General features: G+C 48.0%; 5 protein-coding genes and 1 non-coding gene across 7 annotated transcripts in view; 3 read left to right on the top strand and 3 right to left on the bottom strand.

The window, feature by feature from the left end:
• LOC120690337 (APETALA2-like protein 2) overlaps positions 1–2,736 on the top strand; it is a 4,350-nt gene extending 1,614 nt beyond the window's left edge. The window contains exons 6-10 of the mRNA XM_039972961.1: positions 285–329; positions 436–542; positions 630–769; positions 1,058–1,168; positions 2,160–2,736. Coding sequence (XP_039828895.1) covers positions 285–329; positions 436–542; positions 630–769; positions 1,058–1,168; positions 2,160–2,378 — 622 coding nt within the window. The 3' untranslated portion in view covers positions 2,379–2,736. The remainder of the gene's footprint in view (positions 1–284; positions 330–435; positions 543–629; positions 770–1,057; positions 1,169–2,159) is intronic.
• A 10,286-nt stretch (positions 2,737–13,022) lies between these two features.
• Positions 13,023–15,944, bottom strand: LOC120693556 (putative protease Do-like 14). The gene is made up of 5 exons (XM_039977012.1): positions 15,811–15,944; positions 15,428–15,721; positions 15,116–15,246; positions 14,176–14,258; positions 13,023–13,156 (listed from the first exon to the last, which is right to left on the bottom strand). The coding sequence occupies exons 1-5, from the start codon at positions 15,823–15,825 to the stop codon at positions 13,023–13,025; spliced, it is 657 nt and encodes a 218-aa protein (XP_039832946.1). The 5' UTR covers positions 15,826–15,944.
• A 13,962-nt stretch (positions 15,945–29,906) lies between these two features.
• LOC120690463 (leucine aminopeptidase-like) lies at positions 29,907–33,853 on the top strand. The gene is made up of 4 exons (XM_039973115.1): positions 29,907–30,974; positions 31,563–31,796; positions 31,922–32,248; positions 33,323–33,853. The coding sequence occupies exons 1-4, from the start codon at positions 29,991–29,993 to the stop codon at positions 33,611–33,613; spliced, it is 1,836 nt and encodes a 611-aa protein (XP_039829049.1). The 5' UTR covers positions 29,907–29,990; the 3' UTR covers positions 33,614–33,853.
• A 191-nt stretch (positions 33,854–34,044) lies between these two features.
• Positions 34,045–34,117, bottom strand: TRNAE-CUC. The gene has a single exon. It is a non-coding gene; the product is annotated as a tRNA-Glu (tRNA).
• Positions 34,118–34,500: 383 nt separating this feature from the next.
• Positions 34,501–35,579, top strand: LOC120691070 (glycine-rich protein A3-like). The gene is made up of 2 exons (XM_039974033.1): positions 34,501–34,941; positions 35,086–35,579. Exons 1-2 carry the CDS (start codon positions 34,641–34,643, stop codon positions 35,337–35,339), a joined length of 555 nt encoding a protein of 184 aa, XP_039829967.1. The 5' UTR covers positions 34,501–34,640; the 3' UTR covers positions 35,340–35,579.
• A 99-nt stretch (positions 35,580–35,678) lies between these two features.
• LOC120691071 lies at positions 35,679–42,864 on the bottom strand. Of its 2 annotated transcripts, none has more exons than XM_039974035.1 (2): positions 42,016–42,864; positions 35,679–36,116 (listed from the first exon to the last, which is right to left on the bottom strand). In XM_039974035.1, the coding sequence occupies exons 1-2, from the start codon at positions 42,431–42,433 to the stop codon at positions 36,058–36,060; spliced, it is 477 nt and encodes a 158-aa protein (XP_039829969.1). In that variant the 5' UTR covers positions 42,434–42,864; the 3' UTR covers positions 35,679–36,057. The 2 variants fall into 2 exon arrangements, with proteins under 2 accessions (XP_039829969.1, XP_039829968.1); XM_039974034.1 differs by having other exon boundaries at positions 35,679–36,067.
• Positions 42,865–70,290: the final 27,426 nt, after the last annotated feature.

The following is a 70,290-nucleotide window of genomic DNA, read 5'->3' as shown; positions in this document are numbered from 1 at the left end:
AACTACGTGATTTTTGTTGGGGTCAGTGTGTTTTATAATCCATGCTACTAGTAGTTAGTGTGTCTCTGTTACATTGGTGAAAGATGCCCTCCCCCCACTCAATTGTTCTTCCATGGCACCTAACAATGTGATACAGACTATTTGCAGCAACCACTAGATTTCACATATGTGCATTTGCAGACAATGCAATTCTTGCGCTTTTTAGCCAAGGACCATTTTTGTCAAGGCCTACAAGTCTAGGCATCCTTCTTGAGACATATCTCTGAACTGGAATTCACATGCAGGTACATCTATCTTGGGCTCTTTGACAGCGAAGTTGAAGCTGCAAGGTAATAAAATAATTTTCACTGCTCATTTTCTTCAAGGGCATGGGCATGGCAATGATTTTATCAGCTCCATTAATTTGCTGACATTCATGCTTGTTGGATTTGGTAGGGCATATGACAGGGCAGCCCTTCGCTTCAATGGGAGGGAAGCTGTTACTAACTTCGAGCCTAGCTCCTACAATGCAGGAGATGCCCTGCCCGACACCGAAAATGAGGGTATTACAAACAGCCGCGCTGTAGTTTTTTTTTTCATACCAGCCAAAGTATCCGGGCTGTATCTCATAATTATCACTATGTTCTTAGCAATTGTTGATGCTGATGCCGTTGATTTGGATCTGCGGATTTCACAACCTAATGTGCAAGACCCTAGAATGGATAATACTTTAGCTGGCCTCCAGCCAACATGCGACTCCCCTGAATCATCGAATATGATGACTACTCAGGTAAACTTGCTTCAAGATTACTCTGCCATTGATTTTTTTTTTGTATTTTCTACTTGCAGTAGCTAAAAAGGTATCCAGAAAAAATAGAATCTTAAGATGGAAGCAACTAGGCTGACTTGTCTTGGATCTTCATGTGGAATCTTAGCCTCTGATAGTTCCTACACTATACGGATTCATAGGATTGTTTGATTGCCCTGTGGTTGGTTGGGATATAAATTCGTGGTCCAGGTCCTATGAGGCTATGACTATTATTGATCTTACGATATTTGCACCTATATCTTGCTGTAGCCAATGAGCTCATCGTCCCCGTGGCCTATGTATCACCAAAGCCAAGCAGTACCATCTCACGGTCAGCGCTTGTACTCATCAGCTTGTGCTGGCTTCTTTCCGAACCATCAGGTATCACCAAGCCTTTTCTGTTATTCTCACAAATTGCTAATCGTGCGTATCAATTAGTCCAAACTATTATTGTATCATTCCAAGAAGAAAAGAAAAGAAAAAGCTAAAATATGTCAACATGTCTTCTTCTATACTGATCTAGCTACTTAATTGTATACTGATACTTGCTAGTTAGACAGTTTCTCAGTTCCATTTCCTGTGTTACTTGTTTGAATGGGGTCACCGAGAAAAATTGTAACAGTTAACATGTTTTGAAATTTCCAATGAAATGTCTTGTTTCTTGGAAACTAAAGCGCTTTATTTTTGGTATCTCAGGCAGCGTTTAGTTCCCAAACATTTTTGTACAGTACCCATCACATCAAGTTTTTGAACACATGCATGGAGTATTAGATGCAGTTGGAAAAAAATAACTAATTACACAGTCTAACTAATTCCTACGAGATGAATCTAATGATGTGTTAATTAATCTATGATTGGACATTAATTGTCAAATAACAACGAAACGTGCTACACTACCCAAACCTAAACTTTTTCACCAACTAAACACCCCTCAGCATTGTACTACGCAGTACTCACTAGTGTTACTGTTTGGCGTGTGAACTGATTGATGCGATCAGGCACTTCTGCCCATTTTGCGTCTTTTGAAAAAAAAACACCCTACAGCTTCATCATGACATAACATGGGATGCATCTTGGTACGCTGATCAGTGATCACGTGTTGCAGCTTTGGTCCTGAGGATGCTCTGAGTTTACCAGGAAGCAGAGCTAGTGTCAAGTCTTTGATTTTACCTATATATATACAAAAAAAACAGAATTTTGAAGAAGTCTTTCATACTCACTAATAATCATCCTTAGCTGAGTCTATTTTGATTTTGGTGAATAACCAAATGCATTTTCAGGCTCACGCTGTGATGAATGATTTTCAGGTAAGCCGTTACTGTGGTCAAAAGTTAACAAAGAGGCTCATGCTTGTGGTGTGTTGCAACTGCAGGAAAGGACCATGATGGAGCGAAGGCCTGAGCTGGGCGCCCAGCAGCCGTTCCCCCCCTGGGCATGGCAAATGCAGGGCTCCCCTCACATGCCGTTGCACCACTCTGCAGCATCATCAGGATTCTCTACCGCCCCCGGCGGCGCGAGCGGCGGCGTGCCGTTGCCGTCTCGCCCTCCGGCGACGCAGTTCCCGAACCACCACCAATTCTTCTTCCCCTAGGCCGCTTGACACTTGACAGCCTGCTGCTCCGGCTCAATTCCTTGGGCCAATGGGACGGCAGGAGCTGATCTTGTGCAGCTTGCTTCCCGGTAACGGTTGTTTATTATTGGGAGGAAAGCGAGAGCCAGAAGACGCAGTATGGCTCGTCTCCCTCCCTGGTACGGTATGTTATGGTATGGTGCCCTTGCTAAAATATGGGCTATTGCTACAATGCCTTGGATTTGTCATGGTTGAGATTTTTCTACCCATGCATCAGTGTATTTCTTCTTATACCGGATCATGGATGTACACAAGCTGCTTCAGGAGTTTGACTCCTTTTGTTTTAAATTTGCATGAGAAGTTTCAAGTTTGCCTTTCAGGATGAGAGGAAATGGCAAATCTGCCAGTACTGTTGCGTTTTACCCGCAGCAGCCGCGGCGCTAGCGCAGCCCCCCTGGCCCGGCACTGTAGCCGGCCCCCGGGTCCGGGTGGTGGCGCCGGCTGACATGCGGGCCGCCTCTGGGGAAAGGGGACTGGGCCTCGTACGTTCCCTCGGCTGTCAGCGGCTGTCCGTTGGCGTTGCGATTGGCACCCACCACTTTGGGAGGGGTGGGGGAGCAGCTCGCCAGCTCCTGATGGGCGCGTGGGCACCCACCCCGGCCGCACTGTTGCAGTTAAGTCCGCACAGTGAAGTGAAAGCTAGTGGTATACCTAGCCTTGTGGAGCTAGCCAATGTGGTGTTTAGTTGGTGAAAAAAATTTGAGTTTGGGAACTGTAGTATATTTTGTTGTTATTTGATAATTAATATTTAATTATGAATTAATTAGCATCATTAGATTTATCTTGTAAGAATTAATTAAATTATATAATTAGTTATTTTTTCAACAGTATTTAATACTCTATGTATGTATCTAAAAAATTGATGTGATAAGTACTGTGCAAATTATTTTGGAAACTAAACGCCCCCGAGTACAGGCTGGGTGATATGCTACGCTCCTCCTACTACTATACACGCCACTGAACTGCCGGAGCAAGCAAAAGTAAGCAGAGGGCTGGCTCTAGCCTCTAGAGCCTAGAGGGAGAGGTCGAGTAGTAGCCTAGCTGTACTAGGAACAGGAGTGCCCCAGTACTGGCTGACTGCTACTGACTGACAATGACAGTGACCGAGTGACTGGGCGAGCTGCCTGTGAGTGCGAGGGCTCCCTCCCTTCCCCCGCCCGCCCTATGGGTGGTGGGCAGGCGTTCCGCCTCCGTGTGTGCCCGCGTGTGTCCCGTCGGGAGCACTGGAGCGGCACAGTTCGCCGTCCCACGTCGCGCTCACCCCCTTCTCGTTATTTCCCCGTTTGCGCCCGCTCCGCCCGATAGCCATAGGGGAGGAGGGACGCCAACCCACCCCACTGCTTGGTGCTCCCAACTCCCGAGGTCGGCAGCTGCGAGGCCATGGCGAATTGGCGACGTGCCGCCCCATTTCGGTGATGGCGGTTTCGGCGCTTTCTCCTGGCTCTCGCCATGGCTGTGTTTAAAAAAAAAACTTGACCTGCGGGGTAAGACCGCCCCCACGGCATTGTTTGAGAGGTAGAATGACCTTCTCACAGCAGGCCAAGAAAACCCCCGAACCCCTGCCCCACCCGTACACGGGGGCCCGTCGCCTTGTGAGTTAGGCCGGGCTCCACAGTGCTTTGGACATGAGGCAGGCGAGGGGGTTTTTTAACCTCAACCTGAAATTCGCTCCCACGAGGAGTCGAACCCAGGACCTGAGGAGTGCCGCTGGGTTCCTCTAACCAACTAAGCTAGAGGCCCTTTGGCTGTGTTTAGACGGAGGAAAAAGATGTGAAAAGTCATATCGGACATTGTAGTATATTGTAGCATTTTTCGTTTGTTTATGGTAAATATTGTCTTAACATGACCTAACTAGGCTCAAAAGATTCGTCTCGCAACGTACATCAAAACTATGCAATTAGTTTTTTTATTTACCTACATTTAATACTCCATGCATGGATTATTTGCTATATTTAATGTTTCGATGTGATTTTGATGTGATGAAAAATTTGGATGTGGGGGGTTTTTGTGGGATATAAACACACCCCATGTTCCGTTTCGGGAGCCGTGACTGCATGCTGGTGATGGAGAGAGATGGGGGGAGCACCGGAGCAGCCAATTGCCATTGCCAATGGCCTCCAGTGAGCCCCAGCTGTCTGCTGCTCGATCGGCCGGAGGTTAAAGCGAGGGCCCGGCCGGCACCGGCTCGTGACGCTGTTCCAACTGCAGTAGCCAGGGGCCCTCGGCCATCCCCAGTGGCCGCGGCTCGCTGCATGCCTGCTTCAGTGATTTGACCATCATAATTTCACTGCTCCGCCATTGCATTGGCCACGACCCACCAGTCAGAGCTCGCCGGGCCGGCCAGCAGCGTCCCTGTTCCGGCGCACGGGAGTGCCGGATCAAGGCCGGCGTTCTTGCCAGGTCTCGTGCTGGCCGCACACGGTGGGCGGCGGTGGTCCTCGGGTCCAGGCTAACTCTGTTGCGTTGCGTTGCTACGGTCTGCATGAACAAGGAACAGTGCCCGGCCATCCTGTCCTCTCCCTGTCGTCTCGCCAAGGAAATTTACCAATTTCCACCATTCCATACGTTGTCCTGCGCGTGCGCGGCTGTGGTGTCCAGGTCTGCAGTCTCGCCCTTGCCTCGTCTCTTTCCCGAAGCCAACAAACAAGTGTTGCATTTTTCAGGTACTTTTCTTTTCTTCTTCATTCTCTCCCCCTCGCAAGCACCTGAAAAGAGCAATGCTTTATCTTACGGGAGAAAAATGATTCCCCCCCCCCCCCCCCCCCCCCCCCGCCCGACTCGTCGCCGTCGTCGGCGTAGAAAAGAAGATTTTTCCAAGTCACATTTTTTGAAGAGCGGAGATTCACATTTTTGGACAAGTCTGATGGAGGTAAAACGAGATCTTTTAAGATACGAAACTTTCGTGATAAAGGATGGTTCTCAAGTAAAATTCTGGGAAGACTCTTAGTTAGGAAATAGTCTTTTATGCGGTCAATACCCACAACTTTATAATATAGTCAGGAAGAAATAGAATACGATGACTGATGTACTAAGTACACAGACCCCGAACCTCTCCTGGCGTAGAGATCTAATTGGCAATAAGTTGGTGATGTGGAGTAATCTTGTCTCACGTCTATCAACTATAGTTCTTAGCCAAGAAAAGGATGAATTTAAATGGAACCTAGACCAGACGGGTGTTTTTTTCGGTAAAGTCACATTATCTGGGATTAATGAATCAGAACACTCCTAACCTAAATAAGAGAATATGGAAATTAAAAACCCCACTCAAGATAAAAATATTCCATGGTATCTTAGACGAGGCGTCATTCTTACAAAGGATAATCTGGCAAAACGGAATTGGCAGGGGAACCAACAGTGCTGTTCTATCATGAAAATGAAACGATACGACATCTGTTTTTTGACTGCCGATTCGCGAGAATGGTATGGACTTCGGTCTATGCGGCCTGAGGCATACCAAAACCTCAATATGCCTAGTATGTGTGGGAGTTGGCTCAATAGAATTCCTAAAGAATATAAGCCACTAGTGCTTCTGGGCGCGGCAGCCTTGTGTTGGTCTGTTTGGCGATGCAGAAATGCTGTGGTGTTCGATAACAAAAAATCTTCCTTTTTGCAGGTTATCTACTCAACTACGCGACTGGCTCCGTGCATGGGCTATCCTTCAGAAGCATACTATGCAGGACAAGTTTGTAGCGACCTCTCATTTCATGGCACAGGTGGCTAAGGATTTTTTTGCCCGGGCACATGGGTGGCGGTCTAGTCTTAGGATTGACAGTCATTAGTGTGGAAGGATCTTTATCAAACTCTTTTTAGACTGTGTGTCGTTAGGCAGAGGTCGGGAAAATTTTAAAACAATGTATCACCTTGATGTATTGTGTTTGAAATCAATAAAATTTCTCTTAAAAAAACATTCTGTTATTTTCAGAGAACAATACTTTCGAGTTGTTGCACAGTACCTTTTTAGAGTTTCACTAGAGGACAGCACCCCTCTTGCAGAGCATTGCAAAAGACAGTGCGTTATAGCATCTGAACGGTCAAGCCATTCATCAGTAGCTCTCCAACTCACCCTCTTTTACAGAACCAAAAAACGCCCAGAACACATGTTTTTCCAGCTAAAAAAACAAAGTTGTCACTCATCACACAACACATGGAAAACTGCAACCATCACACTACTTCACGCCACGAGCTCCTCCCTAATTGGCTGCCCCGGCATGTCATGGCTATTTTCCCCAGCTCGAAGGATTTTTTTTTTCAGTTCTTCATGTCCAGCCATTTGTCGTCTGCCTCTGGCTCCCAGCCTCCCCCGAGTTTTTTTTAGAGGAACAGGAAACACGCCCTGCTCTATCTTTGATAAGGCGAAGCAACACAGTTTACAACGTTTAAACGGTTCACAACAGAATTCAGGCCCAACAGCCAAAAGACACCCACAGCGTCAGACACTCAGTTAAAATGCTCGATGCGTATGCAGCCCAATGCCGTCCAGGTCATTACGTGCACCGCCTGCCGCCGTCGCTCGGCGGCCTGACGTCCAATTAACTCCATCGGCCGGCCGGCACTACATATGCGTGACCGTGCGTGCGTGCATGGTCCTGTGTGTACTCCGATCCGATCCGCATCAAGTGCGCGCCGGCAAGGCATGGCCCGCGGCGCGTCAGCCGTCTGGAGATGGAGACGCTGGGGGCCTGAGCATCGTCCGTGCTTTGGCATCTCTCACGTCTAGCCGGCTGGCTACTTGGCTACCTAGGCGTCGTCGTCTCCTAGCCCTAGTCCTAGCTAGCATCGATGTGTCGCCTCATGTCCTCCGTCCGATCAGGCCTGGCCGGCCTTTGCATGATGCCACCGTCGTACCATGTGTGCATATATCATGGCAGCACAGCCGCCACCGGCCGGCATCAGACAGGCGGCGTACGTGTGATCTGAGGGAAATTAGAAGGAGGCATTCAGCTGGGGAGGGGCGCAAGTGCGCGGCCATGTTTTATTTGCCCGGCCGGCGGCCGGCGACGAGAGGAGGAGCACGTCGACGATCTACATCTACTACATACCCTGCTAGTGGACGGAGAGTGGAGGCAATTACGCTAGCGTTTGGTGAGGCGTTGGCACCGATCGGCGCCGCGCGCGGTCGGTGTCGGTCGAGCTAGCCGAGCGACAAGGGGCCTTAAAGGGAAAGGGAAGAGGCCAAGGTGGTGTGGAATCCAATCATCCATGTCCATTCCGGGAGATGGATATGATGTGGGTAGCGGCCGGCCGGCCACTCAAGTCCTTGTCCTCCGATCCGTGCGTGGAGCAGCACTGCAGCCGCATCTTTAATTTTTCTGTTGCGGGGACAGGAGAGGTGGCCGCCGTTACGTTATGACATCCCCGTAGCAGCTAGGAACCTCGTAGTCGTAGGGAGTCGTCCTCTGCCTGCCGTGTGTGGGCAAGCCGAGATTTGTTCTCGGAGACTTTAGGCCATATTTAGTTCCTAAATTTTTTTTATAGTATTCATCACATCGAATCTTCAATCATATATATGAAACATTAAATGCTGTTGGAAAAATAACTAATTGGTAAACTTAATTAATTTATAATTAGATATTAATTATCAAATAACAACGAAATTGTTACAGTACCAAAATCCAAAAATTTACATGACCTTAAAATGGAGACATGCCGGGTACCGTACCTGTTTTACTGTTTGTTATCCTTACGACATTATTGATCTTTTTGTTTCTTTTTTCTTCCTCAAGGACTCATCCTGGCGACAGGAATTTTCTAACTACATTTTGCCAGTGTGACAAATTATAGTATTTTGAACTGGTTGATAATTGCTTTATGTTTAAAGCTGGGTACTAGATTACATGGCGGTAGTGCCATTTCTTGCGGCGTTTCGTCGCTGCGCTGGCGAGAGGCCAGACGCCATTTTCTTTCCTTAATTACTTCCGTCAGCCCACCACATGATATTTGTCAAAGATTTGACATGGGTATTGTTTTGGTTTGGTCCTATAAAAAATGACTAGTACTCCTCGACCGGCCGAGCACACATGATAAAGGTGATCGAGATACCTATTTCTTTCCGAGTTGCGCGTGAAAAAAGCTAGCGCAGCCGAGGGCGCCGAGCATTTTGGGTTTGGTTTGGGCTTGGTGCAGTGTTTGGGAAAGGTATAGGAATAGTAGACTCACAGGACTGGCTGGAGAGAGACGTGACTATTCATGGGCCAGGCCAGGCTAGGCCAGGCCAGGGCCGTCGTTCGTTCGTCCCGCTCTGGTGAAACCTGCAAGCACACTGCCACTCGCCCACTCTAATTTGGCTCGTGCCTACGTGCTCCTATGAGAGATCGACTCACTGCGCCTGTTGCGGCAGTCTGAGTTCTCACTTCGCATTCAGGCGGCGGTCAAGTTGCATGTGACCATTCTTGTCACGCTACCGCCACCAAGTTCAGAGGGGGGAAACCGTCTTATATTGATCGAAAGCTATGGATACTCATTTCTTTTCTTGATGATTGAAAAACTAGTTTGAATTCGATCTCAGGGAATACCATCTGGACCAGTTCAATTAGATTAGGTGTAGCTCCAAATCATACGGAAAGAACAAAGGGAGGAAATGAAATACTGAATATGGTATCTCTTGATAAAAGAAAAAAATATTATTATATACAAGGAAAAGGGGAAAATGTATACGGTGGTACCTGCCAGCAAGGTAGGCGACGTGTAGTCTTTTTTTTTTGAGAGATGTAGTCTTTTTTTTTTAAGGAAAGGCGAGGTGTAGCTGGGCTGAATGAATAACGATGGGTGAAATTGCAGCAAGAACAGAGAGAGTCCAAATACTTGTCGTTTGAGAGCCGGGCTCATTTCAATTGGGCCTGAGGAGGATCCGGCCCACTAAGGAAACAGCGGTTGCACCTGAAAGGCTTGCGAATTGAGTCCAAAACTCTGGTCTTGCGTGCATCTCTCAGGTCTCAGCGCACACGCCGATTCTCTTCGCAGTTCCCACGCCGCCGAAGCCGGCCAAGCGGCGACGGTCTGACAGCCACGCTCTCTCCTACTCCGGTCCCCGGCGAGGCTCCCCTCTCCTAACTTCTGAGGTACTCCTCATCCCCCCTTCGTAACACGCACATGCTTACATCGATGGGTTCGACCTTGTAGATTCGTCCACTTTGGTTCTGTCGCAGACCTGGCGGCGACTAGCATGCAAACAGGCCTTTCGTGCAATCGTGCAAGCAGAGCACTCCGTCCTCACGATCCTCATCCAATGGTGCATGCAGGTTTTGCTCATAAACCCCTCCACTTCTCCCCTCAGTCTCACGCGCAAGTTGCCAATAACCCCTTCAATTACTCAATTGCTAATGTGATTAGCCCACGACCAAACCCAGAAGATCACGTCGATCGTGATTGCCGCGCCCTCGATCGTGGCCGCCGCGCCGCTGCCGTCAAATGGACGGCGCCACCGGAACTGCAAAGGAAGGGAGTGCACGACCTCGATCGTGACTGCCGCGCCGCTGTCGTCAACTGGACGGCGCCATCGGAACTGCTGCCGCGCGAGTGCGCGACCTCGATCTTGGCTGCCGCGTCGTCGTTGTCAACTGGACGACGGCGCCACCAAAACTGCAGCCGCGCTCCTGACAAGGCCTGCGCATGGAGCGCAGCCTCATGTTGTGATCATCCCAGCATGCTATTGCGGCGCATGTTGCAGTTGGTTGTCTTCACATTGTTCTGCTTGTCAGGTGAGGAACAAGGGCACTGATTGTTGGTGTGAACACAAAGGTGATCACAGTCTAAACTGTGAGCCACCATTTTGACCCTCATTTAATGAGGGGCTTGATTGGAGCCCCTCCTAGAACACACCAGGGGAGTCCCCCCCAGTGTGTAGTGCTCAACAATATAAGGGGATGAAACCCCTGGGCAGAGGCACGTCCTTGAGACTGTCCTAAGCCTCTGCCCCTAAGAAACCCAATCCACAGAGCACTAAAGCACTGGGAAGAGACTTCCTAAAGCCCTAACCGGCTAGAAGAAGAAGGAGAACAAGAAGAACAGAGGAAGTACAAGAAAACGGGAGCTCAAGATCAAGGTATTAACCATAATCCGAGCTCCTGTTGTGGTTCTCTCTTAGGCTAGAGATCCTATACATCTAACAATGGCACCAGAGCCATCTAGACCTGAGATTGGACCCTCTAAATGTTTGATTTCATGATTAAAGGCCCATGTTCATGTTTATAATCCCTAAGTTCAAGTCCAATATGCCTCTGTTTAAGCAAATCGTGCCCAAAATCACGCAATTAATGCCCAAAGGCCTAGGGTTTTCCAGCTAAAGCATAAAGAAGAAGGGGAATCGTAGCAATTAAGCACTAATCCTAAGAAATTCCCCAAATCCCCAAATCAGGAACCCTAGCTACAGTAAAATCCCCAATTTTTCCCCAAACCCAAAGAACCCTAACCCTAAGATCTAAAGCAGAGGGTCCGGGGCTTACCTAAAAGGCCTTCTAGGCCACCTCCATCGCCATGGCCATCGCTGATGGCGAGCGCTCGCTCGGGACTTGGTCCCGAGCGGCCTCGCGAGCCCCAGGCCAACCGGGGCCACCCCTCACGCCGGCGACCGCCGGATCTGCTGATGCCGCCGCCGCTGCAGATCTGGGCGAGCGGTCAGCGGGTGCCCCTAGGGCACCGTCGAATATTATATAGTGGAATATTATATATAGAGTTCATTAGAATACTGACACATCAGTTTATACAGACTGTTAATGTTTCAGACTGTTTCTTTTATGTTTGAAAGGACGGGAAAATAAAACATCACTTTGTACAAGCTGAACATTGAACTGAGTTACAAACTGAACATTAAACTCAATTACAAGCAGTGACAGATTGAAACATATGGCATAGATTATAAATACAAGCTGAACATTGAACTCATTACAGATTTGAGGCAAGTCACACTGACCCTCAGTTCTTTACACTGGCAGAGGGCACTAGATTTCAAGTCATTCTCAATTTCACACAACACATGGCAGCAACCTTCATCGCAATTATCTCACAAGAAGCTCATATTTCAATCAGTCTTTATTCTGTCAGTACATGCTATTTTTTTTCACACCACATAACAGAAAATCGATAACAATCATCTCACAGTCGAGAGCAACAATTACACAGTAACATCTTCCATTCCATAGACGGGCATCCCTGCAGGCAACCGCTGCAGCCTAGATGCCAGCTTGGATGGAGGGGCACCGCTGCACGTCGTCTTGGAGGAGCGGTGGCGCAAGTGTATCAGCTTCGAGGCGGCGCCGGCGCAGCAGCGGCCCAGGGGCAGACCTATTGAAGCCTACAGGCCAGCTCGGATGGAGGTACTGCACGCCCGCTTGGAGGAGCGGCAGCGCAGGTGGATCCGCATTGGCGTGAGGGCGCGGCTGCCCTGGACTCCTGGTGGCAGCGCGGCCGCGCAGCTGCCCTAGCCGCCTGGCGGCAGCGCGGCGGCGGACTAGGGGCAGGGCACTGCCGTGCATATCGGAGGAAGGAGCAGACCTCCATTGACGGCCAGGAGGCCACGAGACAGGTGCAAGCCCGTGGACCCAGTGGCTCTAGAGGCGGCGCAGGACCTGGGCGTGCCCGGCGGCGACGGCGCAGGTCGTCCCAGGCCGAGCGAACAGAGGAAGTACTCAAACGCAAATGAATGCAAAGGAAGGGAGGTTTTAGTGATTTCCCTTTGCACTGGAGAGAGGACCGTCGGGGGCTTCTGTATGAAAATACAAGGTACCGTAGGATGACCATCGGGCGGCCCAGGGGCGCTGCTTGCACCCTTGCACGGGTGTGCTGTTTGCACCCAAGTTGGACCCCTACTAACCAGAGGAAGAATTGGCTGTAATGACCATGACTAGTAATGATAATAAGTAACCATCATCACACAAACTCCAAAAGCCACATATCAAGACGTATCTGTATCTGGTATCCGGTACATGGTGCATCACAGATACACAAGTATTGGGAAAATAAAGATTTTAATTGCTGACGCATACACTTGGTGGATGCGTCATGGATAAAGCCCCGCCTAGCCACAACCTAAAACTTAACAAACAATAAGACTAACACCGCACTCCTTGGAACTCACAGAAGCCAGACCAGACCACCACGTGCTTCCCCTTACTGCTGGGTGACCACTGGCCACGACTCATCAGTGAGTACATCCGGTCATCCCCATTTCTTAAGACAGAGAACAAGTGCAAGTTCTTCGCTTGAGCAATGATACAAAAAAATAAAAGCCCAAAGCAGGCATTCTAAATGTCAAGCGATGGCCTCATCAGCCACATTGCGCACTTTGCCATAGCTGTCCAGAGACAAACTTCGCTACTATGCCCTTTTGCCAAAGTTTGTATGGGAAAGAGTAGCCATGGCCCGATGGGGCCTTTGGTGAATTTGAGACGCTTGGCTGTTTTGGCTCATTAAAATGAAAGCTTCGGAAAAGAGAAAAATGGCCTAACCACAAGCTAATTTTTTATTCATATTATGCTTTAGTGAATGCATTTAAAAAAAATACCAAACCATATCTGTGTCTTGGATGTTTCTGGAAAATAGTGTATCCGTGTATCCATATCTTTGCTGCATAGGATGGCAGTTTGCATGATCATTTAATAACGTTGGATTTTAAATAGCCCAGCTTGACTCACCTTCTGAATAACTTGTAGAGGACATGGAAAGCTCCTGATTCTTGTCCCTCTCCCCACCACTTGAGGATATGGAAAGCTCCTGATTCTTGTCCCTCTCCCCACTTGAGCTACCTAAAATATAAAAAAGGAAAGAAGAATAAACATAACTCAAACAATGGAATGCACTCTCAGGAGCATTAGCAGTAGATTCTCATACACAACCATGTATTTTCAATGAACCAATTTTGACAAAATGTTATTACTCGTGTAGGCACAATTACGCGTGAAACACCGCGCCACCGCCGTCACATCTTCCCGTGCCACTGCATCTGCGCGTGGGAACCCCGTTCACGGTGCCACCCCACATGCATATCCTCCCGCCGTCCGTGCAGTACTAACCCGTGGCTTCGAGGGGAACCCCGACCTCATGTGCCCTTCCCTGCCACTGTGCCACCCTACCATCGGTGCAGCCCCGAGTCCCCTCCCCTCACACGCATCCTCACCACCTCCCCATGTTTTTTTGGTAGTTAGATGAGTTCACTTCTTTGCATAAAATTGAATTGCTCTATGTCATCTCTCTGCTAGATGCATTAATCAGATTTGGGCGATTTGGCCAATCTAAACAAAACTGTCTTGGTGTTATCTAATTTTGTCTGAATCTGATTACTGCTCATCCGCTTGTGCTCTGAACCTGACAAGTGTACATATGAATTGTGATGCAAATCCACCAAGTGCTAGACAAATGCCTTCTGATCATGCTCCCAGCAGCATAAAAGACAATCACTTAACCGCATTTAATCCAAGTTGAGTCAACCTAGGCGCTAGGCAGTGGTCTAGTCCCTAACGCCTTTTTGAGCCTTGTAATGAACCAGTTAGCACAGATTATATGTTAGCACAGCAATAAGTTCCACGTGTAGTGTTGATTTTTTATATCATTGTCCAAAAATGCAGTATTTCATACTTCAAAGCAAAATAGGTTTATTATCCCCAATATACCCCTAAAATTCCACTTTAAGGATGGAGGGAGCTATCCTTACCTAAAGCTACAGGACAGGAATCTATAAGTGATGATTAATGATTAAATCTCGTGGAGATGAATTTTCTGACGCTAAATAATTTAAACAGTTAAGAGTGATCATGCTTTAATTCACCTTCTACATTGCGCATAAGAATTTCCTGTATCTCACATGGGCTTCTTTCAATTGTGCTATTACCTCCATTATTGATTTCAGCCCTGCATCAGAAATGTAGTAAACTCTTATAGAACAAATGCACAGAGCTACCAATCCCAAAGCAAAGCAAACATTGCCTCTTATGGATACAATAGTATTCAGCTACAGATGTCCAAACCAAATTGTTGTGTCAAATGAACTAGCAAGCTAGAATCATATCAAAAGTTTTTTGATATAGCATGCCTTATCCAGTACACACTACACTCTACTACTTATCTACAATGCCAATTTCCACGTAGGAAGGCCGAGTTAACTTTTTTATATGGCCATTTGGAAGTTGTTGACATCTCAACTTCAATGTGTGATGTGTGTATCTACAGCTGAGCATTCTCATTTAGATGTCTATCTTGTAATTCAGTCTTTATCTGGTAATTGGTACCAGAATTAGTTGCCTTTTAGCACATTTTCACCTTTAGTTTCATTAAATGACTTCTTTTTTTAGAACTAGTTGATACCATGTGACTTTTCATCTGTTTTTTTAGCTTTGGGAAATGGTTTATTGGTAGGATTGAGCTTCAGGATTTCCAAGCCTAGTTTCAGACCTGGCTTGGCCCAGTGTTCAGACAGGTCTATATGGAAGTACTCCCTCCGTCCCAAAAAAAAAATCAAGTCATTCTAGTTTTGTCCTAAGTCAAACTTTTCTAAGTTTGACCAAATTTATGGCCAAAAAATATCAACATTTATGACATTAAATAGTTATACTATGAAAATACATTTCATGAGGAATCTAATAATACTTATTTGGTATCATAAATATTGATATTTTTTATATAAACTTGATCAAACTTGAGAAGGTTTGACTTAGGACAAAAATAGAATAACTTATTTTTGGGACGGAGGGAGCATGTAGAAGGCATACCAGAGTATCCCAGCATGGACCAAGCACTTGTAAATTTTGTCCATTGGTAGGAATGGATTCATCTTCTTAGAATAAAAGTTTATGCCAACAAAGTTGCCATCCAAATCAACAAGGGGCCCTCCAGTCATTATCTGGAACAAAAAATAATGTTAGGCTAAGCTAAGCCAAGCGTAAAAAATAACAACTTCATAAAGAAAATGAAATATTTAATGCCCCTAAAGTAAGTGCATGCAATGATAAATTATGCCACTAATATCATGAAACAATTATTTATTTCCAGAATGTTGAGAGCAAGAGAAATCAGCATCGAACCATATTGATTTTACACGTGGAGATCATAAGGTGTTTGTGTAAATCTCCACAGAGCTCATCATTCACTCCACTGGGCTCATCATTCACTGTCCCATACAAGGCCTTCAATTTGCCTGTCTTGAAGCAACGCCCTAAAGCTACTACTACCTTACACCCAAAAGGTATGGGCTGATCCAAATGTGCAGCTCGAAAACCAGGGTAATGACTGATGTTGACAACAGCAACATTGTAATTTAAGTCCCAGTGCACCAACATCCCCTTGGCAATTCGGTTATTTGGAAGGCCCACTTCAATCTGTAACGATAAAAGCAAAACAAGCACAGAATTATTGCCGTACATTAAATAGGCAAGAAATGGAATACGTAAGAAATTGCAATACCAACCATCAAGCCCAGCATAATCTTGCGCCCATTATCAATATCCCAAGATCTAACCAGAGTTGCTGAAGTTAGGACAAGTGTACCACATATATCGTTTTTGACAACTATGCCTGTGCAGACAGCATGAATCCGATCTCCTGCTTAAGACAACACTTAAATCTTTATAACTGATGATGAGATGCAAATAAGGAAAGCTGATTCGTATAATCACCGATTCACCATTGAATGAAGCCAATGAGACAACAGTTGCAGATAAATTTGAAACAACTTCTTGACTGAGTTTACTCAAGGTGCCTTGACTAGAATTACTTAAGCTGCCAAAATCCTCTTCAAAAACATTGTACAACCACAGGTTTCCTAGTCAAGGAGCATTGTACAACAAAATTAATACTGTTATAATATAATTGCATAAATACATGCAAAAGAGGTACAACTGGCAAAAGTGAATCAATAACTCACTTGTCTTTTTTCCATTTTGCGAGCTTTCTTCTTTTTATTTGAGCTTGAGCTGTCACATATTCGCTTAGACATCTTTCCAACCCTGAAGCAGAAAGATAAGATCCGAATATTGAGTAACCATCAGCATGGGAGTTAATTGTTTTTGTTTTATTTTTTGTGCACAAGTAACTCGTAAAATTGTAAACTGTTTTTATACGTTTAGGAGTGACTCTGCAGCACATAGGTATACATGTAACAGAGTAAGACAAGACAATCTAGTAAAAAACTTGGAACGTCAACATGATGCTCCAAAAATCTGCACCAGCAAAAGAAAAACTAGACCTTTAGTTCAAACGAATAAGACCTGAAAAGTTCTTATATAACACAAATAAGGATGCACAGATACGCAGATATAGATACTGGTACACGATATGGCGATACTCCCATACGCCATTTTCCCCAACATACAGATACGGGGATATGGCAATATATATAAAAAATAAATCCACCTCAATTATAACTTAGCAGAAACAATAAATATTACATATATAACATAACATTGTTCAGGGCATAACAACAAGAGTGGATAAAAAAAATACATGAATACCAAATCAGTTCACACTAAGCAGGCTAGCACAAACAGCCAGCACCACTAGCTACAGGGAAGCAGTAAGCACAGGCACAAGCAGCACACGACATCACCAGAGTATATCCGAGTCCAAGACCCATGCACGAATAAGCAATATAGGCCACAGATTCATAGCAGAGGAAGAGCAAATGAGGGCGGGAGAAGAGATGCCTTTGTACCCGTGAGCTGACGTGAAGGGCGCTAGTAGGGAGGTGGAGCAGAAGAAGAGGGCTGCCGCCGCCCTCTTCTTTCCCTCTGCGGCTGCGCGATTGGCGGATCGGCGGAGGGCTTCTAATATAGATGTCCGTGCAGCCCCCAGCCCGTTGGTCCGTTCGAAGCACGGCCAATTTGATCCGATCCAAGCACAGCTAGAACCTGCTCCCCACCGTCCCCGGGCTGGCCCAGCCTGTCAACTGTGCCCGGGCTTAGGCCGTCACCACAGCCCGTTGGCTGGCACGGCCCGGCACGAAATTAACAGGCCGGCCCGATGGCAGCCCGTCTACCCCAACAGTCCATGTAATCCCTCCCATCCCCGGCCCAGCAAACCACCCAGCAAGTCTTCCTCTTCAGCCGCCCCACCGCCTCCCCCCTCGAGTCCCTCTGCCTCCGGCTGCCACCCACCCTTTCCAGTCTTCCGCCGCGGCGCCGCCACACCGCCTTACATTTTGAGACCACCACGTCCACGAGAAATAAGGTTGCTGCTTGATTGCTGATAAACTTTTGTAGCATGCCATAGTCCTTTCATTTTATTTTCTCGCCACAGTTGTGGCGGTCAAATTTTGCACCACAACTTCAGCGCCACCGCATGACGACCGATGGTATGCAACCAAACATCCCTATTGTATTCAGAGAGAGTTACTCTATAATTTAACTTGGAAAAACAAGAGAGTCACACTTTAGTGGTCTTTTTTTTTTTCTCTCGACCCTTCAAATTGAGAATTCTATGATAATGATATGATGATTGATCTCTTATATGTATTTTTACACGTAACAGTCGAGTCAAGTTTCTTTTTCCTTAAAAAAGAATAAATTAGTTATTTTCCACGCTTATTATGTGTGTACATACTCCCTTATATAATTTTGCACGTAGCAGTCGTCTGTGCAGCAATTTCACACCGTCACTTATGTAATTAGCTGAGAAACAGGCAACAGACTGAAAGCAAACCATGCAATCCTTCTTGTTTCTAGTAAAATTTTGCGAGACATTACATGTGTATCATATTTCGAAGTATATTACTGCATATCCAGACACCACACGAACGTCAGGGAAATATTCTCAAGCCAGAACCCTTTTCTAGTTTCCTTTCCAAAAAAGGAAATAAAAAGAGAACCCTTTTCTAGTTCTCTCTAATTCGGAAGGTGTTTATTGTTTAAGCTAGTCAGCTATGGATTTGCAATAGAACAATGGCAAGCATCTAGGAAACAACCTGCAAACACCCATCCTTCTCCATCCAAGAGAGATGGCGTGCACATCCTGATGATCATTTCGAGCACACAATTCCTGCACCACCGCAGCCTGCCATCAAGCGCCGAGTATTAGTGGCCCGAGAGGCCGGCCCGGAAGAGGAAGGTTGCGAGCGTGGCCGCGCGGCGCGGTCTAGGGGGAAGCAGTAGGCGCCGTAGAGCCCCGCGTAGGCGGTGGCGGGGTGCCGGGACGTGGCGACGAGGCGGAGGAGCAGGGCGGCGGCGAGGAAGACGCCAGCACGGGCGGCCGCGCCGACGCGGTCGCCGTAGGGGCAGGCTCCGCTGTAGAAGAAGAGCACGTCCACATCGTGCGTCTCCAGGTCGAGGAGGCGGCTGCGAGGCTGTAAGAAACATGGCTCTATATTTGGCCATTGTTTGTAATTTTGGTGATTGAGTGACACCGCAATCAATGAGATTAGTAAGTTTGTCAAGTGGATATTTATAGATTTCAGGGATGAAGTAAAAAGTCAAGCAAAACGAAATACGACGAAAGAACTCAAAGAAATATCGAATCGGACGAGTTCTGCAGAAACCAGTAGCACCGGTTGAACTTGTGAACAGGCACTGCTCTAACTGGTAGGCTTCGGATACTCCGGTGACATATCACCGGTGCAATGGGCCGTGCAATGCCCAGCCAAGTGGAGAAGTACAAGTAGCACTTGTTAAACTGGTGGTGCCAAATTGAGGCATAGGCGCAATCACCATGCCATCACTCAGAGAGCATGTTTGACATATAAGTGAACATTGTTCAGCACCGGTTACACCGGTGAACCACCAGAGCAAGACACCAGTGCAATTCCGCGTCAGATGCAGAAGATCCTTCCATGACCGGTTGAACCGGTGCAACATACCGGTCTAACCGGTGACAGCCACGTCAGCTGTCAGAAGGCCAACGGATAGTGCAGAAGCTATGAGTGACCGGTTGCACCGGTGTCACCCCACCGGTCTAACCGGTGCCCTACGTAGAAAAGATCCAACGGCTACAAACAGCTCTATGGACTTGGTGGGCTATATATATATGCCATCCCCCGGGCATTTCAAGGTTGCTGGAGTTGCTACAAATCTCAAACACACCCAGGAAACTCTCTAAGCCAACCCAAGTGCATATTGATCAAATCTTTAGGTTTAGCACTAGCTTTAAGAGTGTAAGTGCTAGATTAGTTCTTGAGTGAGTGAGCAAGCAAGGTGTTGTGACTGGTTCTTGAGTGAACCAACAAGAAGATTTCGGTGCGCCGACCCCTTGGAGCATTGGTGGCTCGCCGGCACGTCATCGACCCTCCGACTCGGTGTGGAGTGGCGACGACAATTTTGTACGGGGGACGTGGAGACCCTCTTCTTTCGTGGACAAGCTCCTTAGTGGAAAACGGAATCAAGGAGACCGTGATTGTGTTCACGAAAGAGACTTGATTACCGTGAAGCGGTACTCTTAATGAGTGCTTCGGCAACGTGGATGTAGGTGTGCCTTTGTGGCTAATCGAACCACAGGATAAACACCCGCGTCAAAAGTTTGTTTCTTCATATCCCGCTCTTTACGTTTTCGCATTTTATACTAGCTCCTTTGTGTGACTTTATTTTTATAGAGTAGTTTTTTAATAGGAACGGCTATAGGTTGCTAAACTCATTTGAAATAGGGGTTTCACACTAGCAAAACTATAGTTGTACATATAGATAGCATATTTTAATTTAATATTGTGCACATTAGTCGAAGCTATAGGTTAAGGTTTTAAATTGTCTAATTCATTCTCTCCTCTTTTTAGGCTAGAGCACACAATCCGACCTTTAAAGGCACCATGGCTTTGAGGAAGGTCGATGAAAGGCTGATCGTGTGGTCGTTCTTGAGTGCGACGATAGATGTAACTGCGCTCTCGTGGTGTCAGCAATGAGCATCCCTAATATATCTTCCGTGCAATGGAAAGCTTCATCATCGCAAGGCCCGCAGTCGGCCCAGGAGGTGGCCCATATATTTGCTCTCACGGTCTCATCCAGAGGAGCCCAGCAGAATGTAGGTATCATTATTTTTCTTTTTTGCTTTTGTTTTCTAATATTCATGAGCAATACATTATCTGTAATTTCTTTTTGTTTCTGATTTCTTATATATTCAATATTTTGAAAGATTAAATTCAACATTTTACGTAAACTAATTCAACATTCTAAAAAAACAAGTTCAACACTTCATCTTAAAATGTTGAAACAATATACCCAAAATGTTGAACAGGTATTCACAAAATGTTGAAGTAATTCATTTCAAATGTTTATTTTTTTAGGTAAGAAAAATAGTAAAATATATACTTATGAGATCTCATTTTTTTGTATTAATTCTAAACAACATACTGGTCCAAACGGAATCGAAAACGGAGTCATGATTTGAGAGAAAAATGTGTTTGAAGATTGCGATCAATGTAAACCTTCCCATCCGCCAGACCAATCTCATCCTATCCTAACACCTGTTTACAGCAGCTCACCCCTCCCCCCACTCGCATGAATCTCGGTTGTCCGTTTTAACTCTAGCACGAATCTTAAAGTAGAAGTTTGAATAGAAACTTTTTTCCGAAAGATGTACAGGTTTTCCGGTCGGCAACGGAGTAATGCTCCCGGCCTTTTATACGAAGCACGACCCCGGCCCAGCCCAGCCTAGCCTTTCGTTTGGGCCAACTGCCTGTGGGAGGGGCCCACGAGAGAGCCCAGACGTTGACGTGATTTGCCACGCGGAACGAAATGTTTCACGTGAAAAAAATGATGGATACATTTTTTTTCTGCGAATAAGAAATTACTAACTTCCGGGTGGTGCTTAGCTGGCCTGAAATTATTTGGGCCCAGGTTTCTTTCTTCAATCACCTGTGGCTTTCATTAAGAAAAATGGGAACTAAGAGCGTTGGTTTGGAGAATCACGTTGTCTAAAGTGATCCCATCAACTTTTCAGATAATCTCATTCCTCAGTATTAAGCTAGAAATATTCCCATGTCATCATCTAGAAATATTCCTCAGTATTTGCTTATTGACGGTGCCACGAACGAGCTCACCCCTTACATCTCCACGACTCCACCCTCTTTTTCCTCTCCCAACAAGTCGATCAAACTCGACATCTTGGTTAAATAGACAAGTTAGTACTGGTGACCATATAAGTGGTTATGCTGTCAAAGACGGGAAGCAGCCAGAACGGGTTAGGGTGTCCGTTGTCAGAAAGATTAGAGTGAGGGATAGAAATTCCGAAAGATTATTATCTGAAAGCCAGTGTGCCAGTTATTGTCCAGGTCGTCTCAGCAACGTACTTAGCTTGAGGCTCAGCCCATTTAAGAATTAGCCTTTTTTTAAGAAAAAAAAACGCTGGGCTGGACCTTCCTTCGAGAACAAAAATGAAAAAATAGGAAAAAGAATAAACTGTTTTCGAAGGGGAGATGGTGACAAATTGGTTTTAGGCAAAAAAAAAAGAGAAAAGATTGATCGCCGTGTGTGCTCTTCCGCTCTCATCGGCCCGTCAATTTTTTTTTTTTTTTTGCACGCGCTCCAGGCGATCTCGCCGGCGACGGCGACCTCCCCGCCCTCTCCTGTCTCCTCCAGTCCTCCTACGGCTAGGTATCTCTCTATTCTCTAGCCCCTGTCCCCCAATGTGCAGGGCGCACCCATCTTACTAGTTAGGGTTCATGTATTAGATTACGTCGATGAGTCCGCTTTGATTCTTCGTTACATACTTCGTCGTGAAGAACGACGGCTAACGAGCGACTTGATGAGGTGATTACTGATTGCTTTAGTTTTCTTCCTCTGGCTGCGTAGACAACTAGAGACTGGTTGATGATTTTGCTTGGAAAATTAGGCCGAACACTGACAAAACAATGCCGGATGTGTTTTAGGGATCTTGAGTCTTGTGTTTTAGGGATTGATTAACACGATCATATGTTCTTAGTTCTGACAATGTTGTAATATTGGGATGAATCCAAATTCATTGTTTGACTATGCTGCCAAAGTTTCCATGGTTCTTTCTACTGCTCACAGTACATCTAAGAGAATATTTGCCTTTGAATTTGAAGGAAAAATAAGTAAACCAGTTGTCTGAACTTTGAGTTCATTTGGAACGGGTCTCCATCTGGTGCCGTTTTGAACAGAATCGGTGCCTGTCTTTTCTTTGCAGGAAAAGGATCATGGATGATGGTGTGATGCTGCAGCTTCCGGTGGATATGATCGACAAGATCCTGTTTCACATCACCGATCCTGCCTCCCTAGCACGCCTTGCTTCGACCTGCAAGTTTTGGCGTAATATCATAAAGGGCAGAACCTTTCTTGATTGCCTCAGGAAGCGCCCGCCATGACCATGGTTTTACCCCATCCTTGCTCCTTGGTTTCTTCTACCAGGACAGCAGGGAGTCTCGTCCACAATTATGGCAGGATCACAAGAGCAGGTGGCGCAGTATGGCACCGAGCTTCATGCCCCTGTCTGAATTGTCACAATCCATTGTCAGCAGAGTTGGATGCAATGCCCTCGCACCAGCTAAACTTTGTACTTTCATTCGGGGTCTCGGTGCCGAGCTCAACTTCTACGATCCCATTGCATCTCAAGACGGCTTCTTGGCTGTGAGGAACCCGGCCCAAGTTAATCCCGTCTAATCGAGTCATCGTCCATTGATCAACTCAATTAGAAAGGACTAACCCCGGTAGTTCTTAGAATGTCATGAGCACCGCCCAGGATTTAAACACACTCCACTAGCACAATAGTAATACCGTTACATAAGCACATCCACACACAAGTTTATATTACAAAGAGGTTCAAAGTACATCACATTAAGTTTTCAGAGTTTGCAGCGGAATTGTTCTACTACTTCGCACTCCACGCATACGCAAAATAGAAGGTAACATTATATACCGATAGTGCCCTTCTCGTAGCCACCGGTCATCTACTCCTCACCCGCACCTCCGTCTGCGGGGTAGAAGTAGCCAAACACGGCCTCCGGCTGTGCATCACCTCCATCAACTTTAACGATAGCACCATGAGTACAAAAGGGTACTTGCAAGACTTATCCAACATGGGTATATATATATATATATATATATATATATATATATATATATATATATCCCGACCTCAAGGAGAAGACATTTGGTTAGGAGCAAGGTTAGGTCATGGTATTTAGTTTTGCATAAAAGCATCTACTTAGATCAAGTTGTAGGAAGTAAAAGACATAGCATCTATGATCTCTAAGCACACATCAAGAAATTGCATAAGTAAAGTGATCATGTATCATAAACTCAATCTTCCATGAACCCCATTCGGTAACTCTACGTTAAAGTCAAAGTACAAGAGCGTGCTCAATGTCCGAGAGCGCGGCTATTGCAATAGATTGAGAACCCTGCAGGGGTGTACAATTTTACCCACACAAGGACAAGACCAACGACCATACCCATGGCCAAGGATAAGTATTGATTCAGACCTCAACCTTTCACACAAACACAACCGGCTATGAGCGAACGGTTGGGAAGGACAAGTGCACCGGAACCGCCGATCACACTCCATCACGACTCGCACCGAATCCGATCAAGGCAAGGTGTGACTCATGCTAGTTGGCTTACCTTCCCATTATTAAGCATGTGGTTCGTACGGAAAAGTGCTCAAGTATCAAAGCGATTACGCATCGGTCCTTAATCAACTCAAGCAAGTCTAACCATTTGAGTTCCACTCTCATCATGGCCCTACCATACTTGCCCAAGTCCGAATCACCATTCATAGTTGCTCAATTTTATTCATCATTGACTAACTAAATAGAATCAAACATTATATCCTATAACTCGCGAGCGGTGGTGACCTTGCCACCTCTCGTCTTCTACCGTAACTATGCAAGGCTAAGCATTTAATTCGTGGCACCTAACAAGCATACTCAACTAGGAGGGGTTATCCTAGTCAAGATTGGTAATGCATCAAATAGGTTCTAAGCAAGCATTGATGCATAACATAATAACTCATGCACAATCAAGACATGTATATAACTTCATTGATCCAAAATATAGGATGGAAGAATGCTTAGGTGCCTGCCTTGAGTCTCAAAAGAAGAGTCATCTCGCACCAGCTCCGGTTCACCCTCCTGTTGCTCCGGCATCACGGTCTCTACACGAATGCAATGATGTTTGAGAAATGAGTATGCCATGAATGTATGCCATGACGTGTAGATGACATGAGGAGACATGTATTAATGAAGCCCAACTATGGTATAGAGGCCGGGCCTAAGATGCATGGGTGGGTTGTTCATGAATAAGTGCAAGGGTGCTGAACAGGTAGGGGCGGACCGTCCGGGTTAGGGAAGCGGACCGTCCGATCTGAATGGCGGACCAAGTGGCGGACCGTCCGCCAGTCAGTCGTGGACCGTGTTGGGGTGAAAACATGCTCTTTGACTAAATCGCGGACCGTCCGCGTGGGTTGAGCGGACCGTCCGCCTCTCAATTTTTGAAAGGCTAGGAATCGGGTAGAGTCTCTGTTGGTTTTGGTCAGGAGCTGGCGGACCGTCCGGCCATGTCGGGCGGACCATCCGCGACACGGCCGAGACTCACCGGCGAGTTCGCCGCCGGTGATTTCGGCCACGGTTTGGGGTGGGGTTTGTTCCTAGAGGTTCCTGGGAGCCTAGGGAGTTCACTTTAGTTACCAAGTCTCACATGCATTAGGGTTTCGAAGCTTTAGGTCAACAATGGTGATTGGGCTCTAGGTGAGTTCTTGGCTTCCAATCCTAGGACAATGGGGATGGATCGGGGAGGGGAAACACTCACCGGCGTTGAGTAGGATACCGGCAAGGGCTTCAAGGCGACGGGGAGGCTTAGAGTAGCTCGGGGTCGTCTTCCTTGCTTGGAGCTTGAGGGAGGAGATGGAGTAGAAGAAGAACTTGTTGGGGGAAGCTCCTCCCCAAGGAAGAAGAGGAGATCGGGGCGGTGTAGCTTGCCGGCGTCGTTCCTTGGCGTCCTCCAGCGATGCTCCGGTGAGGTAGGGCTTCAATGGCAAGAGAGGAGGAAGGGGAGCTCCTCCATGGTTTTGCTAGAGAGAGAAGTGTTTTGGGGAGAGTGGGAGGGAGAGAGAGTGAGCAGAAGGGTGCTGGGGAGGTGGAGAGCTCGGGCTGACGAGTGGGCCCGAGAGGGGTACGTGGCGTCAAGTCTCTGCGCGCATGACACGCAGCGGAGATGCACTAGCGGACCGTCCGCGAGTGTGGTGCGGACTGTCCGCGGGTGGGGTCACGTAGCAGTGAATTCGATGTGTCCGAGGTGAACCGTGGTCGGCCACGTGGCATAGCCGCGGACCGTCCGCCGTATAGGGGCGGACTGTCCGCCACTACCATACTCAGTGAATTATCCTAAGTGTTGATTCTCTCCTTAAGTGCAAATTAATTATGCTTAATGCTTAATAATACACATGATGACAAGTTTAACTCTTAATCAATATAGGGCTGTTACATTGGCCCTCCGGCGCCAACCAACAGGCAGGTCACACAAGTTTTGGGTCTGCAATCCTCTCACTGGTGAAATCTTCCACATTCCTCCGGTTCCGGTTGCATCACCTGACATGTATACCTTACTTATCACCGAGGATATCGACCGTAGCAAGTTGGTATCTCAGTCCTTCCGGCTGGTTGCCATTCGGATCACACGAAGACCGTTCAGGATTGTGGTCTACTGCTCAAAGGCCAAACGTTGGGTGTGGTTTGATGACACTCCTGAGCTAATACCTGACCTCTATGTGGTGCCATCCCCTGCTGCTACTTCTCATGGTGCCATCCATCTTCTCCGTGGCAACTCGACTAACTGGACGCTCACTCACATTGCTACGTTGCATCTCGCTGCGGACACACATACGAAGCTGTCCTATCTGGAGCTCCCTCTTGATGCTAAACGCAGCAAGGCACCATTTTTAGCAAGTTCTGCAGATGGAAGCTTTCTGTTATTCTTATTGAAGGGCGCACAGATGTCACTCTGGAAGCATGGTAGCCACACCGCCAGCAGCTGGGTCCTTTCCAGGTTTTTTTTTTCCGACCGGTTAACCCAAACCGCCGGCCACCGGTTCCGGTTTACCGGACCGGTTGGACCGGTAACCGGTTGAATTCAAATCCAAATTTAAATAAATTCAAAAGCTCCCGTGCAAACGGTTCCGACCGGTTTACCGGCCGGTTTGACCGGTTTACTGGTCGGTTTGACCGGTTTGAATTCAAATGCAAATTCAAAAGCTCCCGTGCAACCGGTTTACCGGCCGGTTTGACCGGTTTTGACTGGTGGGCCTTAATGGGCCGGCCTATTTTTTCTTTTTCTTTTTTGATTTAAATTTAAATCCCCGCAAACTATACTAAATGAACGAATTTTTGAGAAAATTTGATACCATTAGATTCATCGCAACTTGAAGTATTTTTAGGAATTTTTTGGGAATTTTTCATTTTTTGAATTTAAATTTTGAATTTTGACCGGTTGGGTACCGGCCGAAACGGAAACCGGTTTGATCGGTAACCGGTCAAACCGGACCGGTTCCCACCGGTTTGGTGAACCCTGGTCCTTTCTAAAACAATCGACCTGGCAAGTTCCTTGCCGCCGAGGGTGGTCCAGATGCACGCTAGAGAAAAGATCAAGTTGGAGATGTTTCTTGGGAAGACTGGTGCGGTGGTGCTTTGGGTTGATGGAGAAGATCGCTTTATCGACCTGGCAAGTTCCTTGCCGCCGAGGGTGGTCCAGATGCACGCTAGAGAAAAGATCAAGTTGGAGATGTTTCTTGGGAAGACTTGTGCGGTGGTGCTTTGGGTTGATGGAGAAGATCGCTTTCTGTTCAGCCTGAGCGATGGGTCGATCAGGAAGATTGGCATACGAGGTCGACTGGCTGTCCTGCCTCGCAATGATGAACCTCATTGTCGATGAATCCTTGCTGCTTGACGTTGGAAGGAAAACAATTCAAAACAGATGGAGGAAAATGGTGGCAAGGCATATGAAGTTCACGCTATCGATCAACGCACGCTTCTTTATTATTGTCATGAGTGCGAATCTAATACCATATTGCAATAACATTCACTTTGGAACCTTTTAAATTTTCACTTTTCATTTGTGGTGTCATGGTAAATCCTAAGAGCTGTCTGAGTTGCACTTAATCTAATCCATCTGTTCTTTTTTTTTACTCCTGAATTGTTTCTACATTTTTACAGGACTGTAACGTTCCCGTATCTACCGCCTCTGTTTATCCGGATACCTACTGGTTGTCTGCTCATGAGACTCGAGGAGTTTTTTTTCCCTCAAGAATGTGCATTGAATAGTTGATGCCCATGTATATATACATCCTTTTTTTCATGGTAGATAAGACCAGAATTCTGGCATGCTAGTTCAACCCCTTTAATTTCTTGATACATCTTCAGAATTTGAGAACTACTCCCTCCGTCCCAAATTACTATATATATATATATATATATATATATATATGAAAAAAGTCTATTTTGACCATCCAACTATTGCCCGAGTTTGATTTTGGCAATTAAATTCCAAAACCGGGTATCTTCGACCATCCAACTATCAAAACCGTTCACTTTTGGCCATCCGGCGGTTTTGCAGGGCGGTTTTGCTGACGTGGACGCCACGTGGAGGTGGGGCCCACTTGTCAGTGCTACCCCCACTCTCTCTCTCTTCTCTGTCTCCCTCTTTCTCTCCTCTCTCATCTCTCTCCTCCCTTCAGACGGCCGGTGGCGGGCGGAGCAGGGACTGGCGGGAGGGCGGCCGGTGAGCCGGCGTCGAGGCCGTTGTGGTGCCGTGCGGCAGCCTGACGCCGGGCAACCGGCGCGAGCGCCGCCGCCAGGAAGCCGCGGCCGCGCACGGTGAGGCGTGAGGGCGAGGGAGCAGCAGGCAGTGGCTGGGCCACGGCGAGCCGTGCAGGGGCAGCGCGGAGCTGGATGGCGGCGGCCGGAGCAGGGGCGGCGGCCGGAGCAGGGGCGATGGCGGGCTTGAGCAGCAGCCGGTGCAGGGGCCGCGCGAATCGGGCAACGGGGACTACGCTCATCATTTTGTTCGTTTTGTTCACCCACCCCGTGTTGCATTGCATACCATATTGTTCGTCTCACCCTTGCATTGCATTGCACATTGCATAAAAAAACTTTTTTCTAAAAACATTGACTAGCCTCGCTTTTGAGATCATAAAACCCTTAAGAAAACCACTCATAGATCAATCCTAAAACCATAGGTTATGTACGCGCGAATCGGGCAGCGGGGACTACGCGGAGCCGGCACGACGGCCGGGGCTGGGCTCTGCTTCGCAAGCGTGGTCCGCGGCGGCGTGCAGGCGAGCCAGCAGTGGTGCTCGTCCTCGCACCCGCCGCACCTCCCCTGGGCACCACCGCCGCAGCTCCCCTGCCCCGGCAGCCCCCTCCCGCCGCTTCCTCCTTCCTCCCCACCGCCGCCGCACCCCCTGCCCCGGCGGCCCCCAGCGCCGCTCCCTCCTTCCTCCCCTACCCCCGGCGGCCGCCACAGCCGCTCCCTCCTTCGTCCCCTGCCCCGACGGCCGCCACCGCCACTCCCTCCTTCCTCTCCTGCCCCGGCGGCCCCCAGCGTCGCTCCCTCCTTCCTCTCCAGCGCCGTTGCTGCAGCAGGGTGGGCCCGCAGGTGGCGCCGGCTGCGCCTGCAGCAGGTGGCGCCGGCTATAGTACGTGGCGGCGGCGCCTGCTGCAACAAGGGGCGGCGGCAGCAGCTTGCAGCACAAGCAGCAGGGGGGCGCAGCACTGCTCGAGCAGGGGGCGGCGGCACGCCGGCGGCAGCACGCAGCAGGGGGCGCGCGGCGGCGGCAGTAGGCAGCAAGGGGCCGCCGAGCAGAGGGATCGGGAGAGAGGAGAGAGGGGGGAGCAAAGAAAGAGAAAGAGGAGAGAGGATGGCTGACAAGTGGCCCCACCTCCACGTGGCGTCCACGTCAGCGAAACTGCCTTGCAAAACCGCTAGATGGCCAAAAGTGAACGGTTTTGATAGTTGGATGGTCGAAGATACCCGGTTTTGGAGTTCAATGGCCAAAACCAAACTCGGGTAATAGTTGGATGGTCAAAAATGGACTTTTTCATATATATATATATATATATATATATATATATATATTAAAGCATATAAATCTAGAAAAGATAAAATGAATAGTAATATAGGACGGAGGGACTCATTAACCCATGTCAATTAAGCACAGATTTTGTTCGACTTAAAACCAGTTTAAGCTTGTTAACTTGTATGTTGCAACCAAACTCAGTCACTCTAGAGTCCAGAGTGCTGCTATGTACTCGAATGTCGAAAACGGAGATACATGTTGTGTATATACTGTAAAGTGAGAATATATGCCAGGCACCAATAATTTAAATGGTACTATTTTCTAAGTAAAATTGATACTATTTTTCTGCAATTTGATTGGTACTATTCCTATGATCTGTTCTTCTGCTTTTGAGAATTTTTTAGATGCCTTCTGAATTTGGAGAGGTTTTTAGCTCGTCGGAGGTATCAATTCCTTCGTAGCACAAACTGAAAGCCAAAGGAAAGCTCAAAAGGTTTTGTCGGCTCGACCCGACCAACACGGCCCACCAAAAAAAACACGACCCACCAAAAGCCCCTCGAGTCCTCGACCCGACCGGACCAACCAAACCCTCCCCCGTCCCCTCGCATCCCGACTCGTTCGCCGCCGGCGGCAGGAGCAGCAGCAGCCATGGCGCCGGTCGATCCCCACTCCTACACCGACGGCGCGCACCCGGTGGTATCGCACGCCGCGCTTGCCTTCTACCTCGACTTCGCCGCCTCCACCATCCACGCCTCTGCGCTGCTCACCCTCTCCGCGCCGCACTCCGGCGACCTCCTCCTCGACACCCGCGCCCTTGCCGTCCACTCCGTCTCCACTGCCGCCGAACCGCCGGAGCCCATCCCCTTCTCCCTCGCCGCGACCCCCGACCCCGTCCTCGGCTCGGCGCTGACCCTCACCCTGCCCCCCGACACCACCTCCTTCCGGCTCACCTTCTCCACCTCCCCCGGCGCCTCCGCGCTGCAGTGGCTGGCCCCGCCGCAGACCGCCTCCGGGCATCCCTTCGTCTTCTCGCAGTGCCAGTCCATCCACGCCCGCTCCATCTTCCCCTGCCACGACACCCCCGCCGCGCGCATCACCTTCTCGCTCCTCCTCAACGTCCCCTCGCAGCTCTCCGCCGTCGCCGCCGCGCGCCACGTCGCCCACCGGGACCCGCTGCCATCCGACCACCGCGGTGCGTGCGACGACGAGCTGTGGTGCGCACCCGGCCGCATCGTTGAGGAGTTCCAGATGGAGCAGTCCGTGCCGCCCTACCTCTTCGCGTTTGCAGCCGGCGGGATCGGGTTCAGGGACCTCGGCCCGAGGACGCGGGTGTACGCTGAGGGAGGGGACAAGGTGCTGGACGAGGCGGCGAGGGAGTTTGCCGGGGTGGAGGAGATGGTCAAGGTCGGGGAGTCGCTGTTCGGACCGTACGAATGGGAGAGGTTCGATCTGCTCGTGCTGCCTCCGAGCTTCCCTTATGGAGGCATGGAGAACCCCAGGATGGTGTTCCTCACTCCTACAGTGATCAAGGGGGATGCTGCAGGGGCTCAGGTAGTGGCGCATGAGCTCGCGCATAGCTGGACTGGCAATCTGATTACTAACAAGACCAATGAAGATTTCTGGCTAAATGAGGTGAATGAACTCTTATTGTTTTCTATGTTGTCGTTGTCATCCTTTCTGCTACAAATACTGTTTTCCTCTAATTTGATGTAAGCTGTCCATTAGTAGGTGGGAAATCTGACCTAGCCAGGAGCAAAGTCTTCTGTGGCGTTGAATATTTGTGTGAGCGAAATATATGCAGTTCATTATGCATGGTTCAGAATGGATTGAACTGTAAAATCCTGGTTTAGATCAGGAGAATTTTGCTGTAGAAGAACTATGTTTCTGTACAATATAAATGGGGAAGATATATACTATGGTTGTACATCTTCTGCTAGATTGGTTCCAATCCAGTCATGATCAGGGTCAATGTCAGGCACCATGACCCTGGTATAATCTAAATATCTAATCTTTTACGGATTCAACATTTTTCTCTGACTAGTGTGTGAAATCTTTTTTTTTCCTCTAGTTATGGTCGGAGCTACTAGAGAGCATACTTAGTTTGACAGGTCACAAATCATTGATGATTCGGTTGGTCGTGCCTAAGCTTGGCAACTACATGTGGTATTTTATACTTAGTTTTGACATGTCACAGTCTCATATCATTGTTGCTGTATATAGGGATTCACAACATATGCTGAGAGGAGGATTGTTGAGGTGGTGCAAGGGGAGGAGCGGGCAGCATTAAACATGGGAATTGGATGGAGGGGGTTGAACAGAATGATGGAGAGGTTTAAGGATAACATGGAGTTCACCAAATTGAAGCCGAAGATGGCAGGGATTGACCCTGATGATGTGTACTCTGAAGTGCCCTATGAGAAAGGGTTCCAGTTCCTTTGGCGCATCGAGCGCCAGGTGCGTGGGAGTATGGAGCATTGCCACTGTTTCGCTCCACATCACATATATTCATTCACAAAAAATAATTGACAGGTTGGATTGGTATCTAATTTCTCTTGTCCTCTGCTTGTCGATTGTGCTAGATTGGCCGGCCTGCTTTTGACGAGTTCTTAAAGAAGTACATTGCCACGTTTAAGTTTCAATCAATAGACACAGAGACATTTCTTCAATTCCTGAAAAAGAACGTACCTGGGATAGAAAACCAAATTGACCTTCAACTTTGGGTTGAGGGGACTGGTATACCTCCTGATGCCATGGAACCAGATTCAGCTACTTACAAAAAGATCTGCGCCTTAGCTGCAGAATTCAAGTCAGGAAAACTTCCAAGCGAAGATGAGGTGGCAGACTGGAGTGGGCAAGAATGGGAGCTTTACTTAGAAAATCTACCCACAGATGTTGAAGCCTCACAGGTATGGGTTCTTACTGAAGCCGTCTCTCATTTATTAGTATGTTTGAAAGCTACCATGCTGCTTGTGATGATTCTATTGAGAATATGGTGAGTGCCATAGTATGGACTGTTATGGCTTTAGCATTTCAGTCCAATCATCAATTTTTTAGCACTGCAGAATGCTGAAAAGTGCCTATTCTATTCAATTGGAATCCTGATCCTTGTGGCATCCATGTTTTATTGATTCAATCAAGTGATGCAAAACTCCCAAAATAGAACCCATGTTTTTTAAAAAAAAATCACTATTTAAGTGGAAGGTGTCCTAGAATTGGATTATAGAATATAGATTGAAATGAGCGACAGAAGCATATAGGTCTACATCAACTTGCTTGGGACTAAGAGCCTTTGTTGTTCTTGTTGTTGTTGTAGAAGCATTGAGCCTCAAGTGAGTTTGTTTAGTTCACTTGGGTACAATACTAGAAATGCGCTGCATTTGTTAGATTATGTAGTTTGTGGCCTTTGTCAATCAGGGTGTAGCTGAAAGATAAAGAAAAAATATGAGTCATATGCAGGAGGTTCTACTTCAGTCCCTTCTCCGCTTAGTATTTATCTGTAGAATATGCGAAGATCAATGCTGAAAATTACATTGTGCTCTCCAGTCTTCGGACTTCTTGAATATTGACATTATGTGTATTAAAAAATATTAGTTTGGAGATTGCATGGCAGAATCCCGTTTAGTCATGAAAAGCCCTCTGTAGCTAGTTTAGTAAGCTGAATATGGCCAGCTCTATAAAAATTGTATTTACATCAATACTCACTGGCAAGTACTATCACAGAGCTGTCTTTTCATATCTGTAGCTCATTTCAAAGCCAGTTTTAATTTAGCTTTTTGACTAATGAGACGTACAATGGAAATGTTCTGCTGTTCAGGGCAGTTATCTGTAACCTGCTGTCACTATGCTTGAAAAGCTCTGGCTTGCTGTTACATAGCATGTTGTGGACCAGATTTTCTCTTTATGACACAATAGTACAACATAATTCTCGAGTAATTTAAAGATCAACTGCTCACATGCCCATATATGTTGTCTATATGCAGGTTACTGCTCTTGATGAGCGGTACAAGCTATCTGAAAGCCGTGACTACGAGGTCAAAGTGGCGTTCCTCCAGCTTGCGATTCCCACCGGGTGCAAGTGCTACTTCAACGAGGTTGAGAAATGCTTGAAGCAGGTGGGAAGGATGAAGTACCTTCGCCCGCTTTACAGCTCACTAGCCAAGTGCTCCAGTGAGGAAAAGATGCTAGCCCAGAGGATCTTCTCGGAGGCTCAAGAATTTTACCACCCAATAGCTCGTAGTGTTGTGGAGGCCATTTTGTCAAAGCATAGCTAAGATAGCTGCTGCTGTTAAGTGAATCCATCATCCATGGCCTGGTTCATGGTTAGGGAGCAATGGAACATCTGTTTGCTCAGTCGCTCTTTTTGCATAAAATTATCGCCCTTCCAGGAGCTAACTTAGGAAAAACTGGAAACCTTGATACTTCAACCTGATAATATGTGGACTCATAACATATTATTACCTAAGTACTGTATCTTTTGGACTTGCTCGTGATATTGCCTAAAATTTCCGATATTGCAAGTCCACTTCATTTTTTCTGTCTTTTTTGAAGTTATTAAGTGATTCGTTTTGTTCTGCCACATCTTCATTGTGTACATGTCAATAGCTATCCCAATCTGTAAAGGGCACCGTGTAGTCTTTGTTCAGGCTGAAACTATAGGAGTCCTGCTCAAAAACAAAAAACAAAACAGATTTTTCAAAAAAAATTCCGTTGCCGGGACTCGAACCCGGGTCTCTCGGGTGAGAGCCGAGTATCCTAACCAGCTAGACTACAACGGATCTTGTCACGTCTCCTTACGCAATTTTACTTGACAGTGATTGGGTGGTTCTGTGCTGCGCTGGTCGTACTTGCACGTCAACGTTAACCCCGCGCCGCGCGCGCCTGGAGGTAGAAAGGTGCGGCGAGAATGGAGGGCTCGGCTCCTAGCTTCACGTACATCCACATCAAGAAATAGATCACCAACTCTAAAGATGGCAGATTACAGAGAGAACGAATAACTTATTTGGCGCCGAAGCAAGCCGCGTCGACCTAAACATGACCATACACGTCACGAACCGAAAAGCACACTAGAGTTGGCACATATATATCTTCCAAGCCGCACGCCATTGTTGACGCCATTTTGTCCAAGGAAGCTCTGCTTAGGCACCAAGGTCCAGGTAATTAACCTGCAATTCTCTTGACGTTGATCCATGTCTCCATGATATGCGCCGTGGTAATGCGAAATTAAAGCCACAACCACGTTCGAATCCACATTCTCCATTTTCTTCTAGTGCAGCTCAGCGTTGAGAGGAGGGCGGCGCTATGGGAGGCGGGAAGGACAGTCATGACCCCTCAGGCACGGACAAAGGGTATCACGGAGGGTATCCAAGTGGATATGGCCAGTACCCTGTCGGTTATCCTGCTCCGCCGGGTGTGTATCCTCCCGGACAAGGGTATCCGGTCCCACCTGGTGGGTACCCGCCTTCGGGTGGGTACCCTCAACCTGGCGGATACCCGCCGTCACATGGCGCGTACCCTCCAGGAGCATATCCTCCGAGCGGGTATCCCCATCAACCTACCTACCCACCAGCAGGTTACCCTGGTCATGGTCCACCAATGCCTGGTATGGTCCTCTCTTGTATTGTGTGTTCACTATCTCATGTTTTTTACTTAAGAATACCGTGATTTGTTATAAAAAATCTTTCACAAAAATGCATTTTAATAATGTGATGTTTGAAAACCATATAATTCTAACTCTTTTACTCAGGTCATGGTGCTATGTATGGAGGAGGCCACGGTGCAGGGGGCTCTGCTGGGTACGGCGCGGTGATCGCCGGAGGTGCCGCGGCGGCGGCTGCAGCCTATGGAGCTCACAAGATGTCCCAGGGCCACGGAGGTGTCCACGGGATGTACGGCCACCACGGCAAGTTCAAGCATGGCAAGTTCAAGCACGGCAAGTTTGGCAAGCACAAGAAGATGTTCGGTAAGCACAAGAAGATGTTCGGGCGCAAGTGGAAGTGAAAAAAGGGTAAAACTAAACCGCAGCTATATATATAGCAACGCCTTGAGATTTTGGACCGCTAGAATATTAAAGTTCGACACTATGTTACTTTGAATACGGAAAGTGGCTCCCTAATCATTATATAATAGTGGTTAGTGTATTGGAAGTACTGCTGCATGTAAGAATTTTTTTGTTTTGTTTTGATGTTGGATCTCATTTTGCTACAAGGAAACCTCGAAGTTTCAGAGTTTGACCAAAGGAACCAAACATTCCTCTAGTTGGTCAAAGATGAATCCAATTATCAAAAAACAAAAGGATGAATCCAGATTTTACACGACCAGAGATGAAAAAACCAAAGCTACACCCCAAAATAGAATGAATATTACTACGATTCTCTACTTGAACTAGAATACATTATAAATCCAATTAACTTAACGATATCACGGTTTGATGAATTCGTAATAGGAACAAGTACGACGACAGCTTGCCGACGTCCAATTCTCGCGAACTGGCCAAATGTCTAGCCTATTACAAGTTTCATGTCTTTTCGATCGAGATTACAGAGTATATAGATAGATCACGAAGACGAGAGACGTGTGGCGGTAGAAAACAACAGCCAGTCAGTTACGCCATTCTGGGCCGAAGACCTTGGTGCTGGGCCTCTTGAGTCGCCGCGGCCTGTTAGCGGCCTGGTTTGAGTTCTCATCAGAAGTAGGCGCCCTGACATCTCTCTCTTCTTCAGAAACGGCTTGCCCCCCAAGCCGGTGCCAGAGGAAATGTAGGATCAAGAACACCGACTAGAGGTGGGGTGAATAGTAGGTTTAAAACTAAAAACACCAACACTAGAGAAATTTAATTAGTAACAAAAGAAAGCCCTATGTCAAGCTATAACTATTTCTAGTTTGGGTTTGCAACCTAGGGTGACAAGATACAATTCAAGCTCTAGTAAAGTAAAATGCTCAAAGTAAATGCACTAAACAACATGAGCAAGAGAAATAACTGAGCTTGACACAAAAGTTTATCCCGTGGTGTCGATGACTTGCCGGTCACCCCTAATCCACGTTGAGGTGGATTCCAAGAATCAACCGCTCCTCTATCAAGAACTCTCTTGATCTTGAGCCGGCTTGAATCAAGGAACCGCTCCACACCTCGATTCCACTGGAGTTGCTCTTCATCACTCCGGTGAGTTGAGCACAAGACCTCTCACAACCAAAATCGGGGCTCCTCAGCAATCTACTTGGAGGTGCTCCACGAAATCCACTTCTCCAAGCCGTCTAGGGAGCGGCAACTCCCAAGAGTAACAAGTCGATGCCGCTTGCTTGAAGTTTCTCTAGTGTCACAAAGCTCAAACACTTGATGCAATGTACTAGGATGCTCTCATACTCTCAAAGATGCAATCACTAAGCAAGAATGAGTGAGAGAGGGATGGCTCAGCTCTAATGTGTCAAGAATGTAGTCCAAATGGCTAAGAGAGACTCCCAATGGCCGGGCATTGAGTATATATAGACATCCCCTCAAAAACTAGCCGTTACACTCTTTTCTGCGTAATCGCGGACCGTCCGCGGTTCAAAAACCGGACCGTCCGCCCTTATAAACTAGTGAGTCAGAGTGCAATGTTTGTGTGTCAGAACTAGCCGTTAGAGCTCTGGCGGACTGTCCGCGCCCTAGGGGCGGACCGTCAGCGGTTATAAATTCTGAACCACCAGAGACGAAAAAACGTCTCTGGTAACTTTCTCAAATGACCGGCGGACCGTCCGCGCCCCAGGGGCAGACCGTCCGTCGTTCAACCTCAGTAACCACCAGAGACCAAAACGTCTCCGGTACAAAAGTTAAGTGACTGGCGGACCATCCGCACCCCAGAGGCAGACCGTCCGCCATTCAAGCCGTCAGTGCAACAAGTCTCAGGACAAAAACAGAGTTAGAGGGGCGGACCGTCTGCCCGCCTGGGCCGGACCGTCCGCCCGTCATCAGTAAAGCCCACCAGAGACAAAAGACCTCTCTGGTACAATTTTAAACTGTACGGCGGACCATTCGCCCCTCTGGGCCGGACTGTCCGCCCTTAGGCAGTCAGCTCAAACTTTTGACCTTTTTTTCAAACTTTCCAAAAACGTCGTTAGCCCTCATGCATGCATCTAGATATTTTGAGCAAAATGGGACTACAGACCCATCAAGCACGAGTACACGGCCCCTCTTGATAGTACGGCTATCTATCCAACAAATCCGGTCATTTTTTATCCACTAATCGCCTTATGATCGGGAAAATGCAAAAGCCCTATTTGATACTTTTGTCTTGAGCCCAAGCTTTGCACTCATCTCCAAAACTTCATGCGATCACAATCAAATTCTTTTCATCCGTGGATCAATCTATGCTCATTATCTCAAATGAAAGTGTTAATCCACAAATTGTTGTCATTAATTACCAAAACTTGAATTAGGAGCATAGATGCTTTCAGGAATCTTGGCACGCAGAGCAGCTTCATATTCCCAGGTGGCCAGAGTAGGTGGCCACGATGACCATTGAATAAGCACTTGAGAGATAGAGACATCGTCCTTTGTCTGGACACACCTGTCGAGCACCTTAACAGGAATTTGTAAAGCATCAGTATGGATAGGAAGTGTATCACTTACTTGACTGAGATCACCCACTGCTTTCTTCAGTCAAGAAACATGGAAAACCGGATGTATAGTGGCAGAGTCCGGAAGAGACAACTTATAGGCAACTTGGCCAATCTTTTCCATGATCTGATATGGCCCAAAATATTTGAAGGCTAGCTTATGATTAGCTCTCTTCTGCAGTGATGATTGAACATATGGCTGAATCTTAAGAAACACCCAATCACCCACTTCAAAGCTTCTCTCAGATCTATGCTTATCAGTTTGGTGTTTTTGCCTTTGCTGCACTCTGACCAACTGTTGCTGAAGGAGTTGTACCATTAATTTGCGTTGGGTCAGCCATTCTTGTAGGTCAAGGACAGAACATGCTTCAACCACATACCCAAATGTCTTGGTGGTTGTCCATACAGTACCTCAAATGGGGTTTTCTCCAGACTAGAGTGGTAGCTGGTATTATACCAGAACTCAGCAAGGGCCAACCAATCTTTCCATTTGTTGGGACAGGAATGCACAAAACATCGAAGATACCCTTCAAGACATTGATTCACCCATTCTGTTTGTCCATCAGTTTGAGGGTGGTATGCAGTACTCATTTGAAGCTTGGTACCAGCCAGTCTAAAGAGCTCTATCCATAGTGTACTGGTAAAAACCTTGTCTCTGTCAGAGATAATAGATTCTGGCAATCCATGTAACTTAAAAATATTGTCCATGAATACCAGGGCCACTTTGTAAGCAGTGAAAGGGTGAGATAAAGGGACAAAATGGGCATACTTGGAGAGCTTATCAACAACAACCATGATGCAATTATAAGAGTGTGATGTTGGCAAACCTTCTATGAAATCCATAGTAATTAGAAGACCAGGGTATTTGACCCTTTCAGCTTTTGCTTGCTGGCAGATTTGACAGTGAGCCACAAAGTCTTTGATCATAGCCTTCATCCTTGACCACACAAAAATTTGTTTGACCTTCTGATATGTAACAAAAGCACCTGAGTGTCCCCCAACAGGGCTGGCATGTAGAGCAGTAACAATGAGCTGTTGTAGCCTTACATCTGGTGGTACCAAGATTTTTCCTTTGGTTTTAATCAATCCCTCCTGCAGGATGAACTCACCCTGTGGGCTGGTAATTGTAAGGGCAGCCAACAATTTAGTAGCGTCAGGATATTTAGCATATGCATTAGAAATTTCTGCCAACCAATCAGGCTGAGAGCAAGATAAAGCCAACACTGCCAACTGGTTGTGAGGAGTGACTCTAGAAAGAGCATCAGCCACAGTGTTCTCCACACCTTTGTTATAAACAATTCTATATTTGAGACCCATCAACTTTGTAAGGGCTTTATGTTGCCAAGGAGTAGACAACCGTTGGTCATCCGAGTGGGTAAGACTTTTTTGATCTGTCTTGATTATGAACTCACCATGATGCAAATAGTATCTCCAGTGGTCAACAGCTAACAGGATAGCTAGGCATTCCTTTTCATAAGTGGACAGCATCAGGTTCTTTGGTCCCAGAGCTCGACTGATATATACCAAAGGGTGGCCATCTTGTTGCAAAACAGCTCCTACTCCCTTATCTGAAGCATCCGTCTCAATGACAAAGGTCTTGGTGAAGTCAGGTAGGGCCAGCACTAGTGTAGTGCTCAAGGCTTGTTTGAGGAGAAGGAATGCTTCCTCCTGGACAGAGGTCCATACAAACAACTCACCCTTTTTGAGCAGATTAGTCAAGGGTTTACTGAGGATTCCAAAGTTCTTTACAAACTTTCTGTAGTACCCTGCAAGGCCTAAAAATCCCATGACCCTCTTACTGATTGAGGAGTAGGCCAATTCTGGATATCCTTAACCTTGGCAGGGTCTGTAGCCACTCCATCTTTGCTAATAACATGACCCAAGTAGTGAACTTCTTGTTGTGCAAAAGTACACTTTGAGAGTTTCACCTTAAACTAGTGTTGTTGAAGTAACACAAACACAGCTCTGATATGTTGCAGGTGTTCCTCCCAGGACTTACTGTAAATCAGAATATCATCAATAAAGACCACAACACACTTTCTGAGCAGAGGTGCTAGCACACAGTTCATGACAGGATGAAAGGTAGCTGGACCACCAGTGACCCCATAAGGCATAACCTTGTATTCATAATGGCCACTATGTGTTTGAAAGGCTGTCTTAGATATGTCATCAGGGAGCATCAAAATTTGATGATAGCCAGATCTGAGGTCTAGAGAAGAAAACCAGATAGCACCAGCTAACTCATCAAGAAATTCTTCCATAATAGGCATGGGGTAGCTGTTTTTTATAGTCAAAGCATTTAGCCTTTTGTAATCGACACACAGTCTCCATTCACCAGTCTTTTTCTTGACCAACAGGACTAGAGATGCAAAGGGGCTAGAACTTTCTTGAATCATCCCTTGATTCAACAGTTCTTGTACCTGTTGTTCAATTTCATCCTTCTGAGCAGGACTGTACCGATAGGGTCTTAGTTTGAATGGCTGAGCACCTGGTAGAAAAGGTATAGTATGGAAATGAGACCGAGGTGGAGGTAAACCAGTTGGTTTAGCAAACAAATCAGAGAATTCCATGGTCAATTCCTGAACTGCAGGTGGCCAATCAGAATTCAGTTGTTCTGGATGAAGCAGAAACAACTCCAACACACACCAAATATCATCATTCTGCTCTAAAGCTTGAAACTGAGTGGCAGATAGCTTCTCCAGTCTGGAAGTGTCAGAAGTGAGACCTTGGATGGTAACTTGCTGACCCAAATGTTGAAAGGAAATCCACTTTTCAGACCAATGAACCTGCATTGGACTATGATTCTCTAACCAGTCCATTCCAATGATAATATCATAACATTTAAGAGGCAAAATCTTGAGATTCATGGTGAAACACTGGCCCTGGATATATAGCAAACTGGACTGTAATTGATGAGTACACCATATTGTAGTACCATCAGCAACTTTCACCATAACAAGAGTAGACAGAGGCATCCAATTGGTGAATTTAGTTGCAAGCTGTTCACTGATAAATGTACTAGAACTACTAGAATCAAACAAGATCAATGATGTTTGGCCATCTAAATTGCCCAGAACTCGAATGGTTTTAGGGGCCTCAGTACCTTGGACAGCATACAAGGAAAAAGCCATCAATTCCTCATCTGAATCAGAATCTGAGGCCAAAGGTGACTTGGTTAAAGTTTCAGGAGCTTGCAATAATTGCCATAACTCTTCTACAACATGAAGTGCCACTTGAGGAGCACATTTGTGAGTTGGCCCCCATTTAACACCACACTTGTAACAAAGGCCTTTAGCACGCCGGTAAGCTTTGATAGCATTCACAACCTCATCAGGAGAACTCAACTTCAGAGCATCCACATGCTTCTTTTCATCAGGGCTTGAAAACTGAGGAGCTTTATGTGTGGACAAAGATGCAACCGAAGTAGGAGTGGTAGAAGATTTAACTTGATGTTTATATGCTGGATACATATCAGCTCGTTTACTCTCCTGCCTTTGTGTTGGCATGGTTAGCTCTTCCTACAATAATGCCAAAGAACCAGCAGTATCGAGGTCGACAGGTTTGTGAATCATTACAACAGCTTTTATATCCTCTCTAAGACCATCAATGAAACGATTGGTAGTAAGAGCTGCACTAAAAGCTGGGTCATGGGCACGAATCTAATGCACTAGATCATCAAAATGCTCAATATATTCAGAAACACTGGATTGCAGATGAATGTGAAAAAACTGCCTAAGCAAATGGTTGTGCTGATCTTTTTCAAATCAAGCACACACAGTAGCACAAAGCTCAGTCTAGCCTACATTCTTAACTATAGTTTCCACAGACTGCAACCAGAAGTCAGCCGTGCCCACAAAATTCATAGTAGCTAGTTTCACCCAATTTTGTGAAGGAATGGCATATAACTCGAAGAATGATTCACACTTTTTCTGCCACATCTTAGGATTACGACCATCAAATTGGGGAAATTCCATGGGTGGCAACAAGGAATTCCACGGAACAAAAACAGGAGTTGATGGAGCAGGCATAACAGGAACAGAATAAGGAGTGGGGGATGGATGGTCAGAGGTGAACGGCGCACCTTTGACCGGAGGTGGAAGGAGGGTAGTGACCACCCCACAACCAGACCTCCGGTTTTGTAGTTCAACGCTGTGGCCATGAGGCCCTGAACTCGCCCCATTCGGGGGTTGTGCCAGAGGAGTAGCACCGGAGTTCGTGAGGTCAATGTGCTCGACGTCGAACACCTTGTAGGCGGGGTTGTTGGCTTGGTGCTGAAGCTCGATACGGCCGATCTGGTGATGGAGTTCGTCGATTGATGCGTTCAAGCCTCCAACCTTGATGTCCACCTCAGAGATCTTGGTGTCGACGGAGTGGACGCGAGCTTCCACGCCTGTCTTCCATGTCGTGAGCTTGGCGAAAGACGTCGTGTGGCTTTCAAGGGATTTCTTGATCGCCTCCAGAGTCGTGGCGATATCCGCGATCTGCTTGTCGGTCTCCATGACCTGCTTCTGGAGATGGGTCTGGTACTGGGGGTGTTGGAGGTAGTCTGGTAGGTCTGCCAGGATGAGCGGCGATGAGGGCGGTGGTGGCGGTGGTGTGGGAAGAACTTGAATCTGATACCAGATGTGATTGCTCTACTACGACGATATCATGGTTTGATGAATTCGTAATAGGAACAAGTACGATGGCAGCTTGCCGACGTCCAATTCTCCGGCGAACCGGCCAAATGTCTAGCCTATTGCAAGTTTCATGTCTTTTCGATCGAGATTAGAGAGTATGTAGATAGATCACGAAGATGAGAGACGTGTGGCGGTAGCAAACAACAGCCAGTCAGTTACGCCATTCTGGGCCGAAGACCTTGGTGCTGGGCCTCTTGAGTCGCCGCGGCTTGTTAGCGGCCTGGTTTGAGTTCTCATCAGAAGTAGGCGCCCTGACAAGTCTTTGAAAGATAAATCAGTCTACACGCATGTATGATGGCCATGCCAAAACTACACGCGTGTATGATGGCCATGCCGAAACTACACGCGTGGAAATGAGTAGACTTGAGCTTTCCCCCTATGGCCTACGGATACCAAATTCATGCTAGTATTATACTCAGCGAGAGTATACATGAACCTGCCCTTGTCACACTCTCCATTGCTCAGCCTCGAGTTGAACGGCTGGTAGGCGTAGCAAAAAGACATATATTAGCTATGTGATTTTGCCCTTCGTTTTAACATCAAGCACTCCGACATCGTCAGCACTGCAAATAAAAATTATAAAACTGAAGGAGTGTGCAACAGTAAATAAAATAAAGATAATCATTTCATATACGTATGCAAACAAAACTGAAGGAGTTGTGCATACCTTTGTTGGGATGTCTAGATCCACATGAATGCATGAGGCTGAGCTACATCGCTTGAAGAGGCATGGCGCCACCTAGAAACAGACGCATGGTCTCTAGCTTTGCGGAGCCGGGAAGATCGTCGAGAGCTATCACCAGCTCTTGGCCGTCGCCGCCACCGTCGTCGTCCTCTGCTTGGTCGTGGCCCATCGCACGCATACAAGGGAGAAAGTGTCGGGTACCATGATTAGGGACACCCTAATCAGGGGACTAGACCGCCCTTAAAACGCAAAACACGTGACAAGCGACCGGGCCCACGAAGGCCTACAGTCTCCTCCCGACCGGAAGAAAAGGAAAGGACTCAAAGAAACCCACTTCGCCCTCGGCCCACGGCCTGGCTCTACAGTATAGCCCATTCGCACCGCCCTCGAACCCGCGGAGCAATCTCTGCCTCGCTCAAGGTCTCTCTGCCGAGGCCCTCGACAACACCCCGCACCTCCGCCTCGCTCGAGGGTAGCGAACCTACCCTCGGGGTAGCAAACCAACTCCGCCTCGATCGAGGGAAGCGAACCTACCCTCAGGAGAGAGGACCAACTCCGCCTCGCTTGAGGCTACCACTCGGCAGAAGGAACTGGTGACCCGTCTGCTCACCCGCCCGATGTACGGAGGCATTAAATGCCAACAACTCCACCGCAACACCCGGGTCAGACGGCGTCAGAACACCACTCCGCACAGTGCTGTGACCGGGATCCCATCCGCCAACTCCGGTCACTACTCCGCCATCCCTGACACTGTGATGACACTGTGGGAACCTACGACGCCCAATCCCGACGTGCTCGGCACTGTTATTACCACTGTGCCGCCAACTCTCCGTACTTCCCTCGTACTTTCCCCGCCGGGGAACCCTCAAACAGCATGGGCGCAACCCTCGAACACGGCCCGGGCCTTGACCGGAGTAAGACTCCCGCCTGCAGGACCCTCGAGACACCGCCACGTCGCGCACAGAGGACGGTACCCTCTACAGGAGATGCCACGACACCCGCTGGAGCCGCAGGGACGCCGGCGTGATCTCCGCAAGGCCAGGACGCCGCCCAGGACAACCGCACGCCCGGCACCATGATCTTCGGAGTCCCGCAGTGTACTTTCTACAGTAGGCACCCACTGTGCGCCCCCGATTCGGGGAAAAAACGACGACTTCTTCCCCCTCCCGTACATGTACTCCGCCCCTCCTTGTGTCTATAAAAGGGGAGGCGGGCTCTATCTTCTCCATCTTCTCTCATTCTCTTCCTCCACGCACACACACGCCCGCTCCCCGGAGCACGATATTGGCACTTGCCTCAATCACCTAGCAGAGACTTGGGAGCTTCCCTTCCTCTCTCGCCTCGCTTGTACCCCTACTAAAGGCACCTTCGGTGCAAGAAATTACAGTGCATACACACACACCCCTTTGCTGGACGTACGGCCTCGCGGCCGGAACCAGGATAAACCCGTGCGCCCCTGTATTACCTCTTGCATCAACCATCCGGAGTGAGGGATCACGCAGCATCGTACTAGTTGGTGCCGGACCGCCGAGTCAGGACACCGACAGTTGGCGCACCCGGTAGGGGAAGCGCTGCGTGACTTTTGTCTTCGATCTCTCTTGTTCTCCGGATGGCAGACGAGCCACACCCACACCCGACGGGCACGGTGCTTCGGTTCGAGAGTCTCGACTTCGTGGCTACCGGCAACGGCTGTGACATGGAGCTCCTCCCGCCCGAAGCCAACCTCGACACACCGACACCACCGCCCAGGCACAGGAAGCGCTCGGGCTGGCGCGCGCGGGAAGCGCACATGGAGCGGCACAGAGCGGCTCGCCTCAGCTCCCCCACGCGGGTCGAGGCTGGCGTGTCGCAGCCCAGCACCGTGGCGGAGGACGTCACTGCTTCACCATCCTCGACTGCAGCAACGGTTCCTCCCAAGGAGGGCGCGGCTGAGCCGCCGCCCCTTCCCTTCAGGACGCACACCCCCGCTGTGACTCACGCTTCACCCGTCAGCACCAACATGAGTGCGCGCGGGGATCTGCCGGGTCATTGCCTCATCTCGATCTGCGACCTTGTCGCGCCGCCACCTGACAGCTTGTACCCTGACTCCGTGGATGAGGGATACGTCTTCGTGCGCGAACGCGTCGCCCTAGACTTCTCCGGGATCCGCGATCGCGTAGCACTCTTGTCGTTTCAAGCCGGGGCGGACTACTGCTTCTCCTGCTCCGACGACTCCAGTGAGGAGGATTATGACCTCACTCGGGAGTTCTTCATGGTCGGGCTGGCGGGACAAGGCGACGACGCGGCGAACAACGCGGCGAACGACACGGCGGACCCACCGACGAACTCACCAGTTGAGCCACCAGCGAATCTAGCTGCGCCAAGAGCAGCCACTCCGACGAACCACGCCTAGAACTGACACTTGGAATATTCAGCAACTACATAGCTCCTATCCTTGAAATTCCAAGCTCTTTGTACATAGTTTGTACTCGTACTTTGTATTTCTGGAAATAATAAAGGAGTACGCTTTACTTATTTATTTTTTTGGAATCATTCGAACCCTCGGAGGCTCGGATGCACACGAACACTGAGGTAGGATCGGCTTTACCCTCGGCAAAGCCCAGCCTCCCTCGGGGGCTACTACGGGGGGAGAACCCCCGAACGTCCCAAAAAAAATGCCACTATTTTCGAAAAATTTTCGTATCTAAGATTCTCGTATTCATAGAAAAATGGATGCAAGGCATAAGCCACTACGGTACGGGACCGCCTACGCCTCCGGGATACGGCATCTCCACTCACCACCCTACGCCTAAGTCGCTTATGAACGCAAAATTCCTTGTGGAAGTTTATCTGAGTCGCATACGAGAACACAAAAACTTGGTAACAAAAACGGTGCGCACGAACGCACAAGGCCTCGAGCGGCCACACTGTCAATTTACATTAATCAGTTTTCGGGCATAGAAACATGTTTAAGGTAAATTGCTAATCCGATTACATGGGCTCCACGGCCCAAGACTTCCTACAGGTCTCCCTCCCCGTCGCGTGCACCCTCGGGGGCCACCCTCGGGGAGCCACACCCGAGCCAGCTAACGAGAAGGGTGAAGTCTTCACCAATGCTTGGAACATTCAGCAGCTACGTAGCTCCTATCCTTCAAATTCCAAGCTATTTGTACATAGTTTGTACTTGTATCTCGAATTTCCCGAAGCAATAAAAAGTACAGTTTACTTATTTATTTTTTGGGAATCTTCCGAACCCTCGGGGGCTTGGATGCGCACGAACACTGAGGTAGGCTCGGCTTTACCCTCGGCAAAGCCAAGCCTCCCTCGGGGGCTGCTATGGGGGAACCCCCGAGCGTCCCCAAAAACGCCAACGTTTTTCGAAAAAAATTTCGTATCTGAGTTTCTCGTATACTTAGAAAGGTAGACGCAAGGCATAAACAACTATGGAACGGGATCGGCCGAGCCGTGGGGCCACCTATGCCTCCGGGATACAGCATCCCCACTCGCCTCCCTACGCCTAAGCTGCTTATGAACACAAACTTCCTCGCCGAGACCTATCTAAGGCGCGTACGAGAACACGGAAATTAAAGTAGAGAAAACGAGGGCTCGAACACACAAGGCCTCGATCGGCCACACTGTCAATACATCAACTAGTTTCTTCACCCAGAAACACAGTTACGACAAAATACTGACTTATTTACATGGGCTCCGAGGCCCAGACTTCCTATAGGTTGCCTTCTCCCCCCTGCGGATCTTCAACAGCGTCGATTTCGGCTATGGGGGGGATGTCGTCCTCAAGCTTCTTGGCCAATGCGGCGGTGAAGTCCTCGACGGTGGCGTCGGCCTCGTCTATAGCGGCCACTACGGCATCCCCAACGACGCCGGGCGCGGCGATGTACGCCGACGACACCAGCTTGAGGTCCATGTATAGTGCGTCAAGGCCACGGCGAGGGCCCGTTGAACACCGAGGTGGAAAGTGCTTTTGATGTGCTCGGCCACCTGACCGCCCAGCGATCGCAGGTGGCTGGCCACCGAGCTACCAGATAAGGCTCCTTCCCCCTCGAGTTCCTGCTCCAGGTCTGCGTACTCAGCCTGTGCCGCCGTGAGCGCGATGTGGACAGCTTCCTTCGCCGCGGTCTCGTCCGCCACCGCCTTCCTCAGCTCTGAACAAGGGAATAAAGATAAATCTCAGGCAAATCGAGAATCAACCTAAGCAAAAATCTCATATACTCACCTTTGATGTCTCCTTGCGCCTCCTCCAGCCGAGCCAGCTCGGTGTTCGCCTGCTCCTGGAGTGTGGACAAGGAAGCCTCCTTCTCCTTGACCGCAGCCTCCGTGCTCTGAGCGGCCGCCTCCTATTTGGCGAGGGCGGCATCCTTCTCCTCGAGGGTCGCAGTGAGCGTGGCAACAGCCACCCTCTCGCGTTGGAGCTCAGCCTCCTTGGCCAGGAGCTCGGCCACCTTCAACTCGAGCGCCTGATCCTTCTGCTCAAGCGCCGCTCTAGCTTGCCGCAGCTCGGCCTCATGCGCCTCGGCCTCCTGGGCCTTTTGGTCAGCTGCGGCCCACTGCGCGTCACGCTCGCTGTTGGCTCGAGCCAGCTCGCGGATCTGCTCCTCCAAGGGTGTCGTCTGCTCGGCCCGGGCGTTGGCCTCGTTCAGCTGCGCAACCAAGGTGGCATTGTATGAATCAAGCCAATGCACCCTGGAGTACAGTCGCGCCAGCCTATCGCTCTTGTTCCGCGACATGGACAACAGCTGCTGCAGACGAGAAAACATGAGTGCAAATTATACCCATAATACCGAAAATGGACGAACGGGACACTTACGCTGTTGACATCGAGGTTTGATTGCGAAAAAAGATTCAGAGCCCGGGAGAGGTTCTCCTCGATCTGGGCCCCGATGGCCATATGATCTCGCCAGGCGTCGCTCTCCTCCCTCTCGGCGTGGGTAAAATACGAGGGGATAACGCGCGCTCGCCAAGCGTCATCTTCTCCCCGCTCGACGCGGACAAAATTTTAGGGGACCCCAGACTGGACAACCGCCCAGTCAGCCCCATGGCTGGACCCAATGAATGTCCCCGCGCCGAGGATATCCTCGAAGGCCGAAATGAACTCGAAGATCCGGTCGGCGGCGCTAGTCACGGCGGCCGGATCGATGTCCCTCAAATCCCCGTACACTTCGCTGCTATGCGGTAGCTCCACCACCGGCGCCACGTTCTCCGGCACCATTTGTGCTGTCGCCGCTGCAGCGGCACCCTCGTCCCCGGCCCTCGCAGGCTCTGGGACACGGGTCTCTTCCACCACCGGCGCCGTTGGCACCGACGCCACTACTGTAGCCCCCTCGACCCTAGCCCTCGGGGGCTCGGGGGCGGGGGTCTCTTCTTCTTCTCGGCTGGCGGGATGCTCCTAAGCATCCCCGCCAGTTCCTCCTCCTACTTTCAGCTGGACGGCGCCATCCGCTCTGCCCTCTCCGGCTTCGCATCCGGTCGGGCGGCGCTCCCCGCGCCGCCCCGGCCGGCCTCCACCTTGGCGTCGACCCGAGTGGCCGCCGCATCGCCGCTTTAACCTGCATCGCCCCCACCCTCCTGCGCTCGGGCCAGTTGGGCCTCCTGGCCCCCCCGAGCCATCGCCTCTCGGAGCTTCGCGGCCCCCGCCTCTAAGGCCCGGTCCCCTCCGATAGGGGGCTGCGGTCTTGAGGGCCTTGGTCGGCGCGAGGCGTGTCGCACTCTTGGTGGTGGCCTGTTGGCGCTCCTTAAGTATCCGTTTTATCCCTTGTTTATCCTTGATAATGACATGAATTCAATATCAAAATCACTAACCGTCCTAACCCCGGCCTAATTATTGGTCATTTTCACATATGTACATATATTTTGGAGGAACTTCGTTTTTGCAGGTTTTTGGCCTATTTTGGAGCATGAAATGACGAGGCCCGTGATCGAAGGCCAAAGCCCAAAGGAAGGACCAAAGCCCATGTTGATTCGAAGCACATTCATGCACATCCATCCTTCAAGAGAGCCCAAAGGACCAAGCCCACGAAGATGAGATCAAGATACTTCGGGATTAAGCAAAGCAAAGAAGATTTAAGGAAGGATTCCCTATCCTATCCTTTCCTCGAAGATATCTCCAAGATAACGACGTCCAAAGGGGTGCAATTGTGAAGGACAGAAACTCTAGAAGATGCGAGGAGTCTACACGTGAAAAATGAGACCGAGGCGAGCCCGAAAAGGGGTAGGCCGGCCGGCCTAGGCCTATGGGGCCGGCCGGCCCAGACCGTTTTCGAGTCGGTTTGGCCTCCCCTTCGACCGGTGGCTTCCTCGGCTTATAAATAGCTCCCACCTTATTCAACTCGGGGCATCCATCCAACCAGAACTCGACGAAAACCTAGGGCCAAGACCGGAGGGAGACGACGGCCGCTGCAAGTCTTCGAAGTTGTCTAGGAGATGGCTTAGGCCATCCCTAGCCGCCATGGCCTCCCTGCGAGGTTGCGCCATGGTGGAGTTCATGAGCTAGTTGGAGTCGTCAATGGTATGTACTCGGTGGTGACGATCCAAACGAATCTATTATGTGAGTAATGATAATCATGTCTTCCGAATCTATTAGCGATCATGTTCTCCTCTTTCGATTTCGTTCTTCTCTTTGGGTTCGCTTCATCTTAGATCTATTATCGAGATAGATCACTTAGCATGATCTTGTAGTCATGGTGGCTAGAGGTTCATGGCGGAACTACCAGAGGGGGTTCGACTTGCTTCAGGGTATTTCGTTCAAAAGGGGGGCGTCGTGACAGGCCGTCTCCACAGAGTAGGCGGAGTATCGAGGGATCGGATTGGAGATTTTGAGTTTAAAGATGCTTTTGATTGAGATGCATGATTTATCTGCTCGTTAGCTTGAACTACAACTAGATGACGATAGGCCTAGTCATATCTTTGGTTTTGCTATGATTTAGCCTATGTTCATGGATGAGATCAACCTTCACATATCACTCATATCTATTAAAGGTTTACCCTTTATATGCAATCTATGCTTCATGTTAGGATAGATCCATTAGATTAGATGGAAAACCCTAGTAAGTTCATTGTCGATCCACGGATTGATAAACCTTGGGGGAATACTCTAAGGGAAAAGCTACCACGAACCGTGCGCTTGCGGTATACAAATCGGGGGCGTTAGTGAACGTCAACAAGCTTTTCTGGCGCCGTTGCCGGGGATCGGCAACTCGAACCCTAGGGCGATCTATCTAGTTTTTGGACTAACCCTAAATTTTATTATTGCATATACCCTTGTTTTCTTGTTCGTGTCCTTGAAAGCAGGTGGAAAAAGTTAGACACCAAACTTGGGCTTCGAGAAGTCCACAACCCGCTCCAACAAACTTCGACAATCGACGACAAGACGATCGAGGAGTTCTCGACATCAACATCGAAAACCCTAGATCCACTTCGACAAGATGTGAATAACATCAAGTTTCGCTCTTTAGTGGTAGGTGCTAACTTTTGTTAGTGGCCCAGCATCCGCTATCGAGTCCCCACTCCCTAAAGCAAAAGATGATAAATAAGGTACACCGCCATGTTAATTGATTTTAAAGACTAATGTTTTTGGGAAGATTTGTTTGCTCAAGCAATAGGTATGAAGCATGTCCGAAAAGAAAATCGTGCGATTGGATCATCATCATCTATGAAGTGTCGCTGTTGTGATGAGTTTTTCGTCCAAGATCAGATATGTGCCACGAGGAAATAATAGATTATTATGAATTTCCGTCAAGTCTTCTTTCCAACGCATCAAAAATCGTTAATTTTGGAGATCGGTGTGAAGAGTTATGGAATGATCTTTCAACGCTGCGCGTTCTGAAATCTCTCGGGACGAAGCGTAGCGCCAGAGTAAAACAAGCATAACTTTTTCATCCGAGGTCCAATTTGGGTAAATGACCACTTGTTGGAAACATGATTTGATACACCTCACAATGAGCTTGGAGTTTGGTACATGTTCTGCACTGGACAAAGGAGCAATTCAACAAAGAAAGGTGCAGCAGCAAACAACGGAGAAAGTGATGACGATGTCAAAGGATGATTGGAAGGCCGAGTGCACAAAAGATGATGATTTGAAGTCGACCAAAGCTGGAGGCAACAAGATTAGAAGAATCATGACACCACCTATCTTCTCCAGTGGGATGCTCGATATACTTCTAGTCGAGTGATGCTATCAAGGAAGAAAACCGCTCAGATCATCAACACAAAGCACGGGAGCCTCCACTAATCCCGATACCTTGGGTAAAGCAAGAATCATGGAGAAGACACATCATTGAAGCCATGCTATGTGCTGGTAAATCAATGGTGATGACCTTGAAGCCAAGGATGCACGACAAGACGCTCCAAAGACCACATGATTGAGATCATTGACATCTTCGGATGAATTCACAAGAAGATACTATTCTCATCAATATTCTGCTCGACCTCAGAAGAAAATTGCAGTATATTTTTGGATATTCAAAAGCTCCACGAAGTTACAATTCCAACGAATCAAGAATGAAGTCAATCGAAGTTTCCTACAAGGAATTATGGCCAAAACATCGAAGGTCGTGCACTCTGAAATTTTCTGGACAGCACACAGCGCTAAAGTAAAACGATCATAACTCTCTCGTTTGGACTCCGATTAAAGCGAATGACCACTTGTTGGAAAGGTAATTTCATAAACATTTCAATAGATCTATATTTTGGTATATTTTATGTTGAGTATACAGGAGATATTCCACGAAGACGAGGCAGGAGCAACGCGATGAGAACGAGATAAAGAAGATGACGATGACAACAATGAAGGGGAGCTTGGGCAATGTTTTCATCAAGCGTACATGATAAAATTCAGAGGCTTGGAGCAGAGGAAGAACCCCAATGACATTGGCAAATGAAGACACAAGCGGTCAACTTTCGACAAACGAAGATGTTGCAAACAAACCACGACGGATTACAAGAGCGCAACATTCAACACATGGAGACGTGAGAAGCAAATCACGACGGACCACGAAGAGTGCATCAAGATGACATCTTGCACAAAGCACCACGACTCCAATGAGTATGAAAAAGCTCTGAGGCTAAGGTATATAGTGAATTCTCAAGCTTCTATTGGTTTTGTTGATAATCTTTAAAAATCTCATGCTCGAACCGATAGTCGGAATGAAAGTTTAAATTCTATGCCTTGTTCTTTTCATGATGATAGACTAGAGTTTCTTGAGAAGGTTGATTTCATGCTTAAAGAACCTTTGCCTAATAATGAGCTCCGCGCTGTGCAAGAAACACATGCTGCATTTAATTACACCATGCCTTGTTGATGAAATTTAATTGAGGATGTGATTATGTTGCATATGTTTACAAATAATTGCAAATCTCGATCTTGCTTTGCGCTTGGTCAAGCTCATGACCCTAAAAGAGCACATGTCGGGAGAAGCCCCGAATTTCACTAACCATGCAGGACATGAAACTCAAATGATGAGGAGGGAAACTGTGCCCAAAATTTTGAACACCATCATCAACATCTTCAAGTTTCAAGAACGGACGTCGCTAAGCCTCATAAATTTTGTGCACAAGTCCAGAGATTTACAATGCAAGAAAGTTGAATATTCAGGATCTCCATCAAGTTCTCGGTTCAACGCATCCATGATTGATACAATTGAAGACCCACGGGAGGAGCTATGTCTTAAACATCGGAGATGCACGTGCTGAAATCAGCACGAGGCAGATTGCAGTAACGGGGAAAAAGGGACATAACTCCCTCAATTGGAATGCGTTTTGGGCAAATGAAGACTTGTTGGAAAGAAGATTTCGTGCACCTTGCATTGGATCAATTGTTTGGTGCAATTCCCAATCTGGACAGAGAGAAAAATTCATGAAAAGAAAGGTAGCGATGAAGGACAACAAAGAAGGAGGTGACCATGATGTGAGAGACGATTGGGCAAGTTTTCCATTAAGCGTGATTGATCATGTCCAACATGGGAAGTGGAATAAGAGCTGCATGGAACACCTTCACCTCTTGCATGAAGGACCATGGCTTCGCATCAATGAGAAGGTATGTAAGAAAGTCGAGCTCTATAACTCTAAATGAAGCGCTTTGCGGGAGGCAACCCAATCTTTTATTTTATATATTAATATGACCGTCTACATTGCACTCTTTAATCGGAATATCAAGTAACATTGTACCATTGCTCTAATAAAAACCACAACTTCATGTTGTTCATTCTAAATGTTATTGAGGGAGCACTTTGTTATTTGATCTTGGGAAACTTGTAGACCTTTTTGTGTGCCTATTAGTGTTTAGAGTCTTTTTCTTTGTGTCCCTTTTAGAGAGATTTATGAAGCATTGTACCACCCTTTGATTCTAAACTTGTGGCTAATTAACTTAGGCTAACTTTTTGTTTTGTTTTAGACCACCTCATCATGTCATATCATTTTATTCACCCACCACGTGTTGCATTGCATACCATGTTGTTCGTTTCACCCTTGTATTGCATTGCATGTTGCATTTAAAAAAAAAACCTTTTTCTAAAAACATTGACTAGCCTCGTTTTTGAGATCCTAAAACCCTTAGGAAAACCACTCATAGATCAATCCTAAAACCATAGGGTATGTTTTTCATTCAAAAAAAATCTAACTTTTGTTTCTCTCTAGTTTTTTTGAAACCACCTTAGATAGAATTTCTATACCCAACACTCTCTCTCTTCAAAATTTTTGTTTTAAGCCAAAAATATAGGAAACCCATAAACCCACTTCTAAAACCTTGTTAGCTCGGTTGCTTGATCCTTTTTTGATAAATAACCTTTTCATTGACAAAAGCCTCACTTCTTATGAAGTGTCGCGAAGGCTTTTTGTCACTCTTAGCAATTGTTTTTGAATAAGCTAGTTGCGGAACAACATCGAAAGGTCCTTTCAACCTTGCTAACACTTGTTTTTGCTAACTCTGCATTTGCACTTTGCATCCATTCCATTGTCCGTGCCCTCATTTTGCTAGCTTGGTCTCAATCTTATTGATGTATGCTTTCCTATCCATGTAATGCTTATCATGATAGCATTTTCCTTTTTGCAATCTTGTGTAAACATGGTGTTTAGACATGATTGAAGACCATCATCATTTAGTTACCAAGCTATGAGGTTGCATTTGGTTGGTTTATAAGCTTTGCAATGCGCTTTATTTTTCTTGTGCTATGAAGGCCTATTGATCTTGGGATAGACATGGTGTTTTGACCTTGGTTAAATAAGTCTTTGTGGCTATGGAGAAGTTCGGCAATCTAGTTGTAAACATGGTGTTTAGAACTAGGTGTAAATATTGTCTTTGTTTATATACCTTCCTCTCATTTGCATTTACACTAGCACACACGTACACTCACTAGTTTCGCTAAGCTAACTTTGCCACAAATTGAGATCTTAGGAATGGTAGGTTTGTTGGCATTTGTTTCTACTCCCGACCGTCACCCCGGGGGTAGTGTGTGTTTAAAATGTTTTGCAGGCATGAAGAAGCGCTCCCATGAGTTCAAGACCAAAAGAATTTCAATCAAGATCGTCAACATCGTCGAAACCCGAGAAGGACGCAGCTGTTTTCATCAATTTGAGAACATGTTCAGAGCTGTACAAGAAGCAAAAAGTTGATATTCAGAAGCTCCATCAAATACTCATTCCAACGCATTCAAGATCAATGAATTTGAAGACCCGTACAAGGAGATGTAGCAAGAACATTGGACGTTGCGCGTTCTGAAATTCGTCGGGACAGATTCTAGCGCTGGGATAAAATGGACACAACTCTCTTGTTCGGAATCAATTTTGGGAGTATAAGGACTCATTGGAAAGGAAAATTCGTGCACTTCGCAATGGAGCAATGTTTCAGTACAGGTTCTGTTCTGGAAATTAAAAGAAAAATTCGTGAAGATGAGGCAGCAATGAGACAACGAGGAATTGAAGGTGGCGACGACGACGTGAAGCAATGATTGGGACCATGACTTAGTACAAGAAGAAGTTGACAGAAATTGAGGCAACAAAGGTGAAGACACATTGAAGATGATATTCATACACATGAGGGAAGGACTTCAAGAATTTCAAGATGGTTCATTTTCTCCTTCCACGCCTAGCATCATGCTAAGCATAGGGGAGGATTTCGTGGACAAGGAAGAAAGATCTCATGGAGTAAGATAATCACGGTTGCCACAAGATGCTCATGATTCTTCTTCCATGCTTAGCACAATGCTTAAGTATGGGGGAGGCCGCGCTACACTTCATTACGAGCATCGAGAAGGACGGTAATTCTTCCTCAACTCTCTCTTTTTCTAAATGCTTGTACATATATGCCTTCAACCATAGATGCAATCTTTGTATATATCTCTCAACCTATCACATGGCTTCTAGGAGGACAACCTAGTTTTGTTTTTGTTTTCAATAAGTGTAGGATCACCATCACTTTGTGCTCACCACATTGATACATTTTGGCAATGCCTTATGCTTTTGGAAAAATGATAAAAGTTGCTGCTTTGTTTTACCTACGCTATGTTGTATATGACTTGACCATTTGCTCTCAATTAAATGGAATTAAAATGATTAAATACCGGCTCTTTTATTTGTGGAGGTTAAATGACTAAATTCTAAACCCACATATTATATGTTGCTCATTGATTTAAGTCTACCGATGACCTTACACCTTGTGTTGTTTAATTTGAAAACTTAATTCCTATGCTATCTACATTTGTGAATCTCTTGCAAAGTTCTACCTACCAAAGCCTATACATGCATATTCTTTCATGATGAAACCTTTAGATTGCAAACTTATATTTTGATGAGTTGGATTAAGATTGATTTCTTTGGTACGAGACTAAGAAGCTGGTCATTCCGTTTTTTGTGTAACCTCCTTTTTGCTAGCCTATTTATCCATGCATTGTGAGTTTCTACTTCGGGAATTTTGCAAACCTCGCTGGATATCCATCCTAAACAAAAAATATCTTTTTGTGATTACCTCCTTGACCACAACCCAATTTGAGTATGGATTATCATTTCGACGGAATCAAAAGAATCAAGGGCACCATATAAAGAAAAGTTTTGGGAGACAAGGCTCCCCGGAGATACTTTGATGCCTAATAGAATCGCGACTTGGCTTTGGGTTTGCTTTGCTCTTGCATGGTTTACCTAGAGTACATCAACTATCGTGTTCTTGTTGTTCGTTACCGATTATCCTCGTGTAGTGACAGTATGCGAGAGGGAAAGGTTTTGATCCTGGAACACACCTTCAAGCGGTTTTACGAAGAAGAAGGTGAATTTGAGATACTTACCCTAGCTAGTTGGTTCTCCCACTATTCATACTCGAGGACGAGCATTCGTTCAAGCATGGGGGGATGGCTGGGTAAGTATTCTATGTTATCAAAAGTTCTAAGGAGCAAAAAGAAAGAAAAAAAAGAAAAATGAAAAAAAGGGGAGAAAAGAAAAGAAAAAAAAGAGAAGAATAAAATGCTCCTTAGTTCTTTTTGGTTTCATTAATTTTCCAAGTTACTTTGAAGAATTATTCCATACTCAAATCTTCCAACCATGTGCAATCCGATAACGAGAACTTCATTTGTGTCTCGGGATCATCCATTTGCCACTTGCACATGTCCACCTATCTAAATGTGTGTGTTTCATCTTTCTCCCTCTCCAACATTATTTTCCAATGGCCTTTTTGACTAGTCTCGGTAATCCCATTAGATCTCTCTCTTAGTTTGACAATATTTCAGATATAATGTTTTGCTAGGATTGTTTTTACCTACCAAGCTCCACAAAAGCCTTCCACTTTTATATATGAGTAGAATAGGTTGAAAACAATCTAATGTAGGCTTGAGCGACTTGATGAGATGAGTATTTCCATGATCTTTTGCAAGAGAACCTCACTTATGTTTGATATGCATTCTTTTGAAAACTCTTAACGATGAAACAAGGTAAAGGTTTGAAGTTCGCTTAAGTTTGAGAGCATTGCATTTATTTATTATTGTGGCTTGTTCTTTAATTGCTAGTCTATCTTCCATAATGAAAAAGTAGCCGGTCAAAACATGAACTTAAATGCAAAATACTTGAAAGAGCAATATGTCTTGTTATGTATGACTAAGTGCAGAGAGGACATTGAGGGGCAACACTGATTTCTTTATAAGCAAAGCTCCTGGACTTACTCGAGGACGAGCAAGGTTTAAGCATGGGGGGAATGTTGGCGCTCCTTAAGTATCCGTTTTATCCCTTGTTTATCATTGATAATGACATGAATTCAATATCAAAATCACTAACCGTCCTAACCCCGGCCTAATTATTGGTCATTTTCACATATGCACATATATTTTGGAGGAACTTCGTTTTTGCAGGTTTTTGGCCTATTTTGGAGCATGAAATGACGAGGCCCGTGATCGAAGGCCAAAGCCCAAAGGAAGGACCAAAGCCCATGTTGATTCGAAGCACATTCATGCACATCCATCCTTCAAGAGAGCCCAAAGGACCAAGCCCACGAAGATGAGATCAAGATACTTCGGGATTAAGCAAAGCAAAGAAGATTTAAGGAAGGATTCCCTATCCTATCCTTTCCTCGAAGATATCTCCAAGATAACAACGTCCAAAGGGGTGCAATTGTGAAGGACAGAAACTCTAGAAGATGCGAGGAGTCTACACGTGAAAAATGAGACCAAGGCGAGCCCGAAAAGGGGTAGGCCGGCCGGCCTAGGCCTATGGGGCCGGCCGGCCCAGCCCGTTTTCGAGTCGGTTTGGCCTCCCCTTCGACCGGTGGCTTCCTCGGCTTATAAATAGTTCCCACCTTATTCAACTCGGGGTATCCATCCAACCAGAACTCGACGAAAACCTAGGGCCAAGACCGGAGGGAGACGACGGCCGCTGCAAGTCTTCGAAGTTGTCTAGGAGATGGCTTAGGCCATCCCTAGCCGCCATGGCCTCCCTGCGAGGTTGCGCCATGGTGGAGTTCATGAGCTAGTTGGAGTCGTCAATGGTATGTACTCGGTGGTGACGATCCAAACGAATCTATTATGTGAGTAATGATAATCATGTCTTCCGAATCTATTAGCGATCATATTCTCCTCTTTCGATTTCGTTCTTCTCTTTGGGTTCGCTTCATCTTAGATCTATTATCGAGATAGATCACTTAGCATGATCTTGTAGTCATGGTGGCTAGAGGTTCATGGCGGAACTACCAGAGGGGGTTCGACTTGCTTCAGGGTATTTCGTTCAAAAGGGGGGCGTCGTGACAGGCCGTCTCCACAGAGTAGGCGGAGTATCGAGGGATAGGATTGGAGATTTTGAGTTTAAAGATGCTTTTGATTGAGATGCATGATTTATCCACTCGTTAGCTTGAACTACAACTAGATGACGATAGGCCTAGTCATATCTTTGGTTTTGCTATGATTTAGCCTATGTTCATGGATGAGATCAACCTTCACATATCACTCATATCTATTAAAGGTTTACCCTTTATATGCAATCTATGCATCATGTTAGGATAGATCCATTAGATTAGATGGAACACCCTAGTAAGTTCATTGTCGATCCACGGATTGATAAACCTTGGGGAAATACTCTAAGGGAAAAGCTACCACGAACCGTGCGCTTGCGGTATACAAATCGGGGGCGTTAGTGAACGTTAACATGGCCCTATGGCCGGACAAAGGGGGAGAAACAACACTAAGTCAACAGAATCGGGGGGTCGAGTAAATAAATGCAAGAAACGAAATCAAGATCACTTACTCTGACAGGGAGCTCAGGCTGTGCTTGCCTGTGCCGCTCCTCCGCAATCGCGGTACACTGACACCTCCTGACGACTGACCCGAGGGCATCACCCTCGGGTCGACCTGGAGCCTTCGGGTTGTCTGCACGGGCGTTTCCGCGCTCGTCGCGAACGCCCCGCCGCCCGTCGACGCTGCAGGCGCGGGTGAATCCCTGCCCACCACAAGTGTTGCTGGCGCGAGCCCCCTCTCACCCAGCGCCATTGTCGATGCCTCGCCGCCGGCCCTTCGCTGGTCCGGCGGGGGACTCGTGCCCGTCACCGCCTCGAAGTCATCCGACTCTGAGAAATCGACCCCACTAGTCGAGGAATCCTCCTCCTCGGTGGACTCGGGCGTCAGTGGCGGAGGGGGGCCCTCGAGCCGCACTCTGGCGCACGCCTTGTCATGTTTCTCCTTTCTCTACCTCTTTCTGGCGGTAGTCTCTTTCGCCGTGTCCTTCCTCTTCTTCACCACCTCTGCGTGCAGGCGGTTTGCTTTGCGAGCCTCGGGAAGCGGGGGCTTCGAAACGTAGCCTTTACGGCTTAGTTCCTGCGGGCGTGACCGAGTCAGGAGCAAGAAGTACGGGAAGAAACAGCACGAAATCGACAACAATCGAAAGCCAGACTCACCAGACTGATGTAACCCTTCACGGGGCGCATCTTGATCCTCCAGAGATCCTCGGGTCAGAGGGGAACCGCACCACCACGCTCTTCGCCCTCTGAGCGGCGGCGTCGAGGGGGAGCAGCACGCTCGACATCCTCGAACCCTCGGCCGCGGCCTCGGGGGTAAGCTCGAAGATCAGCAGCCTCCGCTCCATAAGAGGAATCACCCTCTGCCGATGGAAGTTCGCAATGACGGCGGCCGCCGTCAGCTCCTTCTTCGCCAAGTACTGCAGCGCTTTGGTGAACACCTCGAGCCTGGCCTGCTGCTTTGGGGGCGACACCCCCAACCCCACTTTTTCGGCTTCTCCCGGAGCACCTTGTTGGTGAACGTCGGGAGCCGCTCGTCATCGTTGGTAGAACCACCCTCGTCTCCACCCGGCGTTGTTCATGGTCATTTTGCAGGGGATATACAGGTTCGACCTCTGCCCGCGCACGTGGAGCATAAGACCACCGGCGCGAGCGTATCTCTTCGGTTGGCACTGGACATTGTCGATGAAGAGCTCGCCGCATAACAAGTGGATCCACAGATCCCAGTGAGCCTCCACCCCCAAGGTAACCCTCGCAAAGGGCGATGAAGACTGCCGCCTACAAGATGGAGTTGGGGGCGAAGTTGTGCAACTCCACCACGTAGTAGTCACAGAGAGCGCGGACGAACCTGCCGGCGGGGACGCTGAACCCCCGCTCGTGGAGCCGCACGAGGCTCATGATGTAGCCGCTTGGGGGATTCGGCTTGCTCTCCTCCGCCCGCAGGGGGATCCACACTGGCCGCGACGGATCGGTGTTCGGCAGCAGGAGCCCCTCGTCGACCAATCCTCACAGGACCGACTCGGTGGCGGAGGATTCCCCCCATGGCAACTGCTCCCCGTACTGCGTCATCGCTCCGAATCGACGGGGAACGCAGGGAAGAAGCTCAAACGAAGGCCAAGGTGTTCTCGCTTCTCCTCTTATTCCTCCTCTCGCTCTTGGCTTTGGGCTCTGGATGCAGGGGAGGCGGAGAAGGCAGGGGAGGCAAGAGTGTTGACACTATTTTTTGACATGTGTCAAGGAAGGTGATTTTTGTGAAGAGGAGGTGGCCGATTTAGAAGAAACAAAAATTTGCACAGTTTTGGAATCGGCCGATGGAGTCCGTCCGATGGACCAGAGGAATATTCTGCGAAGATGCTAATTTGTCCGTTCTGGTGTTCGGCCGATGGATAGTTGCCGATGAAGTCAAGGAAGGAGGAGAGGATCCGGACTCTGCGAGAATCTTGATGATTCGGTTGTCATATTTAAAGTAGTTTATCTTTTAGAAAATCTTTTCTTTTTAGTCAAGTAATGTTTGCCGTAATCGGCTAGAACTTGATAGCGCTATGCTATAAATATGAGTTGTAAGGGACCGGAAAAACTTGATACACATCCAATACAACAAACTTTACAATTCCTTTGCACTTTTTCGGCGACTTCGCCTTTTCTCTTCTTTTTTCGGCGAGTTCTTTTAAGTTGATCAAGGACGTCTCACATTCGAGCGACTTGATTTGCTGGTGAGTTTTCGTTTTACCGAGTATATTTGAGTTTTAGTTACCGGGTGCATCGCTGTGGCTTCGTTCAAATCTATTCAAAAGTTATCGAATTCATCTAGGCTTTGACTTCCGGGCGCATCGCTATCGTCTCGTCTAGATTTATTCACCAATTATCGATATCGGCTAGATTTGTAGGTTTTCATATGCTTTTTGGCCATTATCACATCTAAAAACATATTAGATCGGCTTTAGGTTTTGGAGTAACACTTTTGTTATCTCAAGAGCCGGTTTAGATCTGTTTTTAGCCTTACATCATCTAAGTTACACATTCGTAGCTCAGATCTTGTCATACACACACGACCGGCTGTCCAAAAGCCGGTTTTGTCGTCTAGTGTATCGGTGATCCTGCCGATGCGCTCTTTACTACGCGCTTGCATTTAATATCTTTTTGTCGTCTATAGTATCGGCAAAGATATTCGGAATCCTAGCCGATACGCTCTCGAATTTGACTTTGTTTTCTCCCTTGTCAATTTCAAGTCAAATTGACTGGCACGCTTGGTTGATTTTTCCGTGAGTCGGCGAACACTTGCCCTCGGATTCCAATGTGTTGATTTTTGCGTCAACAAAGAGCAAATGGCCAGATGAGCCCAATCGATTCCCCCCCTTTCACGCTTTTATTCACCACGCCGAGCAGATTCGCCGCTGCGGCCCCGAATCTACCGCATTAAATGCGGGGGGATGTTGCAGCCACTGACAACTGGGCCCCACGCCCACGGAGAACCCCACGGGCGCGCACGGCACTAATCACGGCGCAGTAACCGACGTGGGCGGCGGCACTGTAGCGCCGTCTCATCAGCCGGCCACCGCCCGCGCCTCTCTACCTGCCCGAGGAGACTGCCTGAAAAGGCGCACCCACCCCACTCCGCGCCGTTTGCAAACCGTGACGGAATATTCCCTTCGGGAGCTCTTTACCCTCGAAGGAACCTTATTCCGAGGCCTTACTAATCAGGGGTTCGAAGCTTGGCCCACCGAGGGTTCGACAGTCACCCCAGATCACCAGAGTCAGGGACTACACGGATGTGCCGCATGAGCTACCCTCGGATGCGGAGTCCGAGGCATCCTACGCAGTATTCAAGGCTAGTCAAGGGTGCCTAGCAGGGGGATCCCATCGAGGGAGAGCATCGAGCTCTATGACCCTACCGAATGGGTCCGGGCCCCACCTAGCGAACCTTTGCGAGTGCTTTATGCGACGTGTCCTCGGACCGCAAGCCGACCATTATCGAACAGGGCGCGGACGTCCACTTGAACCACCTGATAACAGCTCACCGAAGCGACCATGGCTTGCGGCCCGAGCATGGGTAGCATGGCGCGCTTCACCTCTCCTCCCTGCGAAAGGGCAACGAGGGTCGTAACGAAAGGTCGAGGGTCCCCTGAACGCCTTCCCGCAGGCTAGGGCTCGGGGGCTCCTCGCACGCTGCGGCCTAGGCCGCACCCTTGAATAAATCGGCTACCGTCGATTGTGAAATCCCACGTGTCGAATGAACCTCCCGCGCTTACGCGCACCTGCCGGATTGATCAGCAGAATCGCGGACCACTGCGCCAGCATGAAAAATGCCAAGGTCGGCTGAAAGGAACGCGAGGCCGGCTGAAAAGGAAGCTGGGCAGTCACCCCAATCAACTAACCATGCAGGGCGACGTTCATAGCCCTTGGACGAGTGCAAGCACTCCTCTAGGGCCTCGGGGGCTAGACCCGCGGGTGCGCTGACGCGCCCCCACGGAGGAAACTTCACACATTTAAGGATCAAAACCCCCACGGTTAGCACCCAAATCGCACCTTCGCGGGATCAAGCCTCTGCAGGGCTGATACTCATCCCAACAAAAGCTCGGGGGCTACTGTCGGGTACCATGATTAGGGGCACCATAACCAGGGGTCTAGACCGCCCTTAAAATGCAAAACACCATAACCATGATTAGGGGCACCATAACCACGAAGGCCTACAGTCTCTTCCCGATCGGAAGAAAAGGAAAGGACTCAAAGAGGCCCACTTCGTCCTCGGCCCACTGCCTAACTCTACCTTACAGCCCATTCGCACCCCCTCGAACCCGCGGAGCAATCTCCGCCTCACTCAAGGTCTCCCTGCCGAGGCCCTGGACAACACCCCGCACCTCCGCCTCGCTCAAGGGTAGCGAACCTACCCTCGGGAGAGAGGACCAACTCCGCCTCGCTCGAGGCTACCCCTCGGCAAAAGGAACTGGTGACCTGTCTACTCACCCGCCCGCTGTACGGAGGCATTAAATGCTAACAACCCCACCGCAACACCCGGGTCAAACGGTGTCAGACCACCACTCCGCACAGCGGCTGTGACCGGGATACCATCCGCCAACTCCGGTCACTGCTCCGCTATCCCTGACACTGTGATGACACTGTGGGAACGTGCGACGCCCAGTCCCGACATGCTCGGCACTGTTATTACCACTGTGCCGCCAACTCCCCGTACTTCCCTCTTACTTTCCCCACCGGAGAACCCTCGAACGTGGCCCGGGCCTTGACCGGAGCAAGACTTCTGCCTGCAGGACCCTCGAGACACCGCCACGTCACGCACAGAGGACGGTACTCTCTACAGGAGATGCCACGACGCCCGCTGGAGCTGCAGGGACGCCGGCGTGATCTCCGCAAGGCCAGGACGCCACCCAGGACAACCGCACGCCCGGCGCCATGATCTTCGGAGTCCCACAGTGTACTTTCTACAGTAGGCACCCACTGTGCACCCCTGATTCGGGGAAAAAACGATGATTTCTTCCCCCTCCCGTACATGTACTCCGCCCCTCCTTGTGTCTATAAAAGGGGAGGCGGGTTCTATCTTCTCCATCTTCTCTCATTCTCTTCCTCCACGCACGCACACGCCCGCTCCCTGGAGCACGATATTGGCACTTACCTCAATCACCTAGCAGAGACTTGGGAGCTTCCCTCCCTCTCTCGCCTCGCTTGTACCCCCTACTACAGGCACCTCCGGTGCAAGATAGTACAGTGCATCTGCACACCCCTTTGCTGGACGTACGGCCTCGCGGCCGGAACCACGATAAACCCGTGCGCCCCTATATTACCTCTTGCATCAACCATCCGGAGTGAGGGATCACGCATCATCATACTAGTTGGTGCCGGACCGTCGAGTCAGGACACCGACAGAAAGCAACGTCACCGCGTGCTGCACGGCGTACCGGATCCACCCCTCCGCCGCTCGGGCGGACGGCGGCGCGGGCCTGCCGCGCCCATGGTACACGTCCAACTAGATCTCCAGTTGCTCGATGCCGGAGCTCGACCGAGCTCGCTGCGCTAGAATGTTGTTGACGAAAGGCGATGAACCGTCGAGCGCCACGGTGGGGCACGAACCGTGGCCCTGAGTGGAAAGCAGAGGGCGGGGACGTGCGTCCAGAGGCCGCGCCACCGCCGCGAAAGTGTGCCCGTGTGCACCACCTGCCGCGTGTCGCCCACCAGCCGGACGACGCCCACGATCACATCATCGGGCAAGGTACCGATGCGGTCGACGACGCCTTCACTGTGGTCAGCAGCTGGCATAGCATAGGCTTTGCTCGCTTCGCCTTGCCAATGTAACCACCGGACTCACGATTATGCAGATACACTGCGCTCCCCTCCCCCCCGGCCTCCTCCTCCCCTCCGAATGGTGCTGGCCGGAGAAGATGAGGTGCCCGCAGGAGGTGGAGGAGGTCGCCGAAGAAGAAGGTGCTTGCCCAGCCTGAAGTTACTTCTTCTTCTCTTTTGTTACTTGACTCTCCAGATGTCCCTAAATTGAAAGGGCTCTTCGTGTAGTTTTAAGGTTTCATATTCATATATAGTAGCAGACAAGAAGTTCGGTACCAAATAATTGGTACAATTGTTCATGCAGAGATGTGCACATATAACGAACATGGCCCATTTAGGCCATTTCGAGTGATTTTGATGATCGATTGATAACATGATTATGGGACTAACAAAGTTAATCGAGTGAATCATATTAGGTCCCAAGGATGAATACAAAGCCCTAGCAAAACAAGGATCAAAGAAAGAACTCAAATAAATGCTGAATTGGTTGAGTTTCACATAAAATAGTAGCACCGGTTAAACTGATGCATTAAATTAGTACCCAAAACTTGATCTAATTATGTGGACTTCTGAATATTCTTGTATACAATTTCATAAGCTTTCCATAGAGTCCAAGATCATCAAAATTGGAGTTTGGAGCAAAACGTTATGATCAAAACATGATGAAGCTGATTTCTGTGTGTGACCGGATGATCCGACGGTCATCAGATATTCCAACGCCCAAAACTTGATCAAATGAGATGGTCTCCTGGATATTCTTGTATATAATTTCATAAGCTTTCCAAAGAGTACAAGATCATCGAAAATGGAGTTCGGAGCTGAGAGCAATGATCAAAATACGAAGCACCATGAAGCTGATTTCTGTGTGTGACCGGATGATCCAACGGTCTTCGGATATACCGATGCTTAAAACTTGATCAAATGAGATGGACTCCTGGATATTCTTGTAGAGAATTTCATAAGCTTTTCAAAGAGTACGAGATCATCGAAAACGGAGTTCGGAGCTGAGAGTAATGATCAAAATACGAAGCACTCTGAAGCTGATTTTGTGAGTGACCGGATAATCCAACGCATGTCGAAAAAGTGTCAAACTAATACACCGGAGTATTGTCCAGAGAGCATATTTTTTGCTCCAGAAAATTTCTTTAGCACCGGATAGTTCGACGGTATCTTATTTTAGCTGCAGAACTTGTCAGAAAGGTCCAATGGGTAGTTTAAGCTATTAGTGACCAGATAATCCGACGCCCCACACGTCGTATGATCCGACGCTTGCGCAGAAATACCCCCAACGGCTACAAACGGCTACTTCAAATTTGTGGGCTATATATATGGATTCTCCCGGCCATTTTGGAGTTGTCGGAGACTAGAGACACCTCATACACATTGAAGAACAACTCCAAGCCATCCAAAAAGCAAATTGATCATATCCTTAGGTTTAGCTCATGCTTTGTGAGTGTTAGTACTAGATTAGCTCTTGAGCAAGTGAGTGAGCAAGGTTATGTTCCTTGTGCCTTGATTTTAGGAGAGAACCACCTCTTGTACTCGTTGTGCCGGTCCTTTGGAGTTTTGATGGCTCGCCGGCAACGTCATCGACCCTTCGGCTTGGTGTAGAGCGACGATGACATCTTTGTACGGGGGACGTGGAGACCCACACCCTTCTTGATGAAGCTCCTTAGTAGAACCCGGTGCCAAGGTGACCGTGATTGTGTTCACAGAAGAGACTTGGTTGCCGAGAAGCAATACTCTTTGTGAGTGCTTCAACAACATGAATGTAGGTGTGCCTTTATGGCTAACCGAACCACAGAATAAATCCTCGTGTCAAAAAAATTGCTTCCTCTCATCCCTCCTTTAAGGTTTCGCATTTCATATTGCAATTTGTGTGCCTCTACTTTTCTAGAGTAGTTTTTTGATAAAATTGGCTATAGGTTGCATAACTATTTTGGGATGAGAGTTCACACTAGATGAACCGTAGTTGCACATCTAGATAGTATGATCTAATTTACGTTTTGTGCAAATTAATTGGAGTTTGAGGTTAAAATTTTTAGTTTGCCTAATTTACCCCCTCCCCCTCTTAGGCCACGAACACCCAATTCCTTTCAGTACATCATGCAATAAATACACAATACACATCCATCTCACAAGACTCGAAGCACAAAATCTCACAGCCTCCACTCGTACGACTTATCCTCGCAGGCAGTCCACGTTCTATCATCTCCGAACAGCTCGTGCAGAAAATAATCAACCCTGCCCTCTAGATTGTAGTTATTCACACTGAATCTTACAGTCACCTTATTAAGATATTCGGCGCTTTCGAGCACGAATTGCAAGAACCGAAGTTCGCAATCAGTTCCTGTCAATCCCCTAAACTCTGCTCTAAGAAGGTTAGCTAAAGAGATATCCCTGAACATCCAGTTGTCTTCATGGCTGCAGAAGAAAGCAGCTTCTGCATCATCATCTTTTGAGAGATATTCATCCTGTTGCAACATGGATGTATGCATTGTTTAGGATCCATGAATTGTTTCATAAAAAAAAACAGGATTAACTACAGAGAAATTGGATCAGTTGAGATTAGTGTAATCTGTTGTTCACTATTTTAAGGCATCCCGGCACCTCGTTTAGCTGCAGACAGAGGTATCTGAGATTGCTGAATCGTGTGAGGAGACATGCGGCGCCCTCTCCAATGGAATGACGCTCACAGGTAGGGTGAACTTTAACAGACAAAGATGTGACATTAGGGAGCTCTGGTATCTTATATTGGATTTGGTCAAGGCGCCGCTCAAAGTCCTGATAAAATAAACACACAAAGGAAAATCAAACAAAGGAAACGCATTGTTAGTTAGGAGAGATCAAATTTGAACCTAGCTTCAAAGCAGAACCGCTCAAATTAATTTCGAAATCAAGTTCATTTAGTGTGTATTACCTTTTCTATCAAGTTGTATATTACCTCAAAATTGAAAATAAAGGACAAGTTACAATTATAATTGAATGCTAATCCTCACAAGACGCACTAGAAAATAGAAAAATCTTCGAAATTCTAAAGAAAATCAGAAGATCCCGTCGGTCCGTAGACTCTAATAATAGCCATTAGATCTGCTATGTTTTCTAAAAAATGATTAGCATCTCCCATTGTGAAAATATAGTGTAGAGTAGCCACTAAATCTATATCAAAAATACCCACAGTGACCCCTTAATATCCATCTAAATTACTCACATACTCTAAGAAATAACTTAAAATAACCCACTTAATTTGCATTAAATTACCCATATGTCACTGTATACAAAAGTCAAAAGTACACCATTCTAATTTACTTTTTTTTACTATTGTTAATATAGAAAATACATATACAGGGGAAGGAATGTAATTATCATTTTCAGTGTGAAATGACGTAGCTAAAATCAAGATTTTAAATACATATGGAGGTGTGATGCAAAATGAAAATAAAACTATGAATGCGAGTGAAAACGCGTATCAGGATTACTAAATAGTGCAAAATAAGGGATACGTACCCATGGAATGTCAAGATCCACGACAAGGCAGGTAGCTGATCTACAACTCTTCAAGAGGGCGATGCGAGTATCGTGTTGGATTGATCTCCAAGACTTGGTCAAGGGACCAAGTCCAACTTCCCCTAATCACGCCCTGATCGAGGGCACTGATCATCATTAAGGTAGTGGGCCCCTTTTGTCAGCGCCACAACTATAAGAACCCTGTTGAGGAGGGCACGCAACCCAACGTTTGCTGAGACCTCATCTACGCGGGTATCGGTCCGATCACGAAGGGCGCTGTACAGAGGGATGACCCCTATCACCACCGTCACTGCGCCTCACCGCCGGTCGCCACTGCACTGCACTGCAGCGACGATCTTCACCTACACCGACGACTTTCATCCTCTACTTCCACAGCCAATGGTTAGTGTCTCTGCTCTCTCCTTCTTCTCTCTCTAGTTCATGTATTCAACAACCCCTGTTTTATCCAATAGAAAAGAAAGTACCAACTCAATCTACTCCTAGAGATCCTAAAGGTACTAACAATGGTATCAGATGCCTCGATCTAGCGAGTAGATCTCGGTTGGGAAAAAAAAGAATCAGAAAGATTGAAGAAAGAAACAATTCCGATTCGAATCAGATCGACAGAAAGGAAGACAATACCTAACCCTAGCCAAGTCTAAGCGCGGCGGGATCTTCATGGTTTTCTCACCGCCGTAGCCACTGCCGTTGTGCGGGATAGATCCGCGCCGCCGCTCGTCGTGGCGTGGTGCAGAACCGAGCCACCGCTCGCCGCCGAGGCCCGTGCGCGCGGGCTCCGAAAAGGGCCTTCATTTGTGCGCTGTCCATCTTGGACCCGCCATGAGGGCTGTGACATCTCAGAGTTTTAAAATGCTAATCAAGAAAACTTAAACGTGATTTCATGCTTAATAAACAAGAGAATTTCAAATTATGCATTTTTTTTGGAAAATAACTTATGTGTGTGCATATGTATGTGTGTATATGTGCATAGGTCAGGAACCTCAAATAACTTTCACACCAAGGCAAATATGCATATGAAAATTGATAGACATGTTCACCATGAAAAGAATGGTAAATGTCCAGTTGAACTCTAGGGGTACAAATGTTGAAAATCACATGAAATGATAAGTTGTTTGATTTGTAGTTTTCGAAAATTTAAAATAACTTTTAAACCTTTGCTCGTTTAAACTTGTTCCTGAAATAAAAGTTGTAGGTTTTTAAGTTCTCTACAACTTTCGTATTCGAAGTTTTCTATGTTTCAAAAGGAAGTTTTGAGAAAATTTTGAATTTTGAATCAATTAAATCTCTCTCTTTTCCTCTCTCTCCCTCCCCTGTCTGCGCTGGACGCCGAGGCCGATGGCCACGGGCCGCGCCCTCGCCGTGCCACCAGCCGCTCCGTCCCGGTCCCTCCTGAAGCTTCTCATTGCCACGCGGCGCCATCTCATTGCACGCACGCCGAGGACTGCCGTCGGCGTGCCACGGCGACGAACGAGCCGACCAGTGCCGTGCACCATTTTTCCCCAGCCCACTCGCGCTCTAGCCTGGCTCTCCTCCCTCCCCTTGCTGCGCAAACGGGTCTCCTCCCTCCCCCTCTGCTCCCCTCCCTGCTCCACGCGCCGAGCCGAGCCCTCCGCGGCGTCCAGAGCCGCCGCCGCCGCCTGCCATTTGTGCCGCCCATCCCTAGGCTCCCGCGGAGCTCCCTCCTCCGGCCTTCCTTGCGCCCATCCAACCCCGCAGCTAGCACCCCCACCCTCCGTTGGTGCTCCCCGACCCACTCGCCGACGCCCAAGCCCGCCGGAACGCCGCCGCCGCAAGCCCAGTCCACCGCCGGCCGCCCCTCTCCGCGGAGCCGCCGCCTCGGACCTCCTCCCCGCGAACCAAGGACACCCAGAGGTGCAGCTCAGTCCCCTCTCCCTTTTCCCCAACTTTTCCCCCACCGCCGGAGCCTCTCCTCGCCGGAAAACGGCCGCCCGACCCTCCTCTGTTCTCCAATGTCCGCCAGGG

The sequence above is a fragment of the Panicum virgatum genome, chromosome 9N (assembly GCF_016808335.1).
Source record: "Panicum virgatum strain AP13 chromosome 9N, P.virgatum_v5, whole genome shotgun sequence".
Taxonomy (NCBI): Eukaryota; Viridiplantae; Streptophyta; class Magnoliopsida; order Poales; family Poaceae; genus Panicum; species Panicum virgatum.
The sequence above is the reverse complement of the archived record's forward strand: the minus strand, read 5'-3'. Positions and strand labels throughout refer to the sequence as shown.

What these genes read in the sequence shown, in the direction of transcription:
- LOC120691071 (XM_039974034.1), bottom strand. Translation starts at nt 42,433, where the DNA reads ATGGAGACCGACAAGCAGATCGCGGATATCGCCACGACTCTGGAGGCG. An exon ending in CCTTCCACCTCCGGTCAAAG is followed by an intron (nt 36,068 to 42,015) that starts GTGCGCCGTTCA and finishes TTGGGGGGCAAG; the next exon opens with CCGTTTCTGAAGAAGAGAGA.
- LOC120691070 (XM_039974033.1), top strand. Translation starts at nt 34,641, where the DNA reads ATGGGAGGCGGGAAGGACAGTCATGACCCCTCAGGCACGGACAAAGGG. An exon ending in TCATGGTCCACCAATGCCTG is followed by an intron (nt 34,942 to 35,085) that starts GTATGGTCCTCT and finishes TCTTTTACTCAG; the next exon opens with GTCATGGTGCTATGTATGGA.
- LOC120693556 (XM_039977012.1), bottom strand. An exon ending in GTCCATGCTGGGATACTCTG is followed by an intron (nt 14,259 to 15,115) that starts GTATGCCTTCTA and finishes TTTCTGATGCAG; the next exon opens with GGCTGAAATCAATAATGGAG. An exon ending in TCTTATGCGCAATGTAGAAG is followed by an intron (nt 13,157 to 14,175) that starts GTGAATTAAAGC and finishes TTTATATTTTAG; the next exon opens with GTAGCTCAAGTGGGGAGAGG.
- LOC120690463 (XM_039973115.1), top strand. Translation starts at nt 29,991, where the DNA reads ATGGCGCCGGTCGATCCCCACTCCTACACCGACGGCGCGCACCCGGTG. An exon ending in TTTGGCGCATCGAGCGCCAG is followed by an intron (nt 31,797 to 31,921) that starts GTGCGTGGGAGT and finishes CGATTGTGCTAG; the next exon opens with ATTGGCCGGCCTGCTTTTGA. An exon ending in CAGATGTTGAAGCCTCACAG is followed by an intron (nt 32,249 to 33,322) that starts GTATGGGTTCTT and finishes GTCTATATGCAG; the next exon opens with GTTACTGCTCTTGATGAGCG.